The sequence below is a fragment of the Entelurus aequoreus genome, linkage group LG02, assembly GCF_033978785.1.
Source record: "Entelurus aequoreus isolate RoL-2023_Sb linkage group LG02, RoL_Eaeq_v1.1, whole genome shotgun sequence".
Classification (NCBI taxonomy): Eukaryota; Metazoa; Chordata; class Actinopteri; order Syngnathiformes; family Syngnathidae; genus Entelurus; species Entelurus aequoreus.
Window position 1 is genome coordinate 13,562,871 of NC_084732.1, and position 72,089 is coordinate 13,634,959.

The following is a 72,089-nucleotide window of genomic DNA, read 5'->3' on the forward strand; positions in this document are numbered from 1 at the left end:
ATATATATATATGCCCTTATATATGTATATATTTATATATATATATATATATATATATAAATGAGAATTTATATATATATATATATATATATATATATGCCCTTATATATGTATATATTTATATATATATATATATATATATATATATATATATATATATATATATATATATATATATATATATATATACATATATATATATATATATAAATATATATATATACATATATATATACATATATATATTTTTCCTGACCTAACGTATATATATATATATATATATATATATATATATTATATATATATATATATTTATATATTTATATATATATATATATATGCCCTTATATATGTATATATTTATATATATATATATATATGTGTATATATGTATATATTTATATATGTATATGCCCTTATATATGTATATATATATATATGTATATATATGTATATATATATATATGTATATATATGTATATATATATATATATATATATATATATATATATATGTATATATATATTATATATACATATATATATATATATATATATATATATATATATATATATATATATATATATATACATATATATATATATATATATATATATATATATATATATATATATATATACATATACATATATATATATATATATATCCATCCATCCATCCATTTCCTACCGCTTAGTCCCTTTGGGGTCGCGGGGGGCGCTGGAGCCTATCTCAGCTACAATCGGGCGGAAGGCAGGGTACACCCTGGACAAGTCGCCACCTCATCGCAGGGCCAACACAGAGAGACAGACAACATTCACACTCACATTCACACACTTATATATATATATACCGGTATATATATATACATATTCCAACCCTTGATGCTGAGTGCCAAGCAGGGAGGTAATGGGTCCCATTCTTATATGCAATGTTATAGACAAATGATACTGTTTATAGTCACGGCGGAGAGTGAGGGGGTGCAAAATGTTTTCTTTTTTAGGGGGCCTTAACAGAAATTCATTGAGAAGCACTGGTTCACAGTTTTAAATATTATTCAAATTATTGTGTTAGGTTTATGAAAACACACAACTCAGTAAATCATTTGCACGTTTTATGTATTGAGAACCTCACAGGTTGAGCAGTCTTGTTTAAATACAACACATTGAGTTAATGAACTTAACATGGAAATTGGTTCTTAGAGATGCTATATCAGCACATTGTATTCATTTTCTTTGATAAAAAGGGTGATATAATAAAAAAAAGTTAATTCACACAGTGAGTAATGCTGATAAATAAATATCAAGTTCGCAATGATAATTCAATAAATGGGGATTGATTTTTAGTCCTCCCGGGGTTAATAAGAGCAAATATTGCAATAAAGCAGTAGTCTTGTTTTTGTTTTTCAGGGCCACTTGCGTGCAGTTTGTCTAATTGGAGCTTCCGTAGGCTGCACTCGGCAACACTTCCGCTCTAAACGGCAACATCCATAGACATCTTATAAGTATACGCAGCATTGGCTGTTGTGACGCGAGAAATTGGGCCGCCATCTTGAAGTGGTGATGAGGAGCTGTCAGTAGGCAGTAGCTCTCGATGCTGCCTACCCTTATAAGATGTCTATGGCAACATCGAGCAGGCAAACACAGAATATTTCTGCATTTAACCACACTTACCCTTTTATTATTCTTTACGAAAAAATGATATGCTGACATCCAAAGAAGTAAAACATAACAATGTACTCTCAGTGCGCTTTCAAGCTTCTTTCCTCGCTAGCTTAGCTTGTTAGCTGCTAACAAAGAGAAGCGGAAGTTAGCATCACATGCTAAGTGTTGTTATTGTTTGTGGACGGTATCGAACGATCGACTGGCTTCTGGTATTGAATTAATATTTATAGTGTTAGAAAGAACGATGTCGGAGTACGAGGAGGAACTTTCTCGAACAAAAGAGGAGAAAAAGCGTCAACAAATGGACGCCGTTTTCAAGCCTCAAATTGAGTCACGCAGACCAGGTTTGTTCTCTTATTAAGTCACGTGTTTTTAATAACTGTTTACTTTAAAGGTGCTTTATTTGTCACATTCCTTATAGCCCCGAAGGTCCATTTCATTCATGAGGATGCTTTGAATAATCAAGGGAAGGCAGTGGAGGTATAGAAGTATTTTTTTCATATTCATAATTGTGACAACAACAGGAGCATAAAGGTGGTAAGCCCCACAATTAGGATATGGAAAAGTAGTGGTGGAGAAGCGCAGAGACGGACAAAATGAGTTACTTTGTGTATTTAGAAAAAGAGAAGAGAGAGGGTAAGAATGTCAACAACAAAAGTGAAGGGAAAGAGAGACCTGATGTATGACAGATTGTTTGAGAGACCTGGTCTGAGGTGGTTTTGGCCATCTAAGAAGGAGGGATTGTGATATTGGTAGAGGGATGCTGGAGATATTGGCTGCCAAGGAAGTAGAGAGGTAGAATACCGAAGAGGGTTTTTTCCTAAATGTGGTTTGAGAGAACATGCAGGTCATTATCAATCAATTTTATACAGCCCTTAATCACAAGTGTCTCAAAGGGCTGCACAAGCCACAACGACATCCTCGGCTCAGATCCCACATCAGGGCAAGGAAAAGCTCAACCCAGTGGGATACAATGAGAAACCTTGAAGGGGACCCCTGGGCGACCGGTGCAATGGACGTCAAGTGGACAGATGAGTGGTCCACCCCGGGTCCTGACTTTAAACAGCTAGCGCATCATCACCTAATAACCTCTCCAGGCAGGAGAGGGGGGCAGAGCAGAAAAGAGATGGCAGATCAACTGGTTTAAAAGGGGGGTCTATTTAAAGGCTGGTGTATACAAATTAGTTTTAAGATTTAATGCTTCTACTGAGGTAGCATCTCTAACTGTCACCGGGAGGGCATTCCAGAGTACTGGAGCCCGAATAGAAAACGCTCTATTACCCGCAGACTGTTTTTGGGCTCTGGGAATCACTACTAAGCCAGAGTTCTTAGAAAGCAGATTTCTTGCCGGGACATATGGTACAATACAATCAGCATGATAGGAGGGAGCTAGACCGTGTAGTATTTTGTACGTTAGTAGTAAAACCTTAAAGTCACATCTTAAGTGCACAGGAAGCCAGTGCAGGTGAGCCAGTATAGTATATAAATAGGTATATATATATATATATATACATATATATATATATATATGTATATATATATATATATATATATATATATATATATATATATATATATATATATATATATATATATATATATATATAGGTATATACAGTATAGGCGTAATATGATCAAACTTTATTGTTCTTGTCAAAAGTCTAGCAGCTGCATTTTGTACCAACTGTAGTATTTTAATGCTAAACATAGGGAGGCCCGAAAATAACACGTTACAGTAATGGACTGTAGATACAAAGGACAGGGAAGGATGGAATCATGGAATCCCCTGTATGGCCCCTGATGGGACAAGTTAAAAGTAGAGGAAGAATGAGGATGATACTTTTGAACCATATGAAGAGATGATCGATATGCCGATACTGTCCAGCCCTAATTCTCAGTACCGATATATGCAGCAGCTATTCCCTGACTCAGTGTTTCTTAAATGGGCTGGCAAAAAATATCTGTTTACCGTCTGCTTTTCCACCACTCGTGAGAGTAATGACAATAACAAACAGAAGAAGTCTGGAGCAAAAGTCATAGATAAGTTTCTTAAGCACAAAAATTATGACAAAAATAGTACTTTCAGTTGCACTTTACATGTATTGCCAGTTTAGTTAAGAAGCATGTTTATCATTAATTTAGTTTACTTTAACACTGCATAGTTGTATAAATGTATTTTTCATCAGTTATTTAAGCGTCCCTTTGCATGCCAAATATTTGGTTACTACTTATTTTTCTAATCAGCCTGACCTAAGCCGTGATGATAATCTTTGTGATTAACACATGCTTTAAAGGCCTACTGAAAGCCACTACTACCGACCACGCAGTCTGATAGTTTATATATCAATGATGAAATCTTAACATTGCAACACATGCCAATACGGCCGGGTTAACTTATAAAGTGCAATTTTAAATTTCCCGCTAAACTTCCGGTTGAAAACGTCTATGTATGATGACGTATGCGCGTGACGTCAATGGTTGAAACGGAAGTATTCGGACACCATTGTATCCAATACAAAAAGCTCTGTTTTCATAGCAAAATTCCACAGTATTCTGGACATCTGTGTTGGTGAATCTTTTGCAATTTGTTTAATGAGCAATGGAGATTGCAAAGAAGAAAGTTGTAGGTGGGATCGGTGTATTAGCGGCTGGCTGCAGCAACACAACAAGGAGGACTTACTTGGATAGCAGACGCGCTAGCCGATGCTAGCCGCCAACCGCATCTGTGATCAGGTGAAGTCCTTCGTCGCGCCGTCGATCGCTGGAACGCAGGTGAGCACGGGTGTTGATGAGCAGATGAGGGCTGGCTGGCGTAGGTGGAGCGCTGATGTTTTTATCATAGCTCTGTGAGGTCCGGTTGCTAAGTTGCTAAGTTAGCTTCAGCGTCGTTAGCAACAGCATTGTCAAGCTTTGCCAGGCTGAGAATTATTAACCGTGTATTTACATGTCCATGGTTTAATAGTATTGTTGATCTTCTGTCTATCCTTCCAGTCAGGGATTTATTTATTTTGTTTCTATCTGCATTTGAGCCAGATGCTATCACGTTAGCTCAGTAGCTAAAGAGCTTCGTCGATGTATTGTCGTGGAGATAAAAGTCACTGTGAATGTCCATTTCGCGTTCTCGACTCTCATTTTCAAGAGGATATAGTATCCGAGGTGGTTTAAAATACAAATCCGTGTTCTACAATAGATAAAGGAGAGTGTGTGGAATCCAATGAGACCTTGTACCTAAGTTACGGTCAGAGCGAAAAAAGATCCACCCTGCACTGCCTCTCTAGTCCTTCACTCTAACGTACCTCATCCACGAATCTTTCATCCTCGCTCAAATGAATGGGGTAATCATCGCTTTCTCGATCCGAATCTCTCTCGCTCCATTGTAAACAACGGGGAATTGTGAGGAATACTAGCTCCTGTGACGTCACGCTACTTCCGGTATAGGCAAGGCTTTTTTTTATCAGCGACCAAAAGTTGCGAACTTTATCGTCGTTGTTCTATACTAAATCCTTTCAGCAAAAATATGGCAATATCGCGAAATGATCAAGTATGACACATAGAATGGATCTGCTATCCCCGTTTAAATAAAAAAAAATTAATTTCAGTAGGCCTTCAATGTCATTAGACAAGGTTGCAGACTAAGTAGATTTTATATAATTAAAACCAAGAGTAAGATTCATCATTCAATGTTAATATTTGGGTGGGCCCCTCTGTAGTAGAAAAGCTGGGCCCCGGGGTCAAAAAGGTTAACAACCACTCTCCTAACTAATATCAGTTGGCATTTTGTGTGCAAATTCCAATGGCGGACTGCCGCACAGCACTTTGGGTACATTTCAACCATATATGGACAATTCGCTGGTGAGAAAAATGTCACAGGACAGTTCAAATTCCACTCGCTCACTTAGAGGAAGTATGCTGGAAGGCAAGATTAATTTGTAAATATCTTTGCAATGCCTTCATGGTTTGACTTTGGATTTTCAAGACTTGTGCAGATACCAAATAGCAACAGCAGGTACCAATAGGTAAGAAAAAAGCGTTTTGCATAATAGACTTAGACTTAGACAAACCCTAAAGGCCTACTGAAATGATTTTTTTTTATTTAAACGGGAATAGCAGATCCATTCTATGTGTCATACTTGATCATTTCGCGATATTGCCATATTTTTGCTGAAAGGATTTAGTAGAGAAAATCGACGATAAAGTTCGCAACTTTTGCTCGCTGATAAAAAAAGCCTTGCCTATACCGGAAGTAGCGTGACGTCACAGGAGCTAGGATTCCTCACAATTCCCCATTGTTTACAATGGAGCGAGAGAGATTCGGACCGAGAAAGTGATGATTACCCCATTAATTTGAGCGAGGATGAAAGATTCGTTGATGAGGAACGTTACAGTGAAGGACTTGAGAGGCAGTGATGGACGTATCTTTTTTCGCTCTGACCGTATATTAGGTACAAGCTGGCTCATTGGATTCCACACTCTCCTTTTTCTATTGTAGATCACAGATTTGTATTTTAAACCACCTCGGATACTATATCCTCTTGAAAATGAGAGTCGAGAACGCGAAATGGACATTCAGTGCCTTTTATCTCCACGACAATACATCGGCGAAATGCTTTAGCTACGAGCTAACGTGATAGCATCTTGCTTTAACTGCATATAGAAACAAAAGAAATAAACCCCTGACTGGAAGTATAGACAGAAAATCAACAATACTATTAAACCGTGGACATGTAAATACACGGTTAATGCTTTCCAGGCTGGCGAAGGTTAACAATGCTGTGCTAACGACGCCATTGAAGCTAACTTAGCAATCGGACTGCACAGAGCTATGCTAAAAACATTAGCTCTCCACCTACGCCAGCCAGCCCTCATTTGCTCATCAACACCCGTGCTCACCTGCGTTCCAGCGATCGGCAGAATGACGAAGGACTTCACCCGATGCGTTTGGCGGCCCGGAGACGTAGGAAGTCAAGGTGAAGTCGGCGGCTAGCGCTCCAACAAAGTCCTCCTGGTTGTGTTGCTGTAGTCCGCTGCTAATACACTGATCCCACCTACAACTGTCTTCTTTGCAGCCTTCATTGTTCATTAAAAAAATTGCAAAAGATGTCCAGAATACTGTGGAATTATGAAATGAAAACAGAGCTTTTTGTATAGGATTCTACGGGGTACCATAACTTCCGTTACTCGGACTTCGTCACGCGCATACGTCATCATACCGCAATGTTTCAGCCGGATATTTCCCGGGAATTTTAAAATGTCACTTTCGGCCGTATTGGCATGTGTTGCAATGTTAAGATTTCATCATTGATACATAAACTATCAGACTGCGTGGTCGGTAGTAGTGGCTTTCAGTAGGCCTTTAATGATCCACAAGGGAAATTGTTCAAGAATGATTAAAGTCACCCGAAATGAGAACAAGGGCATCGGGGTGTTTGGTCTGTTGCCTAGCAACAGCGGCATGAATGGTGTCGCAAAGAGCAGCCTCGTCGAAAGAAGGAGGGATGTACACTCCTGAGGATTACAGAAGTAAACTCCCTTGGCAAATAATATGGTCGAATTCCAACAGCCAGTTCGATGTCCGGCATACAAACACACTTCTTTACAGTAATATGTCCAGGATTACACCACCTCTCGTTCACCAAGATGGCAATCCCACCACCGCCTTTCTTCTTACTGCTCAGGAGTGTGTCTCTATCCGCCCATGAGGTTGTGAAGCCGGGCGGAGAAGTCCGCGTGTAGCCAAGTCTCCGTAAAGCACATGATACTGCACACGGCGTACTCCTTTTGAGTTCGGACGAGCCCGAACAATTCGTCCATTTTATTCGCCACTTTCCCCATGAGGGCGGAGGGAATTGCAGGCTTAAATTTCCTTCTCCGCTCTTCCATCTTTGTTCCGGCACGGCATCCCCGGCGCTTTTTCCGTAGTCCCACAAGGATGTCCGGCCACGAAACCCCATAGCGCTGGCAAGGAGAGCACAAACAGCTCCTCGCGTGTGTAAACAAAGGGCTGCTCAACTGATCAAAGCCAAACACAAAACGGCCCGAAAATAAAAATAAAAGTTACAAAAACAAACAAAAGTGCCCAAGAACCATAATTTGTGGTTTATGGAAAAGATAAGTGATACAAAAATAAGCAAGAACAGTTGAGAATAATTCCGAAATGAAATTGCACTTTTAATTACCCTGTGTGCATTAATAAAGGCTTAGTTGGCCACATGCGTGGACAGCACCTTTTAGCTCTCATTTCCAAAATTGTGTACACTATTGAACTGGCGTCTTATGTGCTTATGTGGACACTTATACCGCCATCTGGTGGTGTCAGAAGAGTATAACGTACAATGGAATTTGGAGAAAAAAAAAGTGTAAAAATAAGAATTAGCATGTCACTAAACATGAAGTACACGCTTGTGTACTTATGGACTAAGTACATCATATCAAAAGATGATTCTTAGTTTTTATTCTAATTAGGGTCCAATAAGCACAAATAGCAAAGAGAAATTAAAAAAAAGCATGTAAACAAACAGCTCGGGCCTTAAGAGGTTAATTTAAAAAAAATAAACTCTCCACAGTTCGCTGCCACAGAGATTACGGCACCCACACACCACCGCTCTCATGTACGCTCTTGCAGAAGCTATGTGGACTCTATGTCCCAGTATTTCAAGTTCCAGGCAATCCATGATAATTTGTCAATGGTTACACTCATTAAATGATTATTTGAAGCAATAGAATATAAATCAAGGTTTTTTCCTAATCAAATTGATTAATTGTTGCATGTGGTATGCCACTGGGTGCATTTATTTTACAAATAGACAATAAAAACATATGTGATATATTACATTTATTACCTATGTAGTTAAGGAAATAACAACTTTATGTTTATAATATGTTATTATGGCAATTCCTTATTATTACTTTATGCAATCATGTGTCTTTGTGTCCTCCAGACTTCAGTGAGGAAGATCTTCCCCCCGAGCAGCACGAGTGGAGCTCTTGGGTGGAGCAGGAGGAGCCCCGCATTAAAGAGGAGAACGACGAGGAGGAGGAGGAGCTTGTGCCAGCCCACATTAAAGAGGAAGAGGAGGAACACAGCATCAGTCAGGAAGAAATGGAGGAGACCGACGTATTCAAGCTTCCAGTGATTTGTGTGATTGTGAAGAGTGAAGACGATGAAGGTCAGGGGTCACAGCTTGAGTCTAGTCAAAGCGAGGAGAGGATGGAGGCGGAGCTTCCATGCAGCAGCTCAAGATGCATGACAGGAGAAGTTGACTATGAAGGATCAGAAGCAGACAGCACCGTAGCTCCGCTATCCAAAGGGGATGACACGACGTCGCCCACTCGTGACACTGATGATGAAGACTCTAAAGCGGACATGACAGGCCACACGTTCAGCTGTTCATTTTGTGGCAAAGGCTTCTCTCAAAAGGGCAATTTGATAACACACACAAGAACACACACCGGAGACAAACCTTTCAGCTGCTCCGTTTGTGGCGAACATTTCACTCAAAAGGGCAATTTAATGAGACACAGAAGAAAGCACATCGACGAGAAACCGTTTGCCTGCTCAGTTTGCGGCAAAAGATTCACCCAGAAAAGCAATTTGATCACGCACGAAAGAAAGCACAACGGCGAGAAACCGTTTTCCTGCTCGGTTTGTGGCAAAAAGTTTTCCGTGAAGGGAAATTTGAACGCACACGCAAGAACGCACACTGGTGAGAAACCGTTCATCTGCTCAGTTTGCGGGGAAAGGTTCTCTCAAAAAGGCAATTTGATGGCACACCAGAGGAAACACAACGGGGAAAAACCCTTCGCCTGCTCCTTTTGCAGTAAAATGTTTCCCGTAAAAGGGAATTTGTTAACACACATAAGAACGCACACCGGAGATAAACCGTTCTCTTGCTCATTCTGCGACAAAAGGTTCTCGTCAAAGGACAGTTTAAAAGCACACATAACGATACACACGGGAGAGAAACCGTTCACTTGCTTAGTTTGTGGCAAAACCTTCCCTCTGAGGGGGAAGTTGATGAAGCACGCGCGAACACACACCGGAGAGCAACCGTTTTCCTGCTCCTTTTGTGGTAAAAGATTCTCTGTGAAGCGAAGTTTGGAAGCGCACGTGACAACTCACACCGGTGAGAAACCGTTCAGCTGCAATGTGTGCGATAAAAGGTTCTCTTACAAGTACGACATCACCAGACACAAGTGCGCCGGCGAGAAGAGCAGCGCTACATGACGAGATACGACAATTCCCCGGGAAATTGTGCGTGAATGCAGTCGACGCTGACGCCGAACTACAATGCTGTCAAACGACGAAAAAACCCGGAATGCAGATGAAATTGTTTACGCCAGCAAGCGTCAAGTACCAAGTTATAGGACTCTGAGGTGTACACCTGCTGAAGAGGCGATGTAATGCTAATGTTATCATGCTAACAGTCGGCATATGTCAAGTGCTAATATGACTCTGAGGTAAACCGTTACAAAAAATGCCCAAACAGTTAGCATGCTAACTTTAAAATGCTAACATTTAGTTATTTGACAGAGGTGTATGGAGAAAAAAATGGCTAATATTAACATTCTGACAATTGGAGTTAAATGGTTCTGAGATGTACAGCGGAGAAATTGGCTGAAGAAAGTTAGCATGCTCATTTTAGTATGCTAATGTGAGCATGCTTATGTGGGCTCTGTACCGAGGATGTCGTTGTGGCTTGTACAGCCCTTTGAGACACTTGTGATTTAGGGCTATATAAATAAACATTGATTGATGCTTACAGCACGTGTCACGTACAAAATTATATGAGTCTGAGGTGTACGGTGGCAAAATTGGCTGAAAAGGCTAGCTTGTTAGCATATGTAAGATTCCTTGGTGCTGATGTGTATTTCTTTGATCAATACGGGAATGACTACGGTTACTGAAACATTACTGAATTATTTTCATATTCGTAGGTGGAATACAAATGATTTATTCCAGAGTCAAGCTGTTAGAAGTCACATTTCAACATTCATTCAAGTGTAAAAAGAGGTTAACCAATATTTATAATAAAATCAGTCAATGTGTACTCGTCCTTTTGTGACACACAACAAATGTTGAGAGTGTTATTATCAGGTTCAAACACTGATGACATCTATTAAACAAGACAAGAAGCAAAGAATCAAACAGAGACAGAATTAAATTTGGCTCATTACGGAGGAGAGTCGCCTGGACACTGTACCCTTGTACAATTTCCAGCACGCTCTGCCAAAAGATTGCACGCCTCCTTCTTTTATTTTGGAACTTCCCCGACCACATGGCCACAGCTGCTTCCAAAGGACAAAGGTCGCGAACAGTTCACAGAAAAGGTCGTAAACAGTTCACCGAAAAGTTCGTAAACAGTTCACAGAAAAGGTCAGTTCAAAAAGAGTTTGTAAAACAGTTCAAATAGAGGTCCATAAAATAGTTCAAAAAGAGTTCGTAAAACAGTTCAAAAAGAAGGTTCAAAAAGAGGTCGTCTGGAAATTGGGCAGATCCTGCCTTCTCTCCGCTTTGAAGTCCTTGGGTTTGAACAATATATTTCTGTTGATTACCATACATGAGAGAAAACAGAAAACCCTTCATGTTGCTTTCCCCCTTACACAGTGGAGTTTTACGAGCGTTCTTCTTGGTAGGTTTCAAAGACAGCTTTTGTCTTCTTGCCAGGAACTCATTTCCACACAAAGTATTGTGATAATTTAGATATAATTATTCTGACAGTTATGTTTTGCATAAGGAGCGCTTTAGGTGGTCGCGAGTCAATCGTAGACAAAGGGATCTTATTTCTTTAGTTGGTTTTGTTTTCTGCACCTCTGGGAACAAGCAACAACTACATGAGAGAGACTACATACATGGCTAGAGATGACACAACACGTCATTGCACTGACTTTATTACATGTAATTTAGAAGTGTCATTAACTGCTGATTATTTTCTATGAATATTAAATGGAGGACCATTGTTGTTGACTGTGCCCCGTGAAAAGATAGCATTGACTGCTGTAGCGAAAACTTGATAACAAGGGCTGCAGCTATCGATGATTTTAGTAATCAAGTAATCTACCCATTTTAATTGGTTAATCGAGTAATCAGATTGTGGAGGTTTCCCTCCGGTGTGGGTTCTCCTGGCCGACAGATCTTCGGGAGTCCTGTGGATAGTTTGAATCAAGTCTTTTTTTTTTGCATACACGCATGCAGCGATTGCTTTCCAGCAATATATGTTTTTTCTTTTCAGTCTCGCGTGTCTCGCCCTGGCTCCAACTCCAACTCCAACTCCCTGTCTCGTTCCGGCTGCTGCTAATAAAGGCGACAGGTGATTAGATAACAAGGCCCATCCTGGCCATCTACTCACCCGTCGCTGTCTTCGAGGCCGGTCCTTGCACACCCCGCTCCGCGGCAGGCCCGCAGGCCACGCCCCCCTCCACACAGATAAAACACCCTTTATAGCAGTTGAAATAAACAAAGATTGTTCTACTTGCCATGACCTTCATTACCTCATATTTACCTTGTTTTACCTTATATTTTACCGTTTGTCCTCTTTTGGCTTTTATGTACCTTCTACATCTGCTTTTGGCTTCTATTTACCTTTTTTTATTCTTATTTACCTTCGATTTACTCTTTACCTTCTTTGATGATATTTTGCCTTCTATTTAACTTGTTTTACCTTCCTTTACCTTTAATTTACTTTCTACTTACTTTTTCTACCTTCTTTTACCTTTTTGTTTAACTTATTTTACCTCCTAATTACCTTTTATTTACCTTATTTTACCTTTGATTTACCCTTTACCTGCTTTTACCTTTTATTTACCTTCTTTTACAGTTGATTTACCTTTGATTTTCCCTTTACCTTCTACCGCTTAACCTTCTATTCAACTTGTTTTACTTTTTATTTACTTCCTAATTATTTTATTTCTGCTTTTATTTACCTTCTATTTAGCAATTGTATCTTCTTTTACCTTTTTTACCCTCTTTTTTATCTTTTTCTACCTTCTATTTGCCTTCTATTTACCTTCCATTTTCTATTTACCTTCCATTTACTATTTACTTTTTTACCATCTTTTGCCTTCTTTTACCTTTTATTACCTTCCATTTACCCTTTATTTGACCTATTCACCTTCAATTGTATCAATTATAAATGAAAACAAAGCGTGCAAACAATTTAATCAATTGACCATTAAAGCTATTTACCTTCTTTTACATTTTATTTACCTTCTATTTACCTTCCATTTACGTTCTTTTATCTTTTATTTACCCTTTACGTTATATTCAACTTGTTTTACTTTTTATTTACTTCCCAATTATCTTATTTCTGCTTTTATTTACCTTCTATTTACCAATTGTATCTTCTTTTACCTTTTTTACCCTCTTTTTTATCTTCTTCTACCTTCTAATTGCCTTCTATTTACCTTCCATTTACTATTTCTTTTTTTACCATCCTTTGCCTTCTTTTACCTTTTATTACCTTCCATTTACTCTTTATTTTACCTATTTACCTTCAATTGTATCAATTATAAATGAAAACAAAGTTTGCAAACAATTTAATCAATTGACCATTCAAGCTATTTACCTTATTTTACATTTAATTTACCTTCTATTAACCCTCCATTTACGTTCTTTTACCTTTTATTTACCCTTTACCTTGTACTCAGAATCAGAAATACTTTATTAATCCCAGAGGGGAAATTTAAATTTTCAGCACAATCCCATTCAAGATCAGACAACCATTACAGGGAGACAGAACAGGATCGCTGACGGGTCTGTCAACTTCTGGCGCCCCTTACAAAAAAGGTGAGATACAGGTAAACAATGGGGGAGGAGAGGAAAGAAAGCCTGCGCCCCTGGAGAGGCTCAACTTGTTTTACTTTTTATTTACTTCCCAATTATCTTATTTTGCTTTTATTTACCTTCTATTTACCAACTGTATCTTCTTTTACCTGCTTTACCCTCTTTTACCATCAATGTATCTTCTTTTTCCTTCTAATTGCCTTCTATTTACCTTTGATTTACCTTCCAATTACCATTTACTTCTTTGCCATCCTTAGCCTTCTTTTACTTTTTATTACCTTCCATTTACCTATTTACCTTCAATTGTACCAATTACAGATAAAAACAAAGCGTGCAAAGCATTTAATCAATTGACCATTCAAGCTATTTACCTTCTTTTACATTTTATTTACCTTCCATCTATGTTCTTTTACCTTTTATTTACCCTTTACCTTGTATTCAACTTGTTTTACTTTTTATTTATTTCCCAATTATCTTATTTCTGCTTTTATTTACCTTCTATTTACCAATTGTATCTCCTTTTACCTTTTTTACCCTCTTTTACCATCTTTTACCTAATTGCCTGACCTAGTCAGTGGCCCAGTGGTTAGAGTGTCCGCCCTGAGGTCGGTAGGTTGTGAGTTCAAACCCCGGCCGAGTCATACCAAAGACTATAAAAATGGGAGCCATTACCTCCCTGCTTGGGACTCAGCATCAAGGGTTGGAATTGGGGGTTAAATCACCAAAAATGATTCCCGGGCGTGGCACTGCTGCTGCCCACTGCTCCCCTCACCTCCCAGGAGGTGATCAAGGGGGTCAAATGCAGAGGACAAATTTCACCATACCTATAGTGTGTGTGAAAATCATTGGTACTTTAACTTTAACTTCAACTTCTATTTACCTTTGATTTCCATTTACTTTTTTGCCATCCTTTGCCTTCTTTTACCTTTTATTAACTTCCATTTACCTACTTACCTTCAATTGTATCAATTATAGATAAAAACAAAGCGTGCGAACAATTTAACCAATTCAATCTATTTACCCACTTTGACATTTTATTTACGTTCTTTTACATTGTATTTATATTGTATTTTAGTTTCTATTTACTTTCCATTCATCTCCATTGGCTTCTATTTGCCTTGTTTACCATTTTTGTGCCTTCTATTTACATTCTTTTATATTTCTGTTTACTTGTATTTACCTTATTTTACCTTATACCTTCAGATTACCCTTTGCCGTATTTTACCTTTTGTGAAACTTCTTTTACCTTATTTTATGTTTTTTTTAATTAGTTACAGTCATTAAACGATTAGAACATAAAATAGAATAGATAGCAAAGCTTTTTATGATCCGTTTAGCGAATCGAGCAGTGAGAAACATCAGGCAGCGACGATGTATTTTGTCCCAATAGAGTTGCCGTAGCACATCCGCCGAATCAATCGTTAAGAAGGTAGACCCATAGTTCGTATTTCTTTACAATATTATCACGATGTCCTTTTGTTGTTAATGTTTTATTAGCTACACTTTTGACGTCACATTGGATAACAGCCTCGTCTCGGTGCGTTTAGTGGCTTCTCGATCTAGCTTACCTTGCTAGCTGCTAACAAAGACGGGCGGAAGTTAGCATCACATGCTAACAGTGTTGTTTTTGTGTATTTGTTGCGTTCGTGAAGGCGCAACTAACTGCAAATGTTGAAGAAATATTTGTAGTGTTTGGAAGAAAAAAAACGATAGCCGAGAAGGAGGAGGACCTTTCTCGAACAAAAGAGGAGACCAAGTGTTGTTTTCAAGCCTCAAATGGACTCACCAAGAGGTTTGTTTTTTTTCGTACTCTCACATGTTTCATAACTTTATCACTAACACTCGTTTCTTACATAAATATTTCTCAAACTTTTTTTTTTTAAGAACCACCTCAGAAAAACACTTCTCCAAGTACCGCCATAAGGACCAACATTTTTTTTTTAAAAACAGTAGTGTAGAAGGCCTAAGTATTCATTAAAATAAGGTGGAGGTTTTATTTAACAAATATATTTAATGTTTTTGGCTACTGTAATATTACTCACAATGCACAAGCATCACTAAGTACATATTTACAGACTTATTTGGCCTACCACTAAATGTACAACCACAGTTTAAGAATCACTGGTCTACAAACACCAAAACCAGTGAAGTTGTCACGTTGTGTAAATGGTCAATAAAAACAGAATACAATGATTTTCAAATCCTTTTCAACTTATATTCAATTGAATAGACTGCAAAGACAAGATATTTAATGTTCAAACTGGAAAACTTTGTTATTTTTTGCAAATATTAGCTCATTTGGAATTGAATGCCTGCTACATGTTTCAAAAAAGCTGGCACAAGTGACAAAAAAGACTGAGAAAGTTGAGGAATGCTCATCAAACACTAATTGGGAACAGATGGGTGCCATGATTGGGTATAAAAGCAGCTTCCATTAAATCCTCAGTCATTCACAAACAAGGATGGGGTGAGGGTCACCACTTTGTGAACAAATGCCTGAGCAAATTGTTTAAGAACAACATTTCTCAACTAGCTATTGCAAGGAATTTAGGGATTTCACCATCTACGGTCCGTAATATCATCAAAAGGTTCAGAGAATCTGTAGAAATCTCTGCACGTAACATTGAATGCCCATAACCTTGGATTCCTCAGGCAGTACTGTATCAAAAAGTGACATCAGTATGTAAAGGATATCACCACATGGGCTCAGGAACACTTCAGAAAACCACTGTCAGTAACTACAGTTGGTGGCAACATCTGTAAATGCAAGTTAAAACTCTACTATGCAAAGCGAAAGCCATTTATCAACAACACCCAAAAACTCTGCCGGCTTCGCTGGGCCCGAGCTCATCCAAGATGGACTGATGCAAAGTGGAAAAGTGTTCTGTGGTCTGACGAGTCCACATTTCAAATTGTTTTTAGAAACTGTGGACGTCTTGTCCTCCAGAATAAAGAGGAAAAGAACCATCCGGATTGCCATAGGCGCAAAGTTGAAAAGCCAGAATCTGTGATGGTATGGGGGTGTATTAGTCCCCAAGGAATGTGTAACTTACACATCTGTGAAGGCACCATTAAAGCTGAAATGTACATACAGGTTTTGGAGCAAAATATGTTGCCATCCAAGCAACGTTACCACGGACGCCCCTGCTTATTTCAGCAAGACAATGCCAAGCCACGTGTTACAACAGCGTGGCTTCGTAATAAAAGAGTGCGGGTACTAGACTGGCCTGCCTGTAGTCCAGACCTGTCTCCCATTGAAATGTGTGGCGCATTATGAAGCCTAAAATACCACAACGGAGACCCCCGGACTTTTGAACAACTTAAGCTTTACATCAAGCAAAAATGGGCAAGAATTCCACCTGAAAAGCTTCAAAAATTGGTCTCCTCAGTTCCCAAACATTTACTGGGTGCCAACTTTTTTGCAATGTGTTGCCGCCATTAAATTCTAAGGTAATGATTATTTGCAAAAATAAATAAAGTTTCTCAGTTCGAACGTCAAATATCTTGTTTTTGCCGTCTATTCAATTGAATATAAGTTGAGAAGGATTTGCAAATCATTGTATTCTGTTTTCATTCACGATTTACACAATGTGCCAAGGTTACTGCTTTTGGGTTTTGTAGTTCACTTGATATTTTCTCCCTTAAAATGTCAGTTTTATTCATCACATCATGGATTTTTATAGTTGCTCTGTGCTCATGGGTCCTGTAGACGTCAGTGAGCGGCACGAGTGGACCTCCGGGGTGGAGCAGGGGGAGCCACGGTCCCCCCACATTAAAGAAGAGGAGGAGGAGCAACTGTGGACTCCAGAAGATGCTAATAATATCAGCACGTTTCCAGTGATTCATGTGATTGTGAAGAGTGAGGATGATGACGATGAAGCTCAATGGTCTCAGCTGGATGATGACTGCGGTCAAAGTGAGGAGACGAGAAGATTAGAAGCCGCTCCGCTGTCAGATAATGACGACACGACGTCACGCTCCCCTGACGCTGACTATGAAGACGCTGACATGACGTGTCACACTGACAACAAACATTTCAAATGCTCCCAATGTGACAAAAGTTTTATGTACAAGTCCGATTTGACAACGCACATGAGGGTCCACACCGGGGAAAAACCATTCTTCTGTCCATTTTGCGCCAAAAGATTCTCACAAAAAGGCACTTTGACAATACACACAAGAACACACACAGGAGAGAAACCATTTTCATGTGCAGTCTGCGACACAAGTTGTATTGACCGTTCAGCGTTGGTCAAACACACGCGAACGCACACCGGCGAGAAAAGTTTTGCGTGTTCAGTTTGCGGGGAAAGATTTTCCCGAAAGGTGAATTTGACCGAACACACCAGAACACACACCGGCGAGAAACCGTTCCCCTGCACCGTCTGCGGTAAAGGATTCTCAAAAAAGGTGAATTTGAAGTCGCATACAAGAACACACACCAGTGAAAAGCCATTTTCCTGCTCGGTCTGCAGCACAAGGTTCAGATTTCAGTCCTCATTGATACCACACATGCGAACACACACTGCTGATAGTTCTTTTCCGTGCTCAGTCTGTGGTAAAATCTTCATTAGAAAGATGAATTTAATAGAACACACGAGGACTCACACAGGAGAAAAGCCGTTTTCCTGTTCGGTCTGCAACATGCCGTTTCGGTGTCAGTCAGCAGTCGTGAAACACATGAGGACGCATACTGGCGAGAAACCTTTTTCCTGCTCAGTCTGCAACAAAAGTTTTAGCCTTCATCCTTCATTGTTCAGACACATGAGAACGCACACCGGAGAGAAACCTTTCGGTTGCGGTGTGTGCTGTGAGAAGTTCTGTTATAAGTATCAACTTAGCAAACACAAATGTGCCGGTGAGAGCAGTAGTAATCAAACACATTTTAATAAATACATTTAGATTTTATTTCTAAACATTTTAAAAGAACACACGTGCACCGGAAAACAATTATAAGTAATTTAAGTAAGTATACATTGTTTGCCATGTATTAATGATGACGTAAACTTAGACTTAGACTTAGACAAACAAGGGAAATTGTTCCACACAGTAGCTCAGTTTCAAAGGATGGAAAGAATAATGCAGATATTAAGTAGACTAAAAATAGATAGATAGATAGATAGATAGATAGATAGATAGATAGATAGATAGATAGATAGATAGATAGATAGATAGATAGATAGATAGATAGATAGATAGATAGATAGATAGATAGTACTTTATTGATTCCTTCAGGAGAGTTCCCTCAGGAAAATTAAAATTCCAGCAGCAGTGTACCGAATTGAGATCGAATTTAAAAAGTAAATAATGGGGGAATAAATGGAAACAAAATAGAAAAATATTACAATAAGAATAAAAATAAAAAGCAACAATGAGAACCAAAATAAAACAGTAAAATAAGAATATAACGAGAAACTAGGCAGTAGTGACCATGTTATATATGTTATATTGCTACTATGGTACATTTGTAATGGTACAAAGTAAATAATGGGGGAATAAATGGAAACAAAATAGAAAAATATTACAATAAGAATACACATAAAAAGCAACAATGACAACAAAAATATCACAGTAAAATAAGAATATAACAAGAGAAACTAGGCAGTAGTGACCATGTTATGAATATTTTTTCATAACATGGTCACTACTGCCTAGTTTCTCTTGTTATATTCTTTTTTTTCTGTGATATTTTTGTATAACATATATTTTCGGATATGTTTACATTAAATGTTTATTTTCATTTCTTGTTTCTTTTGCTTTTTATTATTACTATTATTATTATTATTATTATTGTTGTTTTTGTTATTCATTCTTGAATGGCTTTTTTGTTGTTTTTTTCAAAATTTGTTGTTTTTGTTTTGTCTACATATTCGAAATAAACATGAAAATGAAATGAAATGAAATATGTAATATTTACATATTACATATACAGTATATAATATATACTGATATAATATATTAATATATCATATTATATTTTTATATAATATATACAATATATAAGAAATCCCAATTACCATGTACAATATCACATTATATGTAACAGCTGCAGCAAAAAAATAAAAATTACAAAAGGGCAGCATAAAATAGAGAGTAGATCCAGCAGAAAATATACATTATAAACAAAGAGAGGTAGCCAACATGTCAGGTAATAGACAGATATCATCTATTGCTGTATGGCGAGTGATCATACAGCTGGATGGAGTGCGGAATGAAGGAGTTCTTGAATGGAACACTGTGGGAATGAAGCTGAAGGAGCCTGTTGGAGTATGAGCTCCGCTGTCCCTTAATTGTCTGGTGGAGTGGGTGGGCAGGATTGTCCATGATGGCCAGCAGTTTGTCCAGGGTCCTCCTGTCCCTCACTGACGCAAACACCTCCAACTGCGTGCCGATAGTTTGGCCTGCTTGCCGGATCAGTTTGTCATTCCGGTTTAAGTCCTTTTTGCTGGTGCTGCTCCCCCAACAAACCACTGCAAAGTACAGGGCACTGGCCACAACAGACTTGAAAACAATCTCCCAACAGCTTCCTCAGGAAACACAGTCTGCTCATGCCCTTCTTGTAAACAGCTTTGCTGTTGTCCTTCCAGTCCAGTCTGCTGTAAAATGCGGTTAAATGTCTTTTTTTTTTCAGTGAAAGTTGTGAATGCAAGTATCCAAACTTATTATCCAACAAATAAATGTTTTCCCTTTTAATCTTTAGTTGCTCTGGCAGGCCTTTTTCCAACAGAAGAGCCAACCAACCGATACACGGTCTTTGCTGCCGTCTAGTGGACGTGTGGCGGTGTTACAAGCTCAACTCACTCATCCGGGGCCTTCAAACCCAGTGCCACGTGACCAAAAAAAATATTATATTCCTGTGTTAACACCAACAACAACAACAGTAACCATGCATATTATTTTAAATTTAAAAAATTAAGAATCATTTTACTCTATGGATTTCCAAGTCTATAAAATGTGTGTATCTAAAAAATAAATATTTAGAGACGCAAATATGGAAGGTAGTTTGTCCAAATGGACTTGCCGTAGCACTTCCGCCTTCTCAGACACTGTCAAGCACTCACGTCTAATCCGAGTAAAATTGCATTTTCTTTAAAATATTTTTCGATATGAAGTCTTATTTTTTAATTTCATGTTGATGAACATGGATCAAGCATCGCCGTTTATTACAGTCTCGTATCGAAGTTTTTTCCTCGCTAGCTTAGCTTGTTAGCTGCTAACAAAGAGACGCGAAAGTTAGCATCACATGCTAAGTCCTGGTAAATGTTTGAAAATGTGTTTCAAACTCAAATAGTGTCGGCGAACAAGAAACAAACCGCGTCTAGTGAGGACATGTTTGTGGCGTTGGAAAGAACGATAGCAGAGTACGAGAAGGAACTTTCTCGAACAAAAGAGGACAACGAGCTACTGGACGCTGTTTCCAAACCATAATGGAGTCACGCAGAGCAGGTTTGTTTACTTTCCTCTTATATGTTTAGTAACGTCATACTTCATCATTACTTCATGTTTATATGTACCTTTTCCTTTGTATGCATTGTTTGCACGCTTTGTTTTAATTTTTTAATTGATCAAATTGATGCTAAAACACACACAAACAAAACAAATGTGTTCTGCGAGATGGCCTACTTTGTTGACAAATTAAAGTGAATTAATCCGTTCCAGGGTCAAGCTATGGCCGTCTGAAACCCGTTCATAAGTGTTCCACTGTTCTTCTTAAGGGGATCTTAACAATCAGAAGTGGATTAAAATAATAATAAAACGTTAATAACATTTAAAAAAAACATAATATTTGCAGCACAAACCAACACAATCGTAGCACAAATAAATGGGACAGTTGAGGAGATTTTGACAAGGTAAGGGACGGGTGCTGGTTATGAATAATAAAATGTTAAAATAATAAAACATGTAATAACATAAAAAACTATAATAGTTAGACAAAACATTTGTGCAGCACAAACAGATGAGACAAGTTTGGGGAGATTTTAACAAGGTGGGGGGGCTGGTTATGAATAATAACACGTTAATAACATTAAAAAAAAACATAATAGTTAGACAAAACATTTTGCAGAAAAAAACAGAACAAATGAGACACATTTGGGGTGATTTTTTTTTAACAAGGCAGGGTGGGCTGGATTACATCACGAGTCAGAAAAGGTATTTTAGAATAACTTATAAAGCGTACCGGCACAAACAAAGAAAATGTACAGCACAAACATGATTTTATTCTTTGCAATGATAAGGGGGGCCAACTTCACACAGGTCAAATTTAGAGTTCAGTTTCACTGTGTGTGTGGAGTCCCATTGTGGGGCTTTAAGGTTAAACAGTGTTTACCATAAACTGCCAGCATACCTGTGGCGGTGGGGGCGTGGCTATGGGCGTGGTCACCATGACATCATCGAGTAATTTGCATAATTTACTACAATGATATGATTTTCTCTAAAAAGGCTCAAAAAATGTATATTTACTCATTAATAATAACAGTTTTGTTTTAAACGTCCATCCATCCATCCATCCATTTTACAACACTTTATGTACATATTTATATACAGATTTGAACAATAAGTTATTCACTGAAATATATTTATTCATTGTGGTTTTTACAAAAAATATATCTTATAGAATATAAAAGCTAAAATGTCTCTTAAAGCTCTGCCCTTTTAATTAGTGCATACTAAATCATTTAACTTTAGCCTACTACTACAACCATATTATTTACCAGCAACATAAAGTGAAACAGAGGCAGAGGTTTCCTGCCACAGTCATTAACAAATAAACAGAAAACAGTACTGGTCAAATACAAATAAGGCAACAAGAGAAGTATCCTACACTTCTCTTCTGTAAAGTAAATCTGAACAACCTATATGGGCATCTACATCAACTATATGATTTGCCTGAGAAGCTGGACAGGACAAAAAAAATAAATGTTTTTTTTTATTTGTGGCGGACGTAAATATTTCGTGGCGGGCCGCCACAAATAAATAAATGTGTGGTAAACACTGTTAAAGTTAAAGTACCACTGATAGTCACACACAATAGGTGTGGTGAAATTACCCTCTGCATTTGACCCATCCCCTTGTTCCACCCCCTGGGAGGTGAGGGGAGCAGTGAGCAGCAGCGGTGGCTGCGCCCGGGAATCATTTTGGGGATTTAACCCCCAATTCCAACCCTTGATGCTGAGCGCCAAGCAGGGAGGTAATGGGTCCCATTTTCATAGTCTTTGGTATGACTCGGCCGGGGTTTTAACTCACGACCTACCAATCTCAGGGCGGACACTCCAACCACAAGTGACGCCATCATCTAATTTGCATAACTGGCCACGCATGGATGGACTATAAAAAGGAAAATTCTCCTCAGCCCTTTATAATGTGTTTGTGAGCGCTAGGGTTGAGTATTGAACTATGAAATTATTGACCACTTTTGGTAAGAACACAAAGTCATCTGTTGGACTCATCAACTTAGATTGTGTACTTTGAAGTGCACACACTGTGTATTACTTAAGTGTAGTATCTGAAATACACAATCTTGTTATTATTCTGTCGTCTAATGGATTAAACGCAATGTCTGCATCTTCTACGCATATACACGGAACAATAATACCAACAATGGCAGCAAATGAAATTGACTATACAAAGTGTCTATTTAACTGTAACATTAGGCTCAAGCAACCCCGAAAGGGACAAGCGGTAGAAAATGGATCGATGGATACATTTTAAAATTCACCACTGGTGTTTGATCCATGAGTCACTGTGAATGTCCATTTTGCGTTCTCGACTCTCATTTTCAAGAGGATTTAGTATCCGAGGTGGTTTAAAATACAAATCCGTAATCCACAATAGAAAAAGGAGAGAGTGTGAAATCCAATGAGCCAGCTTGTACCTAAGTTACGGTCAGAGCGGAAAAAGATATGTCTTGCACTGCATTCTAGTCCGTCACTCTAACGTTCCTCATCCACAAATCTTTCATCCTCGCTCAAATTAATGGGGTAATTGTCGCTTTCTCGGTCCGAATCGCTCTAGCTGCATTGAAAACAATAGGAAAATATGAGGAGGCGATCAACTGACTACGTCACGCTACTTCCGGTAGGGGCAAGGCTTTTTTTTTAATCAGAGACCAAAAGTTGCGAACTTTATCGTCGTTGTTCTACACTAAATCCTTTCAGCAAAAATATGGCAATATCGCGAAATGATCAAGTATGACACATAGAATGGATCTGCTATCCCTGTTTAAATAATAACATTTCATTTCAGTAGGCCTTTAACCACGGCAACTGCAGCAAAAGCCGCGACCGCCCTCTTCATTTGCCGTCATGCCCTAAAAAATTGACCAACATCGGTGGCAAGAACATGCCGTGACCGTCCTTGACTTCTTACTTGTTAATAGACTAGGGATGTAACAATAAACGGTATAATGACAATTTGCGATAAACTTCCAGACGGTTGTAACACCGTCTAATTTTTTAATGACCGAAAAACCTTCATTTATTAATGCATTTTAGGCAACACAAAGTCAGGCGTATGCACACTAGCGTCGTTTGGCTTGATAATCATGGCGGACTAACGACAAGGACTTTACACTAAAATTATACATCTACATGTACATATAAATGTGCATAACTTAAATAAATAATACAAAAAAATGACCTCTATCAAAATGTAAAAATAGAGATAAAGACATCATGTAATAGCAAAAAGCTGACAAGTTGATATTATAAACGAATAAAAAAACAACTGATATTTGACTTTAGATATATGGATAACTTTTATCTATAGTCTTTTTATTAGACATTACAAATGGCATGATGGTATTACGTTCACACCCCAACACTGCTTTACCTAACAATCAGTAATCATGATTTCAATATTGATAACAATAATCTTAATTATTACTTTGGCCATAATTGGCAGCCCTAGATCTCATACATGAACACTATTTTTATCTGCATGGACAAAAAGTGAAGTTACGTCTTATGGCCATCAGGTGCCATCTTTCAGCATTCTTTTATATATCCATCCATCCATTTTCTACCGCTTGTCCCTTTTGGGGTCGCGGGGGGGGTGCTATATATATATATATATATATATATATATATATATATATATATATATATATATATATATATATATATATATATATATATATACTTTTTAAGGTCAAGGCTAGGGGCTCTAAAGCATGCATGCCTATACTGTATATATATATATACAAATTATATATATATATATATATATATATATATATATATATATATATATATATATATATATATATATATATATATATATATATATATATATATATATATATATATATGTGTGTGTGTGTGTATATATATATACAATTACAAATCATATATATTATGTTATATATTATATTATATATATATGTATATATATAATCACAAATTATATATATATTATGTTATATATTATATTATATATATATAATCACAAATTATATATATATTAAGTTATATATTATATTATATATTTATATATATATATATATATATATATATATATATATATATATACTACCGTTCAAAAGTTTGGGGTCACATTGAAATGTCCTTATTTTTGAAGGAAAAGCACTGTACTTTTCAATGAAGATAACTTTAAACTAGTCTTAACTTTAAAGAAATACACTCTATACATTGCTAATGTGGTAAATGACTATTGTAGCTGCAAATGTCTGTTTTTTTGTGCAATATCTACATAGGTGTATAGAGGCCCATTTCCAGCAACTATCACTCCAGTGTTCTAATGGTACAATGTGTTTGCTCATTGGCTCAGAAGGCTAATTGATGATTTGAAAACCCTTGTGCAATCATGTTCACACATCTGAAAACAGTTTAGCTCGTTACAGAAGCTACAAAACTGACCTTCCTTTGAGCAGATTGAGTTTCTGGAGCATCACATTTGTGGGGTCAATTAAACGCTCAAAATGGCCAGAAAAAGAAAACTTTCATCTGAAACTCGACAGTCTATTCTTGTTCTTAGAAATGAAGGCTATTCCACAAAATTGTTTGGGTGACCCCAAACTTTTCAACGGTAGTGTATATATATATATACATATATATAATCACAAATTATATATATGTTATATTATATATTATTATTATTATTATATATATATATATATATATATATATATAGGCATGCATGCTTTGGAGCCCCTGCCTAGAAAGAAAATAATGTTTGCCTTGGTGCCCTTCTAATTTGCCTTGGTGCCCTTCTAATTTGCCTTGGTGCCCTAAAATATGAGCCCTCCTTTAAGGCAACACTTGCCTTGACCTTAAAAAAGTTAAAATCGAGGCCTGATGATGTCAAACTGATGAAGAGGACTGTTTTATTAACAATTCTAATTAAATCAGGACATTTATCGGGCCATTCACGTTGATCTTAGCTGTCCATTAGACGATAAGTGGTATTTGTGTTCGTGTTTGTACTATTTCTTTACAACCGTGTTTGTGTCCTTGTGTCCTGCAGACGTCAGTGAGGAAGCTCTTCCCTCTGGGCAGCATCGGTGGAGCCCCGGGGTCAAGCAGCACTTTAAAGAGGAAGAGTTGCAGCCAGGGCCCCATTACATTAAAGAAGAGGAGGAGCTAGAGCTGCCAAACATAAAAGAGGAGGAGCCACAGCCACCCCACATTAAGGAAGAGGAGGAGGAGCACAGCATCAGTCAGCAGGATGCTGACGTCAGCAAGTTTCCAGTGATCGTGAAGAGCGAAGATGACAAAGATGAACCTCGGTGGTCCCAGCTTGATCACAGCCCGAGTGAGGAGAAGAGAGGATCACAAGCAGACAGCCTCTTAGCTCCGCTGTCAGATAGCGACGACACAACGTCGCAATCACCGGACACTGATGATGAAGACTCTACAGCTGACAACAAACGCTTTAAGTCCTCGTGCAAAAGAGAACAAATATTTAGCTGCTCGTTTTGCGCGAAAACGTTTCCCCAAAAGACACATTTGATGGCTCACACAAGAACGCACACTGGTGAGAAACCATTCTGCTGCCCGTTTTGCGACAAACCCTTCTCGGAAAAGGCCCATTTGATAGCGCATACGAGAACACACACGGGGGAAAAGCCCTTCTTCTGCTCTTTCTGCGATAAGAGATTCTCCACGAAGGGCCAGCTGATGTCGCACACAAGGACGCACACCGGAGAGAAACCGTTTTCCTGCCCGGTCTGCGGCACGGACTTCGGCGATAGCTCGGCGTTGGCCCGGCACATGAGAACGCACACGGGTGAGAAACCATTTATGTGTTCGGTTTGTTACGAGAGATTCTCCCAGAAGGGCAACCTGATGACGCACATGAGGACGCACACGGGCGAGAAGCCTTTTGCGTGTTCAGTTTGCGGGGAGAGATTCTCGCAGAAGGGCAATTTGAACACGCACATGAGAAGACACACCGGCGACAAGCCGTTCGGCTGCACTCTGTGCGAGGAACGATTCACTCGTCAGTACCAGCTCTACAAACATAAGTGTGCTGCAAGGAGCAGTAGTGCTAAGTGAGTCCCGACCAGGCATGGAAATGTTTGACAAATCGTATCCTACATTGGGCAACACCTCATGTTTACTCCTCGACCCCCGACAAAACCAGAAGAACCATTAAGCCTTTATCCAGTGTTGAAGAGACCAATAATAGACCACATCGAACGGCCACAAGTGCGTGCCGTAAACTGGAGTTCCTTAGCATATTGCGCCTCTTTGCCTGGGACAGTTCATCAGTTTTTTTGGAACCTCCGCTCACATCTTGGATCTAGTTTTTGTGGAACCTGACCTTCATGCCAAACTGTGACGAGAACATGTGTGTTAGAGCCACCACGTGCTGCCGTAGAGTGTGCGACGCCTTCTCCGTTGAGGTGTGCATCTGCTACACCACTCATGTCACATGACTTGTCACCTACATATTTGGAGGAATCGAGGCCCTTTTTCACCAAAAGTTCAGGAACCTTTCGTTCCTGTACCTAAAGGTTCCTGTAGAAGTGTGTGGTTTGTGTTTCCACCGCATATCACAGTTCAGGGTGGTTTATACAAATCAGGCTGATGACGTATGGAGTAAGGGCCAAAAAGTTTGGACACACCTTCTCATTCAATGGGTTTTCTTTATTTTCACGACTATTTACATTGTAGATTGTCACTGAAGGCATCAAAACTATGGATGAACAAATGTGGAGTTTTGTACTCGACATAAAAAGGTAAAAAAAATTGAAATAACATGTTTTATATTCTAGTTCCTTCAAAATAGCCACTCGTTGCTCTGATTACTGTTTTGCACACTCTTGCCATTCTCTCGATGAGCTTCAAGAGGTAGTCACCTGAAAGGGTTTTCACTTCACAGGTGTCATAGTTTTGATGCCTTCAGTGACAATCTACAATGTAAATAGTCATGGAAATAAAGAAAACGCATTGGAATGAGAAGGTGTGTCCAAACTTTTGGCCTGTACTGTATTCCTACACTGATACCATGTAAATAAACAGACAATTATAGGTCACAGTTATTTTACTAAAAAGTAAGTACATTAAATACAAAGCAAGCATGTACAAAACGATATAGTGTACCGGACTGTTCATAAAAAGTCAGGCTTTTGTCCGCAATGTCCAACAGTCAGAAAGTCGTCCTCTAGGTAAATGATGAAATCATGAGGGTCAGGCGATTCCTTTTGGTCCATTTCAGCTGTAAATAACAATATATAAATAGTAAATGTCAGATAATATAGGACTGCTGATATTATCGGCCGATAAATGCTTTAAAATGTAATATCGGAAATTATCGGTATCGGTTTCAAAATTATCGGTATCGGTTTCAAAAAGTAAAATTCATGACATTTTAAATCGCCGCTGTGTACACAGACGTAGGGAGAAGTACAGAACGCCAATAAACCTTAAAGGCACTACCTTTGCGTGCCGGCGCAGTCACATAATATCTACGGCTTTTCACACACACAAGTGAATGCAAGGCATACTTGGTCAACAGCCATACAGGTCACACTGAGGGTGGCCGTATAAACTATTTTAACACTGTTACAAATATGCGCCACACTGTGAACCCACACCAAACAAGAATGACAAACACATTTCGGGAGAACATCCGTACCGTAACACAACAGAACAAATACCCAGAACCCCTTGCAGCACTAACTCTTCCGGGACGCTACAATATACTTTGACAAAAGTAATGTTATTTATGGGCTAAAAAAGCTCCTAAGAGAAATGTGGCGCTTTTTGAGTTTGCATGTTTTAAATTGGTCAATATCGATAATTATTGATATTTTTTAATGACACGTCGAAAATAAGGTCCAGCAAAAAATATGTTCAATGTAAACATTTTTGTTTAAAATGTAACCTTACTCTGATTATAATCCCTCAGATATCACATGTCAATACAAGCATGGAAAAAACACTCAATGTAGTCACAATTCTAAAACCACATTAAACACTTTCAATAACCTCCTGAAGGTGCAAAAATAAGGAATATGTAAGAATGACTTAAAAAGTGTACGAAAATAGTGCAAAGTGTGAAAATGTAAACATAGAGGAACCTGAAAAGAACTGTTTTCTGCAGGATTAGTGCCAGGAAGTTACAGCTGTGCTCTAAAGGGTGAGCATGGCTGAAGTGGTGTGGTATTACCGGTCTTGGTGGGGATAAGCCCTTTGAATCATTTACTGACCACATCGGTCCGACTACACCGGTCTTGGTGGGGACAAGCCCTTTGAATCATTTACTGACCACATCGGTCCGACTACGGTCCGTCTGAAAAAAAACTTTCGAGGTGACTTCTCCTGTTTGATCCACAATTTCGTCGCTCTCAGCACTCATTTTTACTTTCTCTTCTTACTCCGTGATAAGAATAATACATGAGACCAGAAAATGAAGCAACAAAACTTAATAGTTGATACTGTTATATTGTTTGTTATATTATATATTATTATTATATATATATATTATATATATATTATATATATATTATATATATATATATATTATATATATATATATTATATTATATTATATATTATATTATTATATATAATATATATATATATATATATATATATTATATATATTATATATATTATATATAATATATATATATATTATATATATATAATATATATAATATATAATATAATATATAATAATATATTATATTTATATATATATATTATATTATATAATATATATATATATATTATATATAATATATATATATATATATATAATATAATATATATAATATTATATATATATATATATATATATATATATATATATATATATTATATAATATATAATTGTTTGTTTTATATATATATATATATATATATATATATATATATGTTTGTTACTGTTATATTGTTGATACTGTTATATTGGCTGTGTCACTCCCACTGATCAGTGATCACTTCCTGCTTGCTCGGTTACCAGAGAGCAAGTTCCTTTGTTAACGCAACCAAACTTGCTTTGCAATTTTGGAAAAAAAACAACGAACGTCTTATCAAACACATGTTTTATTGATATGTGTCTTTTGCGATATATATAGATATCGTTTTATCGCCCGGCCCTATGGTATACCAACAACACCCACCTGATGAATGCCATCCGAAAGACCACAAACAGCTGGACATGTGTTTCTTGGCGACTAGTGGCCTGCAATGCACACTACACTACTTGTTGTTATTTAACATTGCCATTTTCTAGTCCTATTTCTATTTGTAAAACTTCAATAAAAAATCATCTTGTGTCCTGCAGACGTCGGCGTGGAAGATCTTCCTCCTGAGCAGCAGGATTGGAGCTCCAGGGTGGAGCAGGAGGAGCCACAGCCCCCCAACATGAAAGAGGAAGAGGAGGAGCAAGTGCGGGCTCAGGAGGATGCGGACACCAGCAAGTTTCCCGTGACTGTGAAGCGTGAAGATGGTGGAGACTCTAAAGGTGAAAAGACGTGTCCTACTGACAACAAACACTTCAAATGTCCTCAATGTGACAAAAGGTTTGGTGACAAGCGGCACTTAAAAAGACACATGAGGTGTCACACGGAGGAAAAACCCTTCCGTTGTTCTTTTTGTGATAAAAGATTCCCTCGAAATGAACATTTGATATCGCACACGAGAACACACACCGGCGAGAAGCCGTTTTCGTGTTCGGTCTGCGCTCAAACGTTCTCTCACAAATCAAATTTGACGACACACATGCGGCGACACACGGGGGAAAAACCTTTTTCCTGCTCGGTTTGCGGCGAAAGATTCTCTCGAAAAGTCAGCCTGGTGATACACACCAAAACACACACCGGGGAGAAGCCCTTCGGCTGCGCGTATTGCGCTAAAATGTTCTCCCTGAAGGAACATTTGGTCACACACACACGCACGCACACGGGAGAAAAACCCTTTTCCTGCGTGGTTTGCGCGACGAGCTTCAGTGACCGCTCGGCGTTTACGCGACACACACGGACACACACGGGGGAGAAGCCCTACTCCTGCTCGGTGTGCGGCAAAAAGTTCTCTCTGAAGGCTTATTTGATGGAACACGCAGGAACGCACACTGGAGAGAAACCGTTCTCATGTTCAGTCTGCAATGCAAGGTTTAGTTTCCGCTCGGCCCTGGTTCGACACGCCAGGACGCACACCGGAGACAAATCGGTCAGTTGTAAGGTCTGTGATAAAAAATTCTGTGATAGGAAGCGGCTAAGCAAACACGAGTGTGTTGGATGTGAAGGCGCAGAAAAATATTCTCAGGGCATTGAATCGACGAGCTAGGACAAATGCCTCCGTGTTGCACTTCACGCACCCTTTTTAATAATAAGAATTGCCGTTTTTTTGTCATTATTCCCTTCAAAACACTTTTTCTGCTTGTATGCGCTCAGTGTGCACGTTTTGACACAATCACGCACCACGGCTCAGCAACGTCACCGCCGCACGGCAGCATAAGTGGATTTTAAAAAGTACCGGTATTATTCCAAAGCTTGAGTACCTTTTTTAATTCATAAATACCGCGGTACTTTATTAGTAGCGGTGTACCGTACAACCCTATAGTCCCACCATTACACAATTACACACCCGGCAGCAATGGAGTTAACGGTTGAAATGGTTTTTTTCCATTCATCATGCTTCGGTTGATGAATAAACGAAAAACTACATGAAGAAGAAGTTGTTGTCTCTTGTGAATTTTTTGAAGCCAAGTAACGTTAATGTTTTCACAAGATTTTCTTCAGTATTTTAGTGTAACACTAGCTAGCGTGGCTATTGTTACAAACTAACGTGTAACATATGCAGAAATTGAGGAATTTTCTCTGAAGGGCTGGATTCATAGGCGCTACCCCTCGTTATGCCCACGACCCCTACATACAAAGGGTCATTGGGACACCACTACCCACACCGTAACGCGCATAATGTAGGGATAGGGCTAAAGAGTAGGGCGAGGGGGGTGTATTGGGACTGGCCCTAGATAGGACAGCTCTAGTGATCACTTTAGACTAGACACTAGCACTGTCCTATTAGTCTATAGCAGGGGTCACCAACGCGGTGCCCGCGGGCACCAGGTAGCCCGTAAGGACCAGATGAGTAGCCCGCTGGCCTGTTCTAAAAATAGCTCAAATAGCAGCACTTACCAGTGAGCTGCCTCTATTTTTTTAATTTTATTTTTATAGCAAGCTGTTCTCGCTGTGCTCGACATTTTTAATTCTAAGAGAGACAAAACTCAAATAGAATTTGAAAATCCAAGAAAATATTTTAAAGACTTGGTCTTCACTTGTTTAAATAAATTCATTATTTTTTTTACTTTGCTTCTTATAACTTTCAGAAAGACAATTTTAGAGAAAAAATACAACCTTAAAAATGATTTTAGGATTTTTAAACACATATACCTTTTTACCTTTTAAATTCCTTCCTCTTATTTCCTGATGATTTAAATCAATGTTCAAGTAAAACAAATTGTTTTATTGTAAAGAATAATAAATAAATTTTAATTTAATTCTTCATTTTAGCTTCTGTTTTTTCGACGAAGAATATTTGTGAAATATTTCTTCAAACTTATCATGATTAAAATGCAAAAAAATTATTCTGGCAAATCTAGAAAATCTGTAGAATCAAATTTAAATATTATTTCAAAGTCTTTTGAATTTCTTTTAAAAAATTTGTTGTGGAAAATCTAGAAGAAATAACGATTTGTCTTTGTTAGAAATATAGCTTGGTCCAATTTGTTATATATTCTAACAAAGTGCAGTTTGGATTTTAACCTATTTAAAACATGTCATCCAAATTCTAAAATTAATCTTAATCAGGAAAAATTACTAATGATGTTCCATAAATTATTTTTTTAATTTTTTCAAAAAGATTCGAATTAGCTAGTTTTTCTCTTCTTTTTTTCGGTTGAATTTTGAATTTTAAAGAGTGGAAATTGAAGATAAACTATGTTTCAAAATTTAATTGTCTTTTTTTTTCGTGTTTTCTCCTCTTTTAAAACGTTCAGTTAAGTGTAAATATCATTAATTATTAATAATAACATAGAGTTAAAGGTAAATTGAGCAAATTGGCTATTTCTGGCAATTTATTTAAGTGTGTATCAAACTGGTAGCCCTTCGCATTAATCAGTACCCAAGAAGTAGCTCTTGGTTTCAAAAAGGTTGGTGACCCCTGGTCTATAGTCATCAGGACAGGGATAAAGAGTAGATAAGACAGCTCTACTGCTCACGCTAGACTAGATAGGACGGCTCTAGTGGTCAATCTATAGATAGGACACCTCTGAAGGCCACTAGCGCTGTCCTATTGCAGTCTTTGGTCTCCTGCTTGAAGCTTCTTCCATCCGAGCAGACTCAATGACTGGATAGGACAGCCCTAGTGATCACTTTAGACTAGACACTAGCGCTGTCCTATTATAGTCTATAGTCATCAGAACAGAGTAAAAGAGTAGATAAGACAGCTCTACTGCTCACGCTAGACTAGATAGGACGGCTCTAGTGGTCACTCTGAACTAAATAGGACAACTCTAGTGATCACTTTAGACTAGACACTAGCGCTGTCCTATTATAGTCTATAGCAGGGGTCACCAACCTTTTTGAAACCAAGAGCTACTTCTTGGGTACTGATTAATGCGAAGGGCTACCAGTTTGATACACACTTAAATAAATTGCCAGAAATAGCCAATTTGCTCAATCTACCTTTAACTCTATGTTATTATTAATAATTAATGATATTTACACTTAATTGAACGGTTTAAAAGAGGAGAAAACACGAAAAAAATGACTATTCAATTTTGAAACATAGTTCATCTTCAATTTCTACTCTTTAAAATTCAAAATTCAACCGAAAAAAAGAAGACAAAAACCAGCTAATTCGAATCTTTTTGAAAAAATAAAAAAAATAATTTATGGATCATCATTAGTAATTTTTCCTGATTAAGATTCATTTTAGAATTTTGATGACATGTTTTAAATAGGTTAAAATCCAATCTACACTTTGTTAGAATATATAACAAATTGGACCAAGCGATGAGGTGGCGACTTGTCCAGGGTGTACCCCGCCTTCCGCCCGATTGTAGCTGAGATAGGCTCCAGCGCCCCCGCGACCCCAAAGGGAATAAGCGGTAGAAAATGGATGGATGGATGGATGGACCGAGCTATATTTCTAACAAAGACAAATCATTATTTCTTCTAGATTTTCCAGAGCAAAAATTTTAAAAGAAATTCAAAAGACTTTGAAATAAGATTTAAATTTGATTCTACAGATTTTCTAGATTTGCCAGAATAATTTTTTTGAATTTTAATCATAATAAGTTTGAAGAAATATTTCACAAATATTCTTCGTCGAAAAAACAGAAGCTAAAATGAAGAATTAAATTAAAACTTATTTATTATTCTTTACAACAACAACAAAAAAATTACTTGAACATTGATTTAAATTGTCAGGAAAGAAGAGGAAGGAATTTAAAAGGTAAAAAGGTATATGTGTTTAAAAATCCTAAAATCATTTTTAAGGTTGTATTTTTTCTCTAAAATTGTCTTTCTGAAAGTTATAAGAAGCAAAGTAAAAAAAATTAATGAATTTATTTAAGCAAGTGAAGACCAAGTCTTTAAAATATTTTCTTGGATTTTCAAATTCTATTTGAGTTTTGTCTCTCTTAGAATTAAAAATGTCGAGCAAAGCGAGACCAGCTTGCTAGTAAATAAATACAATTTAAAAAATAGAGGCAGCTCACTGTTAAGTGCTGCTATTTGAGCTATTTTTAGAACAGGCCAGCGGGCTACTCATCTGGTCCTTACGGGCTACCTGGTGCCCACGGGCACCACGTTGGTGACCCCTGGTCTATAGTCATCAGAACAGAGTAAAAGAGTAGATAAGAGAGCTCTACTGCTCACGCTAGACTAGATAGGACGGCCCTAGTGGTCACGCTATAAATAGGACACCTCTACAGGCCACTAGTGCTGTCCTATTGCAGGCTTTGGTCGCCTGCTTGAAGCGTCTCCCATCCGAGCAGACTCAAGGGCTAGATAAGACAGCTCTAGTGCTCACTCTGAACTAGATAGGACAGCTCCAGTGATCACTTTAGACTAGACACTAGCGATGTCCTATTATAGTCTTTAGTCATCAGAACAGAGTAAAAGAGTAGATAAGACAGCTGTACTGCTCACGCTAGACTAGATAGAACGGCTCTAGTGGTCACTCTAAAGATAGGACACCTCTACAGTCCACTAGCGCTGTCCTATTGCAGTCTTTGGTCTCATGCTTGAAGCGTCTCCCATCCGAGCAGACCCAAGGACTGGATGGGACAGCTCTAGTGCTCACTCTGAACTAGATAGGACAGCTCCGGTGATCACTTTAGACTAGACACTAGCGCTGTCCTATTATAGTCTATAGTCATCAGAACAGAGTAAAAGAGTAGATAAGACAGCTCTACTGCTCACGCTAGACTAGATAGGACGGCTCTAGTGGTCACTCTATAGATAGGACACCGCTACAGGCCACTAGCGCTGTCCTATTGCAGTCTTTGGTCTCGTGCTTGAAGCGTCTCCCATCCGAGCAGACCCAAGGACTAGATAGGACAGCACTAGTGCCCGCTCTGAACTAGATAGGACAGCTCCAGTGATCCCTTTAGACTAGACACTAGCGCTGTCCTATTATAGGCTATAGTCATCAGAACAGAGTAAAAGAGTAGATAAGACAGCTCTACTGCTCACGTTAGACTAAATAGGACGGCTCTAGTGGTCACTCTATAGACAGGACACCTCTACAGGCCACTAGCGCTGTCCTATTGCAGTCTTTGGTCGCCTGTTTGAAGCGTCTCCCATCCGAGCAGACTCAAGGACTAGATAGGACAGCTCTAATGCTCACTCTGAACTAGATAGGACAGCTCCAGTGATCACTCTAGAACAGCTCTGGAGGCCACTAGCGCTGTCCTATTGGTGTCTCTGGTCCTCTGCTTGAAACGTCTCACATCCAACCTGACTCAAAAACTGGATAGGACAGCTCTAGAGCTCTCTGTAGACTAGATAGGACAGCCCTCGGGCCAACTACAGTGGTCCTATTATAGTCTTTCGTTTCCTGCTAGAAGCGTATCCCATCCGAGCAGACTCAAGGACTAGATAGGACAGCTATAGTGCTCACTCTGAACTAGATAGGACAGCCCTAGTGATCACTCTAGAACAGCTCTGGAGGCCACTAGCGCTGTCCTATTGGTGTCTCTAGTCGTCTGCTTGAAACGTCTCACATCCAACCTGACTCAAAAACTGGATAGGACAGCTCTAGTGTTCTCTGTAGACTAGATAGGACAGCTCTCAGGCCACCTAGAGTGGTCCTATGTAGTCTTTGAACATGAAATAAGGAAATAAAAGAATACAATGACCTAATTGAAGGAGAATTATTATGACAGTAGTTGAGGTGACCACAACATTGTGACATTTCATCATGAACTTTTGCCCCTTCATGTTTAACAGGCAAACAACGCCTGTTGTCATGGCAACCTGGATGATAATGAATAACGGGATAATGAAATGATGGCGGATTGTTCTAAGCATTTCCAATACACAAACATTTCCTGATCACGTGTTGTATTCCCGATGGTGAAAACACGTTAAACAGGCTTATATTGGCTACCACCCAACGGAAGTTGTAGACAGTAAATCAAATGTCAGGTGTTTTCATACCAAACATTTTTAGTTCTGTCGCAGTATTGCAAAACATGATATTGTAAAAAATAAATAAATGGTAGCTTCAAATCCATTTCCGGTTGTGTATCGAATGGCTGCCACCAGATGTCGCTGTTTTTTCACCTACGAATAGAGAACAACTATTATTGAGATGCACTCTGATGCTGCGCCTGCTTGCTCCGCCCCCTTTCGAACCAGTCACGTGCTTGAAGTGTACGCCTCTACTGATGCCTATGGAATTTTGTTTTTTAGGACAAGCGGTAGAAAAATGGATGGATGGAACTTCAACTTCGTGTGCTCTGATAAATGTACAAGTGGTTGATTAAGAGAATAACAACAAAAAATAATTCATATTAATAGAGTTGTTATCAGATTCATATTAGTAGTATTTATTTACTTTTATGACAATTAGAAAACATTTTGGGTCTTGCCTTTTAATTGTATCTGAATTACTTTCACTTAAAAGCTCTAACGTTGTTGTAAAAGTCTAATTTGAATCTTTTTTTCAAATATACATTATGCTGTGTTATATATATATATGTATATGTATATATATATATATATATATATATATATATATATATATATATATATATATATATATATATATATATATATATGTATATACATATATACATATATATACATATAGGTTTCTCATTGTCATCCCATTGGTTTGAGTTTTTTCTGAGGCTTGTGCAGTCCATTGAGACACTCGTGATTTAGGGCTATATAAGTAAACTTTGATTGATTGATTGATAATACTCCATCTTGGCAGTCGGATTAATCAATTCATTATTAAAAATATTGCTGACTTGCTGACACGTTAAGGCTACCGCTCTTTGTGTATTTTAATTTTTAAAAATGTTTTTACTTCTCTGAACAGAAGGGTAGCAACAGGCACTTGCAGCTCATGTTCATGGTGACAAATAGTACTACAGTTTTTCTGTATTTTATAGTCTGATATTAACAATGATGGTGTCACACTTTCGTTCAATACATCGCACCTAGCACATTTTGTTTAAGAAAATGTTTTTAAATTTTTCATACAGAAAATACAATAATAAAAGTTTAATGGAAACATTTTTTTTTTTTTTTTTTTTTTTTTTTTTAAATCATAATAAGTGAGGCTCTGTCTCACCTGCCTCCCTGACCTCACATTCCTGCTCCAGACTTTTAATAAATAATAATTGGATTTGATTCAGCTCCAAAACTCTCCCCATCTCTCTTTAGTTTCCATGTTCTCTTGCTACAAAACACACTGAGCTAAATGCATAGACGCACAATCCAGCCTTCAGCCCTATAGAGGCTTTGCAGCTGACGTCATCAGCCACGTGACATTAGCTTGGCGGCCATCTTGCCGGTCACCAGTTCACTGCCGGTTTTTTGATTGATTGATTGATTGAGACTTTTATTAGTAGGTTGCACAGTGAAGTACATATTCCGTACAATTGACCACTAAATGGTAACACCCGAATAAGTTTTTCAACTTGTTTAAGTCGGGGTCCACTTAAATTGATTCATGATACAGATATATACTATCATATATACTATCATCATAATACAGTCATCACACAAGATAATCACATTGAATTATTTACATTATTTACAATCAGGGGTGTGGAGGGGGGGGGTATGGACATCAAGTAGTGGACATAGAGAGAGAGAGAGAGAGAGAGAGAGAGAGAGAGAGAGAGAGAGAGAGAGAGAGATCAGAAGGCATAAGAAAAAGTATCTGCATTTGATTGTTTACATTTGATTATTAGCAATCCGGGGAGGGTGTTAGTTTAGGGTTGTAGCTGCCTGGAGGTGAACTTTTATTGCGGTTTTGAAGGAGGATAGAGATGCCCTTTCTTTTATACCTGTTGGGAGCGCATTCCGGTCAACGACTCACACACGCTTTCTTGTTAGATCTGCTGCTGTTTGAGCTTGGAAATGCCGGAAACCTGCTGTGCTGTTGGATGTAGCAATAGACGAGGCGATAAACCAAATCTTAGCTTCGGATCGCGGCGATTTGTCGTGAACGATGGAAACCTACGATGTACACAAGGATATGCAATGAACACTTCATATCAGGTATGTAAACAAACTATATACCCCTGATTTGTTTCACAAAATGTGAAATAATACAATATGGGATGATACAAATATGATTGTTGAAAATGCTGGGTGCATTTTTAGAAAGGCAGCAAGAGCAGCAAGGCAGGGAATGGGATGATTTCTTCAGTTCACCCCCCCCCCCCCTGTCTGTCTGATGCTAGTTACCGTTTTTATTTTTTCATGATGCCTCATCTGATTGGCTTGAAAACTTTATCAATGTAAATGTTGAGCTTCATATTGGAATTGAACAATTAATTATCATGAGTGAATGCATTAGGAAATTTCAAAAAAAATTATGATGGACGTTGTGAGACAATTTTTTTCTAATGAAGCATTTTTGAACAAGAGGCTTTTTGTTACTTCATTTGGCACAAGGTAAAATCTACATTGGTAAAGTTTTCAAGCCATTGGCACAAGGTTAAAATTTTTATTGGTAAAGTTTTCAAGCCAATCACATGAGGCATCATGAAAAAATAAAAAACGGTAGCAACTTAAACAGACGGGTATCTGAATGATTTCACTCTATTCAGTTTTTTAATATGTCAAGTTATGAAATGCCATTACAAAACAAATTGAACTGGGTATATCCCCATCAACAACGTGCTTAATTATTTATGGCAGTCATTATGAATAATGTGATTGTTTAATTGTTTCAGGTGCAAAAAGCGAAGATCCACTACCCCCAGACTATGTGCCAAGTATATTTGAGCATACCCAGTCACCTCACAAACGAAAACTCAAATGTTCAATGAAGATCTTTGAGAGAAGACAAAATCTCAAGCAGCGTAAGAGAGACCGCGAGAGGGCATTGGCAGCAGCAGCAGCCATTGTCAATATTTCCCAGTCTGTCCCTTGTGAAAATGATCAACTACCCGCTGGTGAAGATGTGGTGCACGCTGAGATTGGAAAAGAAGGCAGCTTAATCCACTAGATGTTGAGGGCACCAGAGGATTAGCTGCTGTCCGTATCCATGTAGAGAGAGTTATTGGACTCGCAAGACAAAAGTATACCATGATGGAAAATATCATACCCATCTCTTTATTGTCATCTGATGACAGTGGTTTCACAACAAAATGCTTCACACACTTTCCATTTTAAAAGGTCTACAACTGAAAAATTAAGACTCAAGAGAAATGTATTAGTAAATTATTTTTTTATTTTTATTATTTTTATTTTTTTTGTCTTAGATTTATTTTAATACAGTGTATACCTTATGTACAGTTTATTTTAATTTAACTCCTAATACAATTTATTTATTTTTTACCTTGTACTTTTTCTGTACTGTTTTTTTCTTCTTCTTAAGAAGCTATTCTTTATTTTTTTTTTAACTTTTTTAAAGAAGCTGATTCAGGAAAAAGTGCAGAATAATTCCAATGTGCCTGTACTGTATTGTACCTCTGCAAATGGCAATAATGGACCACTATGGACTGGACTCTCACTATTATGTTAGAGCCACTATGGACTGGACTTTCACAATATTATGCTAGACCCACTCGACGTCCATTGCATCCGGTCTCCCCTAGAGGGGGGGTGGTCACCCACATCTGCGGTCCTCTCCAAGGTATCTCAGTCATTCACATCGACGTCCCACTGGGTTGTGAGTTTTTCCTTGCCCTTATATGGGCTCTGAACCGAGGATGTCGTTGTGGTTTGTGCAGCCTTTTGAGACCCTTGTGATTTAGGGCTATATAAATAAACATTGATTGATTGATTGAATAAACATCTATTTTATTTATTTTAATATATAATTATATTATTTTAAATTAATAGTAATATATATTTTTTAAACTCATACATAAATTCAAAAATGAAGTTTTGTGTTATTAGTTTAATTATAATAATAACAATTATAGATGTCCGATAATATCGGCCGATAAATGCTTTAAAATGTAATATCGGAAATTATCGGTATCGTTTTTTTTATTTATTATCAGTATCGTTTATTTTTATTTTTTTTATTAAATCAACATAAAAAACACAAGATACACTTACAATTAGTGCACCAACCCAAAAAACCTACCTCCCCCATTTACATTCATTTACACTCATTCGCACAAAAGGGTTGTTTCTTTCTGTTATTAATATTCTGGTTCCTACATTATATATCAATATATATCAATACAGTCTGCAAGGGATACGGTCCGTAAGCACACATGATTGTGCGTGCTGCTGGTCCACTAATAGTACTAACCTTTAACAGTTCATTTTACTCATTTTCATTATTACTAGTTTCTATGTAACTGTTTTTATATTGTTTTACTTTCTTTTTTATTCAAGAAAATGTTTTTGATTTATTTATCTTATTTTTTTATTTTTTTTTAAAAAGGACCTTATCTTCACCATACCTGGTTGTCCAAATTAGGCATAATAATGTGTTAATTCCACGACTGTATATATCGTTATCGGTTGATGTCGGTATCGGTAATTAAGAATTGGACAATATCGGAATATCGGATATCCCTAATAATAATACATAATAAGTGAGGGGAATATTTTTAAAAAATTCCAAATTGTATTTTGTACAACCCTATTAAGTTATTTATTTATCTTCTAAGGACGGAGAACAGTCAGCTTTAAAATAATAGTTGGTACTAAACTACTAAACATTTTAAGTGTCTGTTTTTTTCCCACACGGTGCAACGTGTGAAATAATCATCGTAATATCGTAAATGAAACACAACTCTGAGTACAAACATTAATACATGTGTATTTAATTTAGGGCTCGCAATTTCGGAGAATAACTTAATTTTACATTTAAAAAACGGATTTTGTAAATTGTGTGAGTACGGACGGGAAACGGAGGCGCACTTCCGATCTGCGTCAACTTCCGGGTACATTCTAATCCCGGAAGAGAAGCAATATTTACTTGACACGAATGTCAGCAAAATTTCTGATTTAAGACAACTGGAGCGTTAACACATCGACTGACAACATGGCGACCACCATCAGCACCCAGCGGGGACAGGTAAGTCGAGTCTGTCTTTTCGCCTATGCGCCACTTTAAACCGTTTTAGAATGAAACCTTCGCGAGGGTTCATGTTTACATGGTGCGGGGTGTGACTAAAGTCTGGGTTGAGCTTTTGTGTGGCTAACATGCTAACTGCTAACGTTTATGAAAGCGACAGGTTACATAATGAATGAGTTTGTAATTCATATAAGGGTTCAGGAAAACACAACGAAGATGACACAAATATGACCAAACCTCCTAAAAGTTGGATAAGATAAATGTTGACTTCTTTTTGTAACCTACCCTGGTGTACCTACACTACAGCCTGCAATGGCATCCCCTAGCCCGGGGGTCAGCAACCCGCGGCTCTTTAGCACCGCCCTAGTGGCCCCCTGGAGCTTTTTCAAAAATGGAATAAGATAGAGGGAAAAATATATTTGTTGTTTTGATAATGTTGTTTTGATAATGTTTCTGTAGGACAGGGGTGTCAAACTCAAATACAGAGTGGGCCAAAATTTAAAACTGAACAAAGCCGCGGGCCGAGGTTGAACAAATGAACCTTTTAATAGGGATCCAAACAAGTTTTGCATTGAATATTGAACAAGCAAGGCTTACATAGCTTTATAGTGACATGCAAAATCGAGTTTCACATAATAATAATAATAATTAAAAAATATCAATGGCATATCAAATACAATTTAGATAAAAATTGAATGCCTCTTTTCTATTTGCAGCCTTCTGAGGTAAATATCAACATTAACTTTTTCCACAGGCTAATAAATTTTAAAATAAAATCACAATGAATAAACCAACCATTCAGGACTTTAAACTGCTCAGTTTGCAACACACTGATCTAATCTGATGTGCCCAAGCCAGATACCTGCCATCTTTTCTTGGATGCTAGTTCATTAATGTCGGGGATCCGGCTTTGAGCTGAGGCAACCTTCATTATCCAACGAAGGTGTTCATCAGTCATTATATCTCGTAGTCCGCTGGGACCACAGTCTGCCTTTAACGTCGACTACGAGCTGTCGTCACATCTTCTTTTCATCCATTCTAACAACGTGCCGGTCCAATCACAAAATATGTGCGGCGTCTGTATGCACAAACATGTGAATGCAAAGCATACTTAATCGACAGCGATACAGGTTACACTGAGGGAGCCTGTATAAACAACTTTTACACTGTTAGAAATATACGGCACACTGTGTGAACCCACACCAAACAAGAATGACAAACACATTTTGGGAGAACATCCGCACCGTAACACAACATAAACACAACAGAAAAAATACCCAGAACCCTTTGCAGCACTAACTCTTCTGGGACGCTACAATATATAAACCCCCCGCTACCACCAAACCCCCCCCCCCCACCACACACACACACACACACACACACCTTGTAGCGTCCCGGAAGAGTGAGTGCTGCAAAAGGTTCTGGGTATTTGTTCTGTTGTGTTTATGTTGTGTTACGGTGCGGATGTTATCCCGAAATGTGTTTGTCATTCTTGTTTGGTGTGGATTCACAGTGTGGCGCATATTTCTAACAGTGTAAAAGTTGTTTATACGTGCACCCTCAGTGTAACCTGTATCGCTGTTGATTAAGTATGCGTTGCATTCACTTGTGTGTGCGTGCAGAAGCCGCACATATCATGTGACTGGGCCAGCACTCGTTGGACTGGATGAAAAGCAGACGTGACTATTATTGGGAGGGGCAGGGAAATTGGGAGTCTCCCGGGAGGGTTGGCAAGTATGACAATAAGCGGTGAATGAGGTGTTACCGCGGCACCGCCGCTGTATATAATCGGCGGGCCAGCTCCAGTGTTAATTTGATATCGCCTCAAGGGCCAAGTGAAATTACACGGCGGGCCAAATTTGGTACACGTGCCAGAGTTTGACACCCATGCTGTAAGAGAACAAACATTACGCAAATCTTCCCAATTGTTAGAAATCCCACTGTTTATATTAAACATGCTTCACTGATGACAGTATTTGGCCAGCACCGTTTTGTCCTACTAATTTTGTTGGCCCTTGAACGCACCGCAGTTTGTTTACATACAACTTTCTCCGGCGCTGCCACAGAAAGACGTGTTTTATGCCACTGCCTCTTTGTCTCATTTTGTCCACCAAACTTGTTATGTTGTGCGTGAATGCACAAAGGTGAGCCTTGTTGATGTTATTGACTTGTGTGGAGTGCTAATAATCCATGCTAACATGCTATTTAGGCTAGCTGTGTGCACATATTGCATCATTATGCCTCGTTTGTAGCTATATTTGAGCTCATTTTAAATTCCTTTACTTATGTCCTCTGGGTATTTAATTTATATTTGCATGTCTCATGACACATTTTCTGTATGTAATATTGGCTGCATTTCTGATTGTGTGTCATGTTGTTCCAGACCACAGCAAAGTTTATCATGTTGTTGCAGACCACAGCAAACGTTACCCAGCTTGCAAAGATTGTAATAAATCCATTAGAAGAAGACAACCTGTCCTTTCCTTTAACTTCGTAACTTAGACTCAATATCCCTCTTCAAATCAAGACTCAAAACACACCTATTCCTGACTGCTTATTCATTGTAATCATCTTATCTTCTCTATCATTGTCGTTGTTATTATTGTTGTTTTTAGATTTTATTGTTTTGATTTTGTACGGTGTCCTTGAGTGCCCAGAAAGGCGCCTTCTAAATAAAATGTATTATTATTATTGGGCACACACATCTATACATTTGGCAGTTTTAAACCAGTAATTTCCAGGAGTTATCTCACCCTCTGAGACACTTACTTAATGTGTTGCCTTCATTATAACACTTACATAAGGCATTTTACTTTTTGCGGCTCCAGACAGATTTGTTTTTTGTATTTGTGGTCCAATATGGCTCTTTCAACTTGTTGGGTTGCCGACCCCTGCCCTCGCCCACCAATGTCATGCGTGCCAGTGACGTCACATTGTTAGTAAAGGTGTGTTCCTGCAGGTGTATGTGGGTGAGCTCCCACAGGACTTCCTGCGCATCGCGCCCACGCAGCAGCAGCAGCAGGTGCAGATGGACGCGCAGGCTGCCCACCAGCTGCAGTACGGCGCCGCCATGGGCACCGTGGGCCGCCTCAGCATCACCGTGGTGCAGGTACGGCGCCGAACCTCTGAACTAACCCAACATTAGGCGGCAGTGGTGAGCAGCTGGGTCACGTCCCTAGTTTGCACCTTTATCTGGATCTGCACCGACATGTAGTGACACCTGTAACAGTTTTTGTCTAATTGACCAACCAATCAACTAAGTTAAGTTAAAGTACCAATGATTGTCACACACACACTAGGTGTGGGGAAATTTGTCCTCTGATTTGACCCATCCCCTTGATCACCCCCTGGGAGGTGAGGGGAGAAGTGAGCAGCAGCGGTGGCCGCGCTCGGGAATCATTTTGGTGATTTAACCCCCAATTCCAACCCTTGATGCTGAGTGCCAAGCAGGAAGGTAATGGGTCCCATTTGTATAGTCTTTGGTATGACTCGGCCGGGGTTTGAACTCACGACCTACTGATTTCAGGGCGGACACTCTAACCATGAGACCACAGAGTAGTGCTCACTCTAGACTGGATAGGACAGCTGTAGTGTTCATTTTAGACCAAATAGGACACATAGCACTCTCCTATTGTCGTCTTTGGTGGTCTCTCATTAGAGCAGACTCAAAGACTAGATACAACAGCTCTAGTTCTCATTATAGACGAGATAGGACAGCTCTAGTGCTTACTCTAAACTGGATAGGACAGCTCTAGTGTTCATTTTAGCCCAAATAGGACACATAGCACTCTCCTATTGTCGTCTTTGGTGGCCTGCTTGAAACGTCTCTCATTAGAGCAGACTCAAAGACTAGATACGACAGCGCTAGTTCTGACCCTAGACAAGATGACACAGCCCTAGTGCTCACTCTAGACAAGATGGGACAGCCCTAGTGCTCACTCTAGACTGGATAGGACAGCTGTAGTGTTCATTTTAGACCAAATAGGACACATATAGTGGCCACTAGCGCTGTCCTACGGTCGTTTTTGGTCGCCCGCTTGAAACGTTTCTCATCAGAGCAGACTCAAAGACTATATACGACAGCTCTAGTTGTCATTATAGACTGGATAGGACAGCTTTAGTGTTCATTTTAGCCCAAATAGGACACATAGCACTCTCCTATTGTCGTCTTTGGTGGCCTGCTTGAAACGTCTCTCATTAGAGCAGACTCAAAGACTAGATATGACAGCGCTAGTTCTGACTCTAGACAAGATGGGACAGCCCTAGTGCTCACTCTAGACAAGATGGGACAGCCCTAGTGCTCACTCTAGACTGGATAGGACAGCTGTAGTGTTCATTTTAGACCAAATAGGACACATATAGTGGCCACTAGCGCTATCCTACGGTCGTTTTTGGTGGCCTGCTTGAAACGTCTCTCATCAGAGCAGACTCAAAGACTAGATACGACAGCTCTAGTTCTCATTATAGACGAGATAGGACAGCTCTAGTGCTTACTCTAAACTGGATAGGACAGCTGTAGTGTTCATTTTAGACCAAATAGGACACATAGCACTCTCCTATTGTCGTCTTTGGTGGCCTGCTTGAAACGTCTCTCATTAGAGCAGACTCAAAGACTAGATACGACAGCTCTAGTTCTCATTATAGACGAGATAGGATAGCTCTAGTGCTTACTCTAAACTGGATAGGACAGCTCTAGTGTTCATTTTAGACCAAATAGGACACATAGCACTCTCCTATTGTCGTCTTTGGTGGCCTGCTTGAAACGTCTCTCATTAGAGCAGACTCAAAGACTAGATACGACAGCTCTAGTTCTCATTATAGACGAGATAGGACAGCTCTAGTGCTTACTCTAAACTGGATAGGACAGCTCTAGTGTTCATTTTAGACCAAATAGGACACATAGCACTCTCCTATTGTCGTCTTTGGTGGCCTGCTTGAAACGTCTCTCATCAGAGCAGACTCAAAGACTAGATACGACAGCTCTAGTTCTCATTATAGACTGGATAGGACAGCTTTAGTGTTCATTTTAGCCCAAATAGGACACATAGCACTCTCCTATTGTCGTCTTTGGTGGCCTGCTTGAAACGTCTCTCATTAGAGCAGACTCAAAGACTAGATACGACAGCGCTAGTTCTGACTCTAGACAAAATGGGACAGCCCTAGTGCTCACCTTATACAAGATGGGACAGCCCTAGTGTTCACTCTAGACTGGATAGGACAGCTGTAGTGTTCATTTTAGACCAAATAGGACACATATAGTGGCCACTAGCGCTGTCCTACGGTCGTTTTTGGTGGCCTGCTTGAAACGTCTCTCATCAGAGCAGACTCAAAGACTAGATACGACAGCTCTAGTTCTCATTATAGACTGGATAGGACAGCTTTAGTGTTCATTTTAGCCCAAATAGGACACATAGCACTCTCCTATTGTCGTCTTTGGTGGCCTGCTTGAAACGTCTCTCATTAGAGCAGACTCAAAGACTAGATACGACAGCGCTAGTTCTGACTCTAGACAAGATGGGACAGCCCTAGTGCTCACTCTAGACAAGATGGGACAGCCCTAGTGCTCACTCTAGACTGGATAGGACAGCTGTAGTGTTCATTTTAGACCAAATAGGACACATATAGTGGCCACTAGCGCTATCCTACGGTCGTTTTTGGTGGCCTGCTTGAAACGTCTCTCATCAGAGCAGACTCAAAGACTAGATACGACAGCTCTAGTTCTAATTATAGACTGGACAGGACAGCTTTAGTGTTCATTTTAGCCCAAATAGGACACATAGCACTCTCCTATTGTCGTCTTTGGTGGCCTGCTTGAAACGTCTCTCATTAGAGCAGACTCAAAGACTAGATACGACAGCGCTAGTTCTGACTCTAGACAAGATGGGACAGCCCTAGTGCTCACTCTAGACAAGATGGGACAGCCCTAGTGTTCACTCTAGACTGGATAGGACAGCTGTAGTGTTCATTTTAGACCAAATAGGACACATATAGTGGCCACTAGCGCTATCCTACGGTCGTTTTTGGTGGCCTGCTTGAAACGTCTCTCATCAGAGCAGACTCAAAGACTAGATACGACAGCTCTAGTTCTCATTATAGACTGGATAGGACAGCTTTAGTGTTCATTTTAGACCAAATAGGACACATAGCACTCTCCTATTGTCGTCTTTGGTGGCCTGCTTGAAACGTCTCTCCTCAGAGCAGACTCAAAGACTAGATACAACAGCGCTAGTTCTGACTCTAGACAAAATGGGACAGCCCTAGTGCTCACTCTAGACTGGATAGGACAGTTGTAGTGTTCATTTTAGACCAAATAGGACACATAGTGGCCACTAGCGCTGTCCTACGGTCGTTTTTGGTCGCCCGCTTGAAACGTCTCTCATCAGAGCAGACTCAAAGACTAGATACGACAGCTCTAGTTCTGACTCTATACAAGATGGGACAGCCCTAGTGCTTACTCTAAACTGGATAGGACAGCTCTAGTGTTCATTTTAGACCAAATAGGACACATATAGTGGCCACTAGCACTGTCTTACTGTCGTCTTTGGTCGCCTGCTTGAAATGTCTCTCATCAGAGCACACTAGAAGACTAGATAGGACAGCTGTAGTGCTCACTTTAGACTAGATAGGACAGCTGTAGTTAAAGTTTAAGTACCAATGATTGTCACACACACACTAGGTGTGGCGAAATGATTCTCTGCATTTGACCCATCAACCTTGATCACCCCCTGAGAGGTGAGGGGAGGAGTGAGCAGCAGCGGTGGCCACGCCCAGGAATAATTTTTGGTGATTTAGCCCCCCATTCCAACCCTTGATGCTGAGTTTAACTAACATTTTAATATTTTTTAATTCACAGGGCAATATAAAAAAAACTATAGAGTAGTATTAAAAAAATGCTAAAATTAGATAAAACTCAATCTTTTTGTTATAGGTGACAAAGTGTACTATTATGGGTTATTACAGGACTGCCCAACTACTGACCATTCAGTAGTTGACCAGCTCAAGTTTTGATGGCCCGCAACATATTGTCAGTGCAAAACAACAGTAAAAATGTAAGGAAAAAGACGTAATGTAATGAGAAAAAGCTGGAATTGTTATAATAATAATACAACTTGTCATTTGTAACACAAAACTGACAAATTTTTTTCATTTATAATGTCTGTTTATAGCATTTTTTTTTACAAAATAAAGATAACTATCAAAATGGCCCACACATACTTTGACTTTACAAAGTTTCAATTTTCCCGACTATAGGGCGCACCGGTATATAAGCCGCCGCCACTAAGTTTTAGAAGTAAAAATATGTTTTCGTATATTAGCCGCACATATATATGTCGTGAAATGAGTTGTATATTAAGAAAGGTTTTGTAAATATTTATTTACATACCTTAATTGTTTCCAAACGGTGCCTGTAACACGGCAGTAAAACGGCTGATCAAACAAAACAGAAGTCATCGTCATGGACCCACTAGCTTCGGAAGCTCGCTTTCCAATCAGCTAAATAGACTCAATAAAGCCACAGTGACGTTTGGGTGAATATACTGAGGAATTTTGTGAAACTGAAATGATACAAAAAGAATGCCATTGTAAGTTAATAGTTTTGATGGCCCGCAACATATTGTCAGAGCAAAACAACAGTAAAAATGTAAGGAAAAAGACCTAATGTGTACAGTTTTGGTAATGGGTACATTCGCACCCACCTGCACAAATGTACTTCAAAATGTAACAATCAAAATAAATATGCCTTTTTTTGTTTACTAGGGCATGCATATATAATATGCATTAGTTTGACCATTTAAAATCAACGATAATAAAAAGGAGATGCTTAGAAATAGCATAAAAATGCCCCAAAAACTTGAAAAAACGCGATTCATAGCGTTATTTTTTGTTGTAACCATCATGAGCGTTCTGTTCAGGTATATTTCTTTTATATTTTGATAAATCATCATAAATAGGTATTGATCAATCTTTAAGCTGTGTGTATTTGATTTCAGTTTGCTTTTGACATCTTATTTAGAATTGTAGTTGAAACTTTTACAACCTTGTGTTGCGCTCATGATGGCGTAACCAAACTAGATTATTTTGACTATTTATTCCCTTTTTTACATTTAGTATATTAAAATATACTGTGTTTTATGCTTTTTTCTTTTTGGAACATATACAATACATATAATACAATAAAGTCCCATATAAAATTATGTTTCTAGCAATACTTTAATTTTGCCTTTGAAAGAAACACTCCAATGTCCATTACTGGAGCTGTACTCTAATGTAATGGGAAAAAGCTGAAATTTTGGTATTAATAATAATACAACTTGTCATTTGTAACACAAAACTGACACAAAGTTTTCATTTATAACGTCTGTTTATAGCTTTTTTTTTTTTACAAAATAAAAAAAATATATATCAAAAAGGCCCTCACATACTTTGACTTTACAAAGTTTCGACACTTTTACGATATTTTCCGAACTATAGGGCTTACCAGTACATAAGATGCACCCACTAAGTTTTAGAAGTAAAAATATTTGTTCATATATTAGCCTCACCGGACTACAAACCACAAATATACACTACTGTTCAAAAGTTTGGGGTCACATTGAAATGTCCTTATTTTTGAAGGAAAAGCACTGTACTTTTCAATGAAGATAACTTTAAACTAGTCTTAACTTTAAAGAAATACACTCTATACCAGGGGTGTCAAACTCATTTTAGATCGGGGGCCACATGGAGAAAAATCTACTCCCAAATGGGCCGGACTAGTAAAATCACAGCACGATAACTTAAATATAAAGACAACTTCAGATCTTTTTCTTTGTTTAAAAAAATATAAAACAAGCACATTCTGAAATTGTACAAATCATAATATTGTTGTTGTTTTTTTACACTTACATGTTGCAGTTAATAGTATTCTATCTTTATTTGTCGTTATTTATATTTTCTGAATAAATTATGTGACAATGTTCATCAGTCAACTCATTGGTGTTAATTTTCAATCTATCAAAATAAAAAAAAAATATGAAAATGTTTGTTATTTATGTAGTTTGATCATTTTCCTCGACTGATGTACTAACATCTTGTTGTTTATTTTGTACATATATAGCATCATCTACAACGATACAAATAATTGCTATTGCGACATCCAGTGGACACATTTAGAACAGCAGTTTCTTTCATTCAAAAGGTTCAGATTAATTTTTATACTTAGCAAACTCATCCCGCGGGCCGGATAAAACCTGTTCGCGGGCCTGATCCGGCCCTCGGGCCGTACGTTTGACGCCCCTGCTCTATACATTGCTAATGTGGTAAATGACTATTCTAGCTGCAAATGTCTGGTTTTTGGTGCAATATCTACATAGGTGTATAGAGGCCCATTTCCAGCAACTATCACTCCAGTGTTCTAATGGTACAATGTGTTTGCTCATTGGCTCAGAAGGCTAATTGATGATTAGAAAACCCTTGTGCAATCATGTTCACACATCTGAAAACAGTTTAGCTCGTTACAGAAGCTACAAAGCTGACCTTCCTTTGAGCAGATTGAGTTTCTGGAGCATCACATTTGTGGGGTCAATTAAACGCTCAAAATGGCCAGAAAAAGAGAACTTTCATCTGAAACTCCACAGTCTATTCTTATTCTTAGAAATGAAGGCTATTCCACAAAATTGTTTGAGCAGATTGAGTTTCTGGAGCATCACATTTGTGGGGTCAATTAAACGCTCAAAATGGCCAGAAAAAGAGAACTTTCATCTGAAACTCGACAGTCTATTCTTGTTCTTAGAAATGAAGGCTATTCCACAAAATTGTTTGAGCAGATTGAGTTTCTGGAGCATCACATTTGTGGGGTCAATTAAACGCTCAAAATGGCCAGAAAAAGAGAACTTTCATCTGAAACTCGACAGTCTATTCTTGTTCTTAGAAATGAAGGCTATTCCACAAAATTGTTTGGGTGACCCCAAACTTTTGAACGGTAGTGTATGAAAAAAGATCAAAAATAGACCATTCATCGGCAGTGCCCCTTAGTATATCCCGGAAAATACGCTATATACTTGGTGAGATTGTGAGTTTTTCCAGCGTTTGCTTTCAGGCCAAGCTGGCAAAGAACTACGGGATGACCCGGATGGATCCGTACTGTCGCCTCCGCTTGGGCTACGCCGTGTACGAGACGCCCACGGCTCACAACGGCGCCAAGAACCCGCGCTGGAACAAGGTGATCCAGTGCACGGTGCCCCCTGGTGTCGACTCCTTCTACCTGGAGATCTTTGACGAGGTGGGCCGCCGGGGTGGGGGTGGGGGTGGGGTGGACCGGAAGGAGGCGCCGTGTTGACTTGTTTTGTTGTTGTGGCGGACAGAGGGCGTTCTCCATGGACGACCGCATCGCGTGGACGCACGTCACCGTCCCCGAGGGTCTGAGGGAGGGCAGCGTGGTGGATGAGTGGTTCACGCTCAGCGGCCGGCAGGGCGACGACAAGGAGGGCATGATCAACCTGGTCATGTCTTTTTCTGTCAGTATACAAGTTGAACTCACAGCTATCTTGCTGCACTTTCTATTTATTTCATTTGTTTTTCCGTCCAGTCCTTCCCGGCAGGAATGATGCCTCAGCCCGTGGTCCTGATGCCGTCTGTCTACCAACAGGGCGTCGGTTACGTGCCCATCACAGGTCACATGCTCGATCACATGCCTTCATTAGGGTTGGAAAAGTTACCGTTGTCCTCGTGTCTCCAGGCGTGCCGGCGGTCTACAACCACGGCGTGTTGCCCATGGCGGTGCCGGGTGCCGTGCCAGCCGGCGAGGTCCAGGGCGTGCAGCCGTGCAGCGAGGAGGACCTCAAGGCTCTGCAGGACATGTTCCCAAACCTGGACCCGGAGGTGGTGCGCACCGTGCTGGAGGCTCAGCAGGGCAACAAGGACACCGCCATCAACTCGCTGCTGCAGATGGCCGAGGAGCTCTAACGGCGAGGTCGTCGTCCCGTTCCCTCGTCTTGCTCGCTGTCCTGGCCGCTTCCCGTCTTTTGTCACGTTATCCCCCCGCCCCCCTCCACCCGTCATCATGGATGCTATTTTGCACGGTGGTTTCCATCACGACACAGATGTCCGATGATGTAAGAAAGGAGACCAAGAAAAAAGACGGATGCAAAGCACCACCGGTCACATGACTTGCTCCCAGCCAATCAGGTGCCAGGAGCGGCCACTCGTCGTATTCGCGCAAAGATGCTTATCGTTGTTGACCAAAAGTGAGCTGTTTATATTTCCTTCTCATCACTTTGGACCCCGGCCGCACCAAACGTCCTCATTCTCAAAAGTGTCAGCTTTAAATGTACTTGTAAAAAAAATAAAAATATATACATGAAGCCTGCTGCAATTTGTTGTATGATTGCACTCAAACTCAATATAGTTCTAACTAATCGATTAAATAGATTAAAATCGATTATTAAAATAGTTGCCGATTAATTTAATTATCGATTCGTTGGATCTATGCTATGCGCATGCACAGAGGTTTTTTTTGTTTTTTTTTTATTTAAAAAATTATTTATTTCTTCTTTTTTTTTTAAATAAACCTTTATTTATAAACTGCAACATTTACAAACAGCTGAGAAACAATAATCAAAATAAGTATGGTGCCAGTATGCTGTTTTTTTTTCAATAAAATACTGGATACGATAGAAATGTAGTTTCTCTTTTATCCGATTATTAATCGATTAATCGAAGTAATAATCGACAGATTGATCGATTATCAAATTAATCGTTAGTTTCAGCCCCAGTTCTAACTAGCAAATATCCTGCCAAAAAAATACAAACCCCGTTTTCATATGAGTTGGGAAATTGTGTTAGATGCAAATATAAACGGAATACAATGATTTACAAATCATTTTCAACCCATATTCAGTTGAATATGCTACAAAGACAACATATTTGATGTTCAAACTGAAAAACTTTTTTTTTTTTTTGCAAATAATCATTAACTTTAGAATTTGATGCCAGCAACACGTGACAAAGAAGTTGGGAAAGGTGGCAATAAATACTGATAAAGTTGAGGAATGCTCATCAAACACTTATTTGGAACATCCCACAGGTGAACAGGCAAATTGGGAACAGGTGGGTGCCATGATTGGGTATAAAAGTAGATTCCATGAAATGCTCAGTCATTCACAAACAAGGATGGGGCGAGGGTCACCACTTTGTCAACAAATGCGTGAGCAAATTGTTGAACAGTTTAAGAAAAACCTTTCTCAACCAGCTATTGCAAGGAATTTAGGGATTTCACCATCTACGGTCCGTAATATCATCAAAGGGTTCAGAGAAACTGGAGAAATCACTGCACGTAAGCAGCTATGCCCGTGACCTTCGATCCCTCAGGCTGTACTGCATCAACAAGCGACATCAGTGTGTGAAGGATATCACCACATGGGCTCAGGAACACTTCAGAAACCCACTGTCAGTAACTACAGTTGGTAGCTACATCTGTAAGTGCAAGTTAAAACTCTCCTATGCAAGGCAAAAACCGTTTATCAACAACACCCAGAAACGCTGTCAGCTTCGCTGGGCCTGAGCTCATCAAAGATGTACTGATATAAAGTGGAAAAGTGTTCTGTGGTCTGACGAGTCCATATTTCAAATTGTTTTTGGAAACTGTGGACGTCGTGTCCTCCGGACCAAAGAGGAAAAGAACCATCCGGATTGTTATAGGCGCAAAGTTGAAAAGCCAGCATGTGTGATGGTATGGGGGTGTATTAGTGCCCAAGACATGGGTAACTTACACATCTGTGAAGGCACCATTAATCAGAGGTGGGACCAAGTCATTGCTTTGCAAGTCACAAGTAAGTCTCAAGTCTTTGCCCTCAAGTCTCGAGTCAAGTCCCGAGTCAAGACAGGCAAGTCCCGAGTCAAGTCCAAAGTCAAGACTGGAAAGTCTTAAGTCAAGTCACAAGTCCTGCATTTTGAGTTTCGAGTCCTTTCAAGTCCTTTTGACCACAGACTAATATTTTTACACAGATTGTGTATGCTTTTAAACCGCTGTATTTATTTATTAAAACAAGTGCATTCGAAATAGCAGGAAAGAAAATAGTACTGACATTGCAATTCATAATAGCACCATTAACCAGTCATTTTAATAGTTTAAACAATTTTAAACATTTAACTAATTCCTTTACAGAATAAACACATTTGCAAAAACAAGTGCAACTGTACTTATTTGTACAAAAGTGTTAACATTGTATTTCCATGGCATATTGCATTGTAACTAGTTCCACAGCAGTTTCTATTCTGTTCTTACCTTATCTCATTGATCTCATCTCATACTGTATGTGTGTTGATGTGTGCATACACATAAAAAACATAACAAATACATGAACATAACAATGAACAGAGTTGTACTTTTTAGATGTCAGGGCCCTATGCAATATGTACACATATTCTTGATATAGTATACATTTTAACTGACCTTTATTTGACAATGTTTGTCTTTTTGTAGGTGGCTAAAGTATGCGGTGCTGCTGACCGCCGTCTAACGTTACGTTACTGTGTGTGATACATTGACTAACGTAACGTTATGTGTAGGTACTTCATGCAACCCTGCTTAAAAAATCACTTGACAAAAAGTATGAATAAGGTAGCAAACTGCAGTGGACGCAACATATTGCCGTGTTTGAAATTACGTTATAACCATAAACATCTTATAAGTAGACGCAATATTGGTTGCTGTGACGCGAGCAATTTGCATCTTGAAGTGGTGATGAGGAGCCGGCGAGCAGCCTAAACTGACAGTTGACAGGTAAAAAACAAAGATGCTGGTGTTCAGCGTTTTCCTGCTCAAATGAGCGGACTGTTGAAAATAGGAATCGGGGGATTACTTTTCACAAGTAAGATTTAACATTAATGTACTATTGGTTGTATTTTATGAAAATAATATTACCACAGAGTTGAGAAGGAGCAAAGATCTTCAATATTTGTATGTGAAAATCACAAATAAATCTTCTGGGGGAGGATGACGCCCCTACAGGGGTTTGGTTTACAAACTTTCAGCCCCACCTAAAACAAAATTCACCAGCCGCCACTGATTATGATGCATTCTCATTTTAGGCAAAATATAAGACAATACTTTCTTAACAGTATAATTGTAACCAGGAATAAGTCTTCAAGGAACAATATTCAAATACTAACATTGTTGAGTAAAACAGAATTTGGTTTTATTCTGAATCCAGTGAAACAGATTGGTGGTTTTAGCTGATACTTTCAGGTGTTTATATATGTTTAAGTATTTGGCAGACGATTTTATCCAAAGCGACATTCATAAAAAATACATACAAAACAATCACTGTAAACATGATCATTTAAGGGAAGAATGTAATACAAAATATCAATAGAAAGTGTCACGACAGAATAAACTCTCTGCTGCTGCAGCAACAGAGATACGGTCTATAAGATATATAGATATCTAATGTATTCATACATTGTTTATGTAGCATGTATATATAACGTAATCATATTGTTTCTTCAATTTAAAAATAGCTGACCGGTTTTTCCCCCTTCTCTGGTATTATATTCCCAGTTTTAATCTCGGACGTCTGGTCATTTATAGCGTATAAGAATATTCTATTACTGTTAAGCAAACTATGAATAATAAAACATGTGTCCGTTACCATAGCTACACGTATGACAAAAAAGCGCGTGAAAATGAGTGGTATTCAGTGAGGTAAAATGAATTCAATGCGTTGACAGTTCATTGCTCCTGCCAAATGAATTGCACTGAGTGGAGCGGATCACCACTCCAAGATGGCGGCCCCGCGTCTCGTCTGCGCCAGTAGGCAGTAGCGCTCGATGCTGCGTACCCTTATAAGATGTCTATGGTTATGACGTTAGCAGTGAGTTTACAGCCTCACTGATTTAACTACACAGCAAATAAAAGTCACGTTACTTAGCCAATAAACGTTATCTTACATTCAAAACGTACCCTTCTTTGTGCAACTTCAAATGTCGAACAAAGTTGGAAGTTGTTGCGTCTCCGTCTGTAATATTCCAACTGCGTGATTTGCATACGGCAATTCGTTGACCAAGTCGTAGTTTTTATACCCGAACGAAACCAACTTTGGTATAAATCTTTCTCACTGGCGCGTTGTTTGACAACTCTTGTTCATTGGTTGTCCTGCAATTTGAATGGATCAATGCTGTGTGATGAAAACAATGTAGATCTAATTTGATTGGCTGTTGTACTGAGAGCACACACGCTGACACGCAGCACACACGCTGATAGACAGACACGTACAAAATGAAAGCTACGGAGCGCTCCCAAATAACTTTTTAAGCTTTAGGTTTTGGGGAAAGTAGCAAGTCATGTCAAGTCAAAAGGCTCAAGTCCAAGTGAAGTCACAAGTCATTGATGTTAAAGTCTAAGTCGAGTTGCAAGTCTCTTTACATTTTGTCAAGTCGAGTCTAAAGTCATCAAATTCATGACTCGAGTCTGACTTGAGTCCAAGTCATGTGACTCGAGTCCACACCTCTGCCATTAAAGGCCTACTGAAATGATTTTTTTTTATTTAAACGGGGATAGCAGATCTATTCTATGTGTCATACTTGAACATTTCGCGATATTGCCATATTTTTGCTGAAAGGATTTAGTATAGAACAACGACGATAAAGATTGCAACTTTTGGTATCTGATAAAAAAAAGGCTTGCCCCTACCGGAAGTAGCGTGACGTAGTCAGTTGAACATATACGCAAAGTTCCCTATTGTTTACAATGATGGCCGCATGAAGTGAGAGAGATTCGGACCGAGAAAGCGACAATTTCTCCATTAATTTGAGCGAGGATGAAAGATTTGTGGATGAGTAAAGTGCAAGTGAAGGACTAGTGGGGAGTTGAAGCTATTCAGATAGGGAAGATGCTGTGAGAGCCGGGGGTGACCTGATATTCAGCTGGGAATGACTACAACAGTAAATAAACACAAGACATATATATACTCTATTAGCCACAACACAACCAGGCTTATATTTAATATGCCACAAATTAATCCTGCATAAAAACACCTGCGTGTTTGTTATGCTAGCTCCTAGCTCCTCTGCTAGCTCCTAGCTCCATAGAACACGCCAATACAATTCAAACACCTGATCAACACACACAATCACTCAGCCCAAAAGACCGTTTACCTAACCCAAGGTTCATAAAGCTTATATATTTTTAAAAAGTTACGTACGTGACGCGCACATACGGTCAAGTTATCGAATGTTTAGCAGCCAAGGCTGCATACTCACGGTACCTGATATTCAGCTGGGAATGACTACAACAGTAAATAAACACAAGACATATATATACTCTATTAGCCACAACACAACCAGGCTTATATTTAATATGCCACAAATTAATCCTGCATAATAACACCTGCGTGTTTGTTATGCTAGCTCCTAGCTCCTCTGCTAGCTCCTAGCTCCATAGAACACGCCAATACAATTCAAACACATGATCAACACACACAATCACTCAGCCCAAAAGACCGTTCACCTAACCCAAGGTTCATAAAGCTTATATATTTTTAAAAAGTTACGTACATACGCAAAAAAAAGCCAAAGCTGCATACTCACAGTAGCACGTCTGCGTCTTTGTCATCCAAATCAAAGTAATCCTGGTAAGAGTCTGTGTTGTCCCAGTTCTCTACAGGCGTCTGTGTATCCAAGTCAAAAGTCCTCCTGGTTAGAGTCTCTGTTATCCGAGTTCTTCCATCTTGACTGCATCTTTCGGGAATGTAAACAAAGAAGCGCCGGCTGTGTACTGTTGTGGCTGACTACGTTCGAAAAATACGTCCATTTCGCACCGACAACTTTCTTCTTTGCTTGCTCAGCTTCCTTCTTCATAATGCAATGAACATGATTGAAACAGATTCACGAACACAGATGTCCAGAATACTGTGGAATTATGAAATGAAAACAGAGCTTTTTCGTATCGGCTTCAATGTGGAAGGCATACCCGTGTTCGCCGGGCTACGTCACGCGCATACGTCATCCTCAGAGGCGTTTCGAACCGGAAGTTTAGCGGCAAATTAAAAATGTCACTTTATAAGTTAACCCGGCCGTATTGGCATGTGTTATAATGTTAAGATTTCATCATTGATATATAAACTATCAGACTGCGTGGTCGGTAGTAGTGGGTTTCAGTAGGCCTTTAATGCTGAAAGGTACATACAGGTTTTGGAGCAACATATGTTGCCATCCAAGCAACGTTACCATGGACGCCCCTGCTTATTTCAGCAAGACAATGCCAAGCCACGTGTTACATCAACGTGGCTTCATAGTAAAAGAGTGCGGGTACTAGACTGGCCTGCCTGTAGTCCAGACCTGTCTCCCATTGAAAATGTGTGGCACATTATGAAGCCTAAAATACCACAACGGAGACCCCCGGACTGTTGAACAACTTAAGCTGTACATCAAGCAAGAATGGGAAAGAATTCCACCTGAGAAGCTTCAAAAATGTGTCTCCTCAGTTCCCAAACGTTTACTGAGTGTTGTTAAAAGGAAAGGCCATGTAACACAGTGGTGAACATGCCCTTTCCCAACTACTTTGGCACGTGTTGCAGCCATGAAATTCTAAGTTAATTATTATTTGCAAAAAAATAATAACGTTTATGAGTTTGAACATCAAATATCTTGTCTTTGTTGTGCATTCAATTGAATATGGGTTGAAAAGGATTTACAAATCAGTGTATTCTGTTTATATTTACATCTAACACAATTTCCCAACTCATATGGAAACGGGGTTTGTAATATTTTGGTCCTAATAATATTGCCACAAGTGTATTTTAGACACACCCAAAATTTGTGCCAAATGTGTATGTAGAATTTTGGGGGTGCCTTATATATTGTGCCCTCAAATGTACAATATTTGGCGTCCATGTAATGTTGACCCTAGTGTACCTATAATATTATGCCAATTATACCTAATAAGCTACAGTAATTTGGGGGTGCCTAATATTTTCCCCTAAAATGTACAATATTTTGTTGGGCCAACATAATATATTATATTTAGGGATCACCTAACAGTTTGTCCTCAGGTGTTCCATATGTTGTTCATGTAAAATGTATGCCTATATGTCCCGAATACTGTTTTTTTTAGGGTTAACTAATATTTTCACAATATTCTTAGGGTATTTTTTGCTCAATATTTTGTCCTCGGTTTTAGAATATGTTGGGCAAACATAATACTATTGCAAAATTACTGTATATCTAATATTTTGGCTCCATATGTACAATATTTTGGGTAAACATTCATGTGTACCTAAAATAATGGGCAAACCTAATATTGCCATGAGTACTATTTTATACATATTGGGACCACCTAATATATTTTTCCTCAGTTGCACAGTACTTTGGTGGAATTTGTAATAATTGTAATGCTTAATTTGGGGGTTACCTAATATTTTCAGAATATTCTGGAGGCACCTGATAACACTCTGATATTGTGTCCTTGGTTTTACAATATGAAGTCTAATATTTTCGCTTCATTCATACCCGAGGCCTTTACCAAACAGAATCTTAATTTAGAAATATTATATATATTTTTAAATTGATAACAGGAAAAAGTTACATGACAAACACGTGGATACAAAACATCATAAAAAGCGGAGGATCGTTTTTGCTTGCATAAAGTAATCAAGGTTAAGTTGAATTCCAGCGATGGAATGTGACGTCACTTTCACACATGCCGCAATGTTTGGAGGTTAAATTGAGTTCGTGCATATGGCGGACACGCATAACTCCATTTTTTTTTACCGTAAAAGTTATAGAGGACAGGGATATAGTCAATAACTGAAGAACAACATTTAAATGACAAATAAAACCCATTTTTAAACACTCTATTAGACAACTTACAAACCCCTTCAGCAATACAATCCGCGATCGGGGAAGGAAAAGCTGACGACGCACTTTTTCAACAGCTGACAGACGAGAGAAAAAACGTGAAAAATTTAAAACTTTATTACAATACATTAAAAAGTTTTTAAATACGTACATGGTAATATGCTTTTTATATTCATTCCCAACTGAAAAACACAATTTAATATTACACTCATGATGGAATAAAGAGTAATTTCTATTTGCTATAAAAACAAATACGCAAAATAAGTTTGACTGACGTAAATGATCTCATTATAGACACATGGTAATATTTTATACACTTTCCCAACTGAAAAACACAATTTAATATTACAATCATGATGGAAAAAATGGTCATTAATTGGTATCTGCTATAAAAACATCAGCCAAAAATACGCAAATAAGTTTGACTGACGTAAATGATCTCAATATAGACAATTTCATGAAAGGTTTTTAATTTCAATATATACATTTAAATATATACAAATATAGTTTTTATACACATTCCCAACTTAAAAACACATAATATTACAATAATGATGGAATAAAGTGTCATTGGTATCTGCTAAACACCAGCAATAAATGCGCAAAATAATTTTGACTGACGTAAATGATCTCAAGACTACAGTTGCAGGAAAAGTTGTTATTTTAAATAAAAACATTTAAATACATACATATACTTTTCATATACATTCCCAACTGAAAAACACAATTTAATATTACAATCATGATGAAATAAAGGGTCATTGGTATCTGCTATCAAAACATCAGCAATAAATACGCAAAATAAATTGACTGACAATTAATAAACAATCAATAAACGACAATTGCAAAAAAAGTTTTTATTTTCAATATATGCATTTAATACATACAAATATATTTTGTATATACATTCCCAACTGAAAAACACAATTTGATATTACAATCATGAAATAAAGGGTCATTGGTATCTGCTATAAAAACATCAGCAATAAATACGTTATTTAAAATAAGGTTTTATTTTTAAAAAAAACGTTTAAATACGTACAAGCATACGTTTTATATACATTCCCACTAAAATATCACAATGTAATATTACAATAATGATGAAATAAAGGGTTATTAGTAGCTGCTGTAAAAACATAAATGATCACAATAGACGAGTTACAGGAAAAGTTGTTATTTTAAATAAATACATTTAAATACGTATATGGTAATGTACTTTTTATATGCATTTCCAACTGAAAAACATAATTTAATATTACAATCGTGATGAAATAAAGGGTCATTGGTACCTGCTATAAAAACATCAGCAATAAATACGTAAAATAAGTTTGACTGACGTAAATGATCTCAATATAGACAATTACAGGAAGTTTTTAATTTCAATATATATTTTTAAATACATACAAATATAGTTTTTATATACATTCCCAACTGAAAAACACATTTTAATATTACAATAATGATGCTATCAAAACATCAGCAATAAATACGCAAAATAAGTTTGACTGAAGTAAATGATCTCAATAGACGACAGTTGCAGGAAAAGTTGTTATTTTAAATATATACATTTAAATACATACATATACTTTTTATATACATTCCCAACTGAAAAACACAATTTAATATTACAATCATGATGAAATAAAGGGTCATTTATCTGTTATAAGAACATAAACACGCAAAATAAGTTTGACTGACGTAAATGATCTCAACAGACAATTACAGGAAAAAAATTTATTTTAAATAAATACATTTAAATACGTACATGCATACTTATACATTCCCACTAAAATAACACAATTTAATATTATAATCATGATGAAATAAAGGGTCATTGGTATCTGCTATATAACCATAAATACGCAAAATAAGTTTGACTGACGTAAATGATCTCAATAGACGAATTACCGGAAGTTGCTATTTTAAATACATTTAAATGCATACATGGTCATATTCTTTTTATACACATTCCCAACTGAAAACACAATTTAATATTACAATCACGATGAAATAAAGGGTCATTGGTATCTGCTATAAAAACATCAGCAATTAATACGCAAAATAAGTTTGACTGACGTAAATGATATCCATAGACGACACTTACAAGATTTTTATTCTATTTTAAATAAAAACATTTAAATACATGCATGGTGTAGTTGAGTATATAGTTTTTCTTTTCTATAACTTAATTAGATATTCTCAAAAACACGTGGTCTAGTTGAATATACAAGTCTTATGCTGGAAAACATTTCAAAAATGTTTTCAGTTTTAAGTTTCCAATATAGGTTTATGATAATTTTAGAAAACACGTGACACATTACTAGTCGTATTTCCCCCAAAATAATTATCACAATAAAAATGTCCATAGTTGAATACATCACAAGTCTTATTTTTCCCAAAATAATAACAATATAAATGTCTAGTTCAATATACTAAAATAATTATTTTTCCCCACAATAATAATAATTAAAAAATGTCTAGTTGAACATTCTAAAAGTGTTATCTTTCCCCAATAATAATAATAATAATAAAAATGTATTGTTGAATATACTCAAAGTCTTATTTTCTCCCAAAACAATAATAATAAAAATGTCTCATTGAACACTACATGTCTTTTCCCCCCCAAAATTATAATGATAAAAATGTCTAGTTGAATATACTAAAAGTCGTATATTAAAATAATAATATTAATAAAAATGTCTAATTAGTCTTATTTTTCCGCCAAAATAATATTAGAAATATCGAGTTGAATATACTACAAGACTATTATTACCATAATAATGATAATATTAATTAATGTCTCATTGAATATACAAGTCTTATTTTTTCACAAAATAATAATAAAAAAAGGATATAAATATACTACAATTATTGTTTTTTCCACAAAATAATAATAATAATAATAATAATAATAATAATAATAATAATAATAATGTATAGTTGAATATACTACAAGTCTTATTGTTTTCTTAGAAAACAATAATAATAAAAATGTGTCATTGAACATGCTACAAGTCTTTTTCCCCCAAAAAATTATAATAATGATAAAAATGTCTCGTTGAATATACTGAAAGTCTTGTATTAAAATAATCATATTAATAAAAATGTCTAGTTGGTCTTATTTTTCCGCCAAAATAATATTAGAAATATCCAGTTGAACATACTACAAGTCTATTTTTTTTTACCATAATAATAATTATAATAGTAATAAATAATCGAATTGAATATACAACAAGTATTATTTTTTCACAAAATAATAATAATAAAATGTCTAGTTGAATAAACTACAATTTTTTTCTCCACAAAATAATAATTAATAATAATAAAAATGTATACTTGAATATACTACAAGTCTTATTTTTCCGCCAACATAATATTTAAAAATGTCGAGATAGGTTGATTGGCAACACTAAATTGGCCCTGGTGTGTGAATGTGAGTGTGAATGTTGTCTGTCTATCTGTGTTGGCCCTGCGATGAGGTGGTGACTTGTCCAGGGTGTACCCCGCCTTCTGCCCGATTGTAGCTGAGATAGGCTCCAGCGCCCCCCGCGATCCCGAAGGGAATAAGCGGTAGGAAAATGGATGGATGGATGGAGTCGATTATACAACAGGTATTATTTTTTCACAACATAATAATAATACAAATGTGTAGTACAAGTCTGATTATTTTTTTACACAAAATAATAATAAAAATGTGTAGTTGAATATACTGCACGTCTTATTTTCTTTCCAAAATAAGACTTGGAGTATTGAACTAGACACCATGTATGTGTCATGTCTATTTTGAAAAAATATATAATGTGATATATATTTATAAAGCTATTGAAAATTTAAAAAATAAAGTATTCCTCAAAACAAATATTTTTTCTCAAATACGTCTTATAGTATACTCAACATGTGTTTTTCATGTTTTGTTTTACATCTTATAATTGTTCATAAAACTAAAGTTAAAAACTAGAAACATTTCCCAAAAATCAGCTAAATATTTATTTTCCAAATTAAAACATGCAGAACAACCAACTGGCCGCCATAAATGCTTCATGCGTTTTTTGGACGTTATTATATAACATCATAAAGTTATTGAATATTATTAACTTAAAGTGTATTTCTAAATTTCACAAAACATTATCCGTCCAGAATAATAATAGTAATATTCCTTAAAATGAGACCATTTCTATCTGATTTTATTTTGACACCGTTAAGTGTATAATAATGAAGTTATAATTTGTAACATGATATTATCAGCATCAATGCTATATTAATATTTCCTGTTCCGGTGACATATTGTTGTTCAAGTTTGTAAGCTCATCGTCTACATTACAGTGGTTATAATTATACAATAGTTGTGCTTAAAAGGCATTTCTATATTTAGTTAAATGTTCCAGGAGCTTCACATGTACGGATCTCTTTCTTACTCGCCCGCGGACTGTTTGACGTCAATGAGCGTGCATGGCCGACGCGCGTATAACTAATTAAAAATGTTCTTTTACCAAAATAAAACGTCAACAAGTACTGGACTAAAACAACGTATTAAAAATGAAAAATAATACCATAACACCGAACGTCAGTCAAACTTAATTTGCGTGTTTATTGCTGATTTTTTTTATTGCAGGATAATAATACAATAACCCCCTTTATTTCATCATGATTGTAATATTGAACTTTTATATTGTATTTAATTAAGCATAGGCTAATAAAGTATATTGTTGTGTTTTGGTTGTCAAATCATAATAAAGGTTTTACTTTGCTCTTAGTCTTATATACCATTAAGTAAGACTACGCATTATGTTGAAGGGGGCAGGAAAATATAAGATTTTTCTTCATCCTGCTCCTTCTCAGGCATTGGTGTGTCACTGTATACCTGAATAATTGTGGTAAAATTGTCTATCAAAGATGCACATCAATGAAGGAGATAAATAAAAATTAAATGAAATGTTTTTTTTATTGCAGGATAATAATACAATAACACCTTTACTTCATCATGATTGTAATATTGAACCTGTATATTGTATTTAATTAAGCATAGGCTAATAAAGTATATTGTTGTGTTTTGGTTGACAAATCATAATAAAGGTTTTACTTTGTTCTTAGTCTTATATACCATTAAGTAAGACTACGCATTATGTTGAAGGGGGCAGGAAAATATAAGATTTTTCTTCATCCTGCTCCTTCTCAGGCATTGGTGTGTCACTGTATACCTGAATAATTGTGGTAAAATTGTCTATCAAAGATGCACATCAATCAAGGAGATAAATAAAAATGAAATGAAATGAAATGTTTTTTATTGCAGGATAATAATACAATAACCCCTTTATTTCATCATGATTGTAATATTGAACCTGTATATTGTATTTAATTCAGCATAGGCTAATAAAGTATATTGTTGTGTTTTGGTTGTCAAATCATAATAAAGGTTTTACTTTGCTTGGGTGTAAATGTATGTATAAAAAAATGTTTTTACTTTACTGTAGAGCAGACCTGGGCAAATTAAGGCCCGGGGGCCACATGCCTTCAACATGGTGTCTAGTTGAATACTACAAGTCTTATTTTGGAAAGAAAATAAGACTTGCAGTATATTCAACTACACATTTTTATTATTATTATTTTGTGTACAAAAATAATAAGACTTTCAATCCGGACCGCCGGACATTGCCAAATAATTTTTTTTTAGATCTTTAAGATGGAAACTGTAGCTGCCATTATGATGTGCAGTGATGTTTTCAAATTACCATAAATCTTGGAACTATACAAAGTATTTCAATGGTTGGAATCGGTGCTTTTGCATAATCTCACCAAATCACAATCACCAAAATGATTCCCGAACGAGGCCACCGGTGCTGCTCACTGCTCCCCTCACTTCCCAGGGGGTGGAGCAAGGGTATGGGTCAAATGCAGAAGCTCATTTCACCACACCTAGTGTGTGTGTGACTATCAGTGGTACTTTAACTTTAATATACTAGTTCAGTGGTTCTTAACCTGGGTTCGATCGAACCCTATGGGTTCGGTGAGTCGGGCTCAGGGGTTCGGTGGAGGTCAAAACACACCCGACTCATCGTGTAAATCAAAACTTCTCCCTATCGCCGTATTACGGATACGGCAACAGCAGAAGTCAGACTGATTTGCAGGTGTGTAATTTGTTGTGAGTTTATGCACTGTGTTGGTTTTGTTGGTGATGTTCATGCACGGTTCATTTTGTGCACCAGTAAAAAAACATGGTAACACTTTAGTATGGGGAACATATTCACCATTAATTAGTTGCTTATTAACATGCAAATTAGTAACATATTGGCTCTTAACTAGTCATTATTAAGTATGTATTAATGCCTTATTTGGCATGGCCCTAACCCTCTAACCCTGGCCCTAACTCTCTAACCCTAACCCTAACCAAATAACTCTAAATTAAGTCGTTGTTACTTAGAATATGTTCCCCATACTAAAGTGTTACCAAAAACATATTTGTCTTGAATTTGAATTTTTTGTATTTATTTTTCACTAAAGAAACTGGTGGGGTTCGGTACCTCCAACAAGGTTAAGAACCACTGTACTAGTTACTATGTTAATCTAATTAGTTACTATGATAATCTAATTAGTTACTATGGTAATCTAAGTCACAGCAGCTCAGACGAGGCACCAAGCAGTGTGGGTGGGGAGCGTTTCCAGTGAGTGTTTCCAGAGCGGCCAGTCTGGGTGTCAGGGACACACGCGGAAGGAGATTTTTACATCAAAGTTCTAAAGTTTAGTGATAAATCAGAGAGTAGGAGGGTTTTTTTTTTTTTTACCCTTCGCGTTCATATTTCGTTGTGTTTGTTGTATTTTTGTTGCATTTTTGTTGCATTTCGCTTGATTGTAAAATATGTCAATCGAGAGGGGGTGTGACGTTCATATGTCAATATTCAGTGTTTTATCGGTCATAGTTAATATTGTAAACCCCACATTCTTTATTTTCACGTACATTCTGGGTGTCTCATTCAGTAAAAAAAAAAGTTGAAATTCCATTCCGTTTTTAAGGCGGTCTGTCATAACGTTTTTAGCATTCAATCAGACTTTATTGTGAGGTTTGATTGATTGATTGAAACTTTTATTAGTAGATTGCACAGTGGAGTACATGTTCCGTACAATTGACCACTAAATGGTAGCACCCGAATAAGTTTTTCTAATTGTTTAAGTCTGGGTCCACTTAAATTGATTCATGATACAGATATATACTATTTTCATAATACAGTCATCACACAAGATAATCATCAGAGTATATACATTGAATTATTTACATTATTTACAATCCGGGGTGTGGGATATGGGGGGGGGGGGGTTAGGATTAAATAAATGGGTTATACTTGTATAGCGCTTTTCTACCTTCAAGGTACTCAAAGCGCCTTGACAGTATTTCCACATACACATTCACACACTGATGGCGGGAGCTGCCATGCAAGGCGCTAACCAGCACCCATCAGGAGCAAGGGTGAAGTGTCTTGCCCAAGGACACAACGGACGTGACTAGGATGGTAGAAGGTGGGGATTGAACCCCAGTAACCAGCAACCCTCCGATCGCTGGCACGGCCACTCTAACAACTTCGCCACGAACACTTCAGTCATCAACAATTACATCATCGGAGAAATGGACATTGGAACAGTGCAGGACTGACTTGGTAGGATATGTACACTAAGTAGTGGACACAGAGAGAGAGAGATCAGAAATTATAAGAAAAAGTATAAGAAAAAGTGTCTACATTTGATTATTTACAATCCGAAGAGGTATGATGTGGAAGGGAGGGTGTTAGTTTAGGGTTGAAGTTGCCTGGAGGTGTTGTTTTAGTGCGAAGAAAATGAGTTAAGACCTTTGTTAGATAGGAATGTGGTTTTGTATTAGTGTCCCTAAAAATAGATATACCGGCCCCAGGCCCACATTTATTTCTCTAAATTTGGCCCCAGAGTCAAAATAATTGCCCAGGTCTGCTGTAGAGTCATATTTTTCAGTTGTAAATTCATAATATTGTTTTTTACTCAGTTGTGAATGCATATAAAATCAAAACGTATGGTCGACATTACTTGTTTTTTGGTTGAAAAATAAGTATTTTTTATTTTCTTGCAAGTTATTGTCGTTTTTTTGGGTTCATTTTTTACGTGTGTTTATTAGTTGAGGGGAACACCGGGATCCTGCTTTTATTCTGAAGTCATGATGACGGAAGAGACACGAATGACGCTTCCGAGCCACGGCTGACTTTCTATGAAAGCTCGTCGTTTGACGTAGAAATGTCGCTGGTGATTGTGCGTCCGCACAACTAAAACTTATATATCCAAATGTTGTTTGTCGGCGTCGCGCCTGGAGGCAGAAAAGTGGCTCCAAAATGCAGCTTTGACAACTCGGTTAGCTTTCCCGTCTGGACGCTGATTGGTTCGTCAAATGTCCACACAACGTCTGTCAAGTATGTTTTGTTTTTGGGTTTTTTTGTTTTCACCGGCAGGACATTTCTTATTTCTGTGCAAAAATGTTGAAGAAGTAACTTTACGATGGTGGAAGTGCAAATCTGCAGGATGAAGCCGGTTAGCATGGCTAGCTTTACGGCTAACTAGTGCTAGCTTCAATCTGAGACGCAACACAATATTGCGTCAATTAACCCGCCTGGCGTTAAATCAAGTCTCTCATTTTGCGTTCAAGTAATTCACTTAAAAGTTGCTTAAGTGTTTCCTTACCGTTCTTGCATTCTTCTTGTCTATGCATCGCTTTTTTTTGCATTGTTAGCAATATGTGTCTAGCATTTCTTTTGTTCACGGCTTCTCTTCCAATGTTAGCTTTTGTGCAGCCCGCTGGAAAACTAACGTTTGCAAACTTGGTAGCAACTTTTTTACGCGGCACTCGTCACCGTGTTGACTATGAGCCGCGCTCAGGAGCTCGGCTAACGTCACTTTTTTTTTTTTGGTTTGTGTTGCAGGACATCATTCTAAGTAAGAATCAAGTCTTTGTCGAAAGTGCTGCTCCGATATGACGAAGAGAAACTTGTCTCCTCGGCTTGCAGAAAGGTAAACACGCCTAAGTCAAGGTTATTGATTAGCCTGAGGATGTCCAATGTGTGCTTCCGGGAGCCGTTTGTGGCCCGCAACTCATTTTTTCCCCCACATAAATAAAATAAAATACAATTACATAAAAAAACATAAGTGGAATTAAATAGCATTCTGGGAGTACCTAATATTTTGACCGAAGCTATCTAATATTTTTTTCCTCGGTTGGGCGAATCTAATATTATTCCCTTCCAAAGTGGGCTCCCGGGAGCCGTTTGTGGCCCGCAACTAGTTTTTTTCCCCACATTTGAGAAAATACAATTACATAAAAAAAACATAAGTGGAATTAAAGAGCATTCTTGGGAGTATCTAATATTTTGCCATAGCTATGTGATATTTTGTCCTCGGTGGGGCAAACCTAATATTCCTTTCCAATGTGTGCTCCCAGGAGCCGTTTGTGGCCCGCAACTCTTTTTTTTTCCCCACATAAAAAAATAAAAATACATTTACCGTATTTTTCGGACTATAAGTCGCAGTTTTTTTCATAGTTTGGCCGGGGGTGCGACTTATACTCAGGAGCGATTTATGTGTGAAATTATGAACACATTACCGTAAAATATCAAATAATATTATTTAGCTCATTCACGTAAGAGACTAGACGTATAAGATTTCATGGGATTTAGCGATTAGGAGTGACAGATTGTTTGGTAAACGTATAGCATGTTCTATATGTTATAGTTATTTGAATGACTCTTACCATAATATGTTACATTAACATACCAGGCACGTTCTCGGTTGGTTATTTATGCCTCATATAACGTACACTTATTCAGCCTGTTGTTCACTATTCTTTATTTATTTTAAATTGCCTTTCAAATGTCTATTCTTGGTGTTGGGTTTTATCAAATAAATTTCCCCCCAAAATGCGACTTATATATGTTTTTTTCCTACTTTATTATGCATTTTCGGCCGGTGCGACTTATACTCCGGAGCGACTTATAACTCCGAAAATTACTGTACATAAAAAACATAAGTGGAATCAAAGAGCATTCTTGGGAGTACCTAATATTTTGGCCATCGCTATCTAATATTTTGTCCTCGGTTGGGCAAACCTAATATTATTCCTTTCCAATGTGTGCTCCAAGGAGCCGTTTGTGGCCCGCAACTCTTTTTTCTTTTCCACATTTGAGAGAATACAATTAAATAAATAAAATAAAAAAACGCGAGTGGAATTAAAGAGCATTCTGGGGGTACCTAATATTTTGGCCATAGCTACCTAATATATTGTCTTCGGTTGGGCAAACCTAATATTATTCCTTTCCAATGTGTGCTCCCGGGAGCCGTTTGTGGCCCGCAACTAATTTTTTTTCCATGTTTGAGAAAATACAAAAACATAAGTGGAATTAAAGAGCATTCTGGGGGTACCTAATATTTTGGCCATTGCTATCTAATATTTTGTCCTCAATTGGGCGAACCTAATATTCCTTTCCAAAGTGGGCTCCTGGGAGCCGTTTGTGACCCGCAACTCTTTTTTTTTACCACATTTGAGAAAATACAATTAAATTTAAAACAAATAAATAAATGGAATTAAAGAGCATTCTGGGTGTACTTAATATTTTGGCCATAGGTATCTAATATTTTGTCCTCGGTTGGGCAAACATAATATTATTCCTTTCCAAAGTGGGCTCCCGGGAGCCATTTGTGGCCCGCAACTCTTTTTTTTCTTTTCCACATTTGAGAAAATACAATCACAAAAAAACCAAGTGGAATTAAAGAGCATTCTTGGGGGTACCTAATATTTTGGCCATAGCGATCTAATATTTTGTCCTCAATTGGGCGAACCTAATATTCCTTTCCAAAGTGGGCTCCTGGGAGCCGTTTGTGACCAGCAACTCTTTTTTTTTTCCACATTTGAGAAAATACAATTAAATTTAAAACAAATAAATAAATGGAATTAAAGAGCATTCTGGGTGTACTTAATATTTTGGCCATAGGTATCTAATATTTTGTCCTCGGTTGGGCAAACATAATATTATTCCTTTCCAAAGTGGGCTCCCGGGAGCCATTTGTGGCCCGCAACTCTTTTTTTTCTTTTCCACATTTGAGAAAATACAATCACATAAAAAAAACATAAGTGGAATTAAAGAGCATTCTTGGGGGTACCTAATATTTTGGCCATAGCGATCTAATATTTTGTCCTCGGTTGGGCGAACCTAATATTATTCCTTTCCAAAGTGTGCTACCGGGAGCCGTTTGTGGCCCGCAACTAGTTTTTTTTCCACGTTTGAGAAAATACAAAAACATAAGTGGAATTAAAGAGCATTCTGAGGGTACCTAATATTTTGGCCATTGCTATCTAATATTTTGTCCTCGGTTGGGCAAACCTAATATTATTCCTTTCCAAAGTGGGCTCCCGGGAGCCGTTTCTGGCCCGCAACCTGTTATTTTTTCCACATTTGAGAAAATACAATCACATAAAAAAAACAAGTGGAATTAAAAAGCATTCTTGGGAGTACCTAATATTTTGACCGAAGCTATCTAATATTTTTTCCTCGGTTGGGCGAATCTAATATTATTCCCTTCCAAAGTGGGCTCCCGGGAGCCGTTTGT

At 37.8% G+C, this 72,089-nt stretch overlaps 5 protein-coding genes across 13 annotated transcripts in view; all 5 read left to right on the top strand.

The window, feature by feature from the left end:
• The first annotated feature begins 1,565 nt into the window (after nt 1-1,565).
• Nucleotides 1,566-12,857, top strand: LOC133630667 (gastrula zinc finger protein XlCGF8.2DB-like). 3 transcript variants are annotated; one of them, XM_062022309.1, is made up of 3 exons: nt 1,566-2,008; nt 8,603-9,367; nt 11,894-12,857. In XM_062022309.1, exons 1-3 carry the CDS (start codon nt 1,909-1,911, stop codon nt 11,977-11,979), a joined length of 951 nt encoding a protein of 316 aa, XP_061878293.1. In that variant the 5' UTR covers nt 1,566-1,908; the 3' UTR covers nt 11,980-12,857. The 3 variants fall into 3 exon arrangements, with proteins under 3 accessions (XP_061878293.1, XP_061878284.1, XP_061878276.1); XM_062022300.1 differs by lacking the exon at nt 11,894-12,857 and adding an exon at nt 2,086-2,144 and having other exon boundaries at nt 8,603-10,306; XM_062022292.1 differs by lacking the exon at nt 11,894-12,857 and having other exon boundaries at nt 8,603-10,306.
• Nucleotides 12,858-14,815: 1,958 nt separating this feature from the next.
• LOC133630681 (oocyte zinc finger protein XlCOF6.1-like) lies at nt 14,816-18,984 on the top strand. 2 transcript variants are annotated; one of them, XM_062022330.1, is made up of 3 exons: nt 14,816-14,872; nt 15,096-15,235; nt 17,153-18,984. In XM_062022330.1, the coding sequence occupies exons 2-3, from the start codon at nt 15,220-15,222 to the stop codon at nt 18,343-18,345; spliced, it is 1,209 nt and encodes a 402-aa protein (XP_061878314.1). In that variant the 5' UTR covers nt 14,816-14,872; nt 15,096-15,219; the 3' UTR covers nt 18,346-18,984. The 2 variants fall into 2 exon arrangements, with proteins under 2 accessions (XP_061878314.1, XP_061878306.1); XM_062022322.1 differs by having other exon boundaries at nt 14,825-15,235.
• A 1,517-nt stretch (nt 18,985-20,501) lies between these two features.
• On the top strand, nt 20,502-40,366 carry LOC133662501 (zinc finger protein 436-like). Of its 4 annotated transcripts, XR_009828121.1 has the most exons (5): nt 20,502-20,889; nt 25,927-26,688; nt 30,199-30,378; nt 38,495-38,659; nt 39,340-39,468. XR_009828121.1 is itself a non-coding variant. In XM_062066570.1 (4 exons), exons 1-4 carry the CDS (start codon nt 20,871-20,873, stop codon nt 39,612-39,614), a joined length of 1,236 nt encoding a protein of 411 aa, XP_061922554.1. In that variant the 5' UTR covers nt 20,502-20,870; the 3' UTR covers nt 39,615-40,366. The 4 variants fall into 4 exon arrangements, 2 of the variants coding, with proteins under 2 accessions (XP_061922554.1, XP_061922547.1); XM_062066570.1 differs by lacking the exon at nt 38,495-38,659 and having other exon boundaries at nt 39,340-40,366; XR_009828120.1 differs by lacking the exons at nt 38,495-38,659; nt 39,340-39,468 and having other exon boundaries at nt 25,927-27,307; nt 30,199-30,342.
• Nucleotides 40,367-41,476: 1,110 nt separating this feature from the next.
• On the top strand, nt 41,477-52,990 carry tollip (toll interacting protein). The gene is made up of 6 exons (XM_062066592.1): nt 41,477-41,648; nt 44,608-44,757; nt 51,727-51,909; nt 51,992-52,144; nt 52,216-52,300; nt 52,366-52,990. Exons 1-6 carry the CDS (start codon nt 41,616-41,618, stop codon nt 52,590-52,592), a joined length of 831 nt encoding a protein of 276 aa, XP_061922576.1. The 5' UTR covers nt 41,477-41,615; the 3' UTR covers nt 52,593-52,990.
• A 15,668-nt stretch (nt 52,991-68,658) lies between these two features.
• asb7 (ankyrin repeat and SOCS box containing 7) overlaps nt 68,659-72,089 on the top strand; it is a 22,708-nt gene continuing 19,277 nt past the window's right edge. Inside the window, exons 1-2 of one of the 3 annotated variants that reach the window (XM_062066605.1) lie at nt 68,659-68,905; nt 69,413-69,500. In XM_062066605.1, the coding sequence (XP_061922589.1) occupies nt 69,463-69,500 (38 nt within the window). In that variant the 5' untranslated portion in view covers nt 68,659-68,905; nt 69,413-69,462. Of the gene's footprint in view, nt 68,906-68,969; nt 69,024-69,412; nt 69,501-72,089 lie in introns of those variants that run through there. The other 2 variants (XM_062066614.1, XM_062066623.1) reach the window with 2 other exon arrangements.

Bases quoted from the DNA above. Each gene is read 5' to 3' on its own strand.
- LOC133630667 (XM_062022292.1), top strand. From the start codon at position 1,909: ATGTCGGAGTACGAGGAGGAACTTTCTCGAACAAAAGAGGAGAAAAAG. The intron at 2,009-8,602 runs GTTTGTTCTCTT...TGTGTCCTCCAG, and splicing joins AATTGAGTCACGCAGACCAG to ACTTCAGTGAGGAAGATCTT.
- LOC133662501 (XM_062066563.1), top strand. The intron at 26,689-30,198 runs GTGAGAAACCAT...TGTGTCCTGCAG, and splicing joins GCACATGAGAACGCACACGG to ACGTCGGCGTGGAAGATCTT.
- tollip (XM_062066592.1), top strand. From the start codon at position 41,616: ATGGCGACCACCATCAGCACCCAGCGGGGACAG. The intron at 51,910-51,991 runs GTGGGCCGCCGG...TGTGGCGGACAG, and splicing joins ACCTGGAGATCTTTGACGAG to AGGGCGTTCTCCATGGACGA. The intron at 52,301-52,365 runs GTCACATGCTCG...TCGTGTCTCCAG, and splicing joins CGGTTACGTGCCCATCACAG to GCGTGCCGGCGGTCTACAAC.